Below are 61,358 nucleotides of genomic sequence, written 5' to 3'. Positions count from 1 at the left end.
AATGATCGAAGAGTTTGGCTAAATGAATTATTAACGTTCAAACACCAACTGGACGTGTCCAATCCGCGGTTACTGCTGGTCAAAGCGGTTATGTGGCTTTCAAATTTACTAGGAGAGGTTAGATCTACATACAACACCAGCGCCAGATTATGTGTTTGGATAATTTTTATAACTGTACAGACTAGTGTGTGTGTGTGTGTGTGTGTGTGATCATCTCATAGACCGGTCAAGAAACGCTTTGAACATTTCAAATTGTTTGGGTTCGGATTTTTTTTTTTTTACTATTACAATAATATATTTTAAGCGAAAACGCAAATCGACTGACGCACTTAAATTATGCGCATTTTCAATCGTCCGCGACCGTTTGGACGAGTCACGTGTCGACCAGGAACATTGAACTTCACCGTAGAGACTACTATAGACGTGGTGTAATAGTAGATAGGTACAACAATAATAATTGAGCAGATAATAGAACCAAAAAAAAAAAAAAAAACCATTGTTAACAAAAGCACCGCTAGTAAGGGGTCAGCTATAGCAGAGGATAAACGGTTTTTGTTTATATTGTAAAACGTTGCTATTAAAAAAAATAACAAGTACGAGCTCAGTACTAAGCTAAAGGTATAAAGTAAAGGTAAAAAACTTCACCTGGGGCTAATGTAAGTGTACCATAAGTTACACAAGTAAACTGCCATAAGTCGGTAATGCATTCACGAATATATTCCATTTTGAGTGGAATGTAAATGCAATTTTCAATACCGAATGACGGTGTTAAAAAAAATACTTATTGTTTGATCATTACAAAAAAAAAAAAAAAAAAATGATTATGTAACGTTTAGTAATAGGTTTTAAATCTCTGTACGCTAATTGAATCCAATGATGTAAATTTTACTGCAATTTATGACATGCGCAAGTTAGTTTGTAACAAGTGTCTACCTAATGATGATACTCAACATTGAAATTGTTTGTATTTCGAATGCATTATATAATAATATTTTGAAGTATGAGTGTACTATACTATATAGTGATTTTACGAAAATTGTTTTTTTAAGTTTTTTATTTCAAGGATTTTTACACGTTTGGTTAATTATATTTTTTGCCATTACATTAAAACTTTGAATGGTAATTAAATAACTGCCCATGGTCAAATTTTACATTTTATGAATTTGTTTCCTTACCGTACGTTTCTGATTTATAGTCAATATAATGATTTCAAAGTAATATATTTATAATTTTTTTTGTTTTATCTAAAAACCAACCGAGCTTATCCCAATTAATCTAAAAAGGTGATCGACGTGTAGCCATGCGTTTCCGGATTACTTTAAAAGGTCATCAGGATTTTCTTGGTCTAAAATACAAATAAGCTTCCAAGTTTGTCGAATGAAACGAGGGGGGGGGGCGCATTTGGTGTACTGGTAAGATTAGGGTTAGGTTACTTGGGGTTGCTTTGAAATTCCAAGCGGTTCCCTGCTAAGAATTTTTCCCAAAATTGACCCTATTCGGTGGACTCGGTCGACTAAGTAGAAGGACTACTTAAGAGTAGTTTTTTTGTGTTTTCGTCAGCCATAGAACGCTTTAACGGTACGAATGAAATTTTGAAAACCGAAAAAATTACTTTCGGCGGCCTTGGCGGAACTCGATCGACTCGACAGTGTCGGTGGTCGTCCTGTTTGGTTTTTACTTTCTTCCAAACGCGGTTAACCGTGAGCGCCTAAGTGGAGTGTAGGACACGTCCTACAGGTTTGGTTCCTATTTAATATTTTTTTATAATATTGTGTATTTTACCGGTACACATTACCTTTAAAAAAAAAAAATACACCGGCAAGCACCGGCCTAGACTTGTCCAGTAGGTCCAAGTGGAGCACTGTCGCTTTCGACTCTAGTCCGTATCCACCCTTGGGGTGTTTTTTTTATGTCGATCCGTTCAAGTCGCAAGTTTTTTAAAACTTATAACTTATGAAAAAAATATGCATAAATAGGCTTTTTTTCTTCGTTTTCCCGGCAATGATAAGAGACGGTATTTTTCGACATGAAAATGTCTCGTGGTTTATCTGGAATTTACTTATTAACTTCTGTTTTCCCGGCAATTATAAGAAACTGCTAATTACGGATGTCGATAAGATACAGTTGATAAAGGATTACTGATAAGAGACATAAATAGAAATTTGAAAACGGCTCCTGATAAGAGAATGATAAGAGATCAGTAAAAAAAAGCACAGATGTATAAATATATAATAAACTAGATTGCTAAGTGTCTACGCCGCAAACATAGTTAATTGAAGTTACAATTTGCCGCCATCTTTGTGGGAATTAGAACCTTATCACGTGAAAGTATGTTTATAACATTTATTACGAGTTAAATTGATAACACAGAATCACAGATATATCTGTAACAAGTGTGTAAGTAGATTTCAGTGTTTTTACAGGGTAGCGATTTTAAACTTGAAAGAAACCACTTGAGTAGTAACCTCTAAAGTTTTTATCAATATAAGAGGGTTATAAAAAAAAAAAAATGTTTTAAATGAAATCCTGATCATCCTGATCCTAATCCTGATTTATGGCAGCTGGTCAAGGTTTAAAATAGCTCCTCTGTAAAATCACTGAAATCGACTTACACACTTATGCACAGTTGTTACAGATATATAATATAAATATATATATTATATTTTATTATTTTATACACACACACATAAATACCGCAAAAATGGCGGACGTCGACTTCCATTCTTATCACTAGTTAGCAATCCACTCTTGTAGGTCTGACGTTCATCCCGACTGATAGTATTATTATTATTAATATTATCCGTTAACTTATTTACAAAACCTCTACGGCCATAAAAACGCGTATTAAATCGTTTCCACGGCTATATATGATATGTAATAAAGTAATATTATTGAGAATAATGTGCTATCTCACCGGCCTCGAAATACATTTTATGACCGTAATTTTTTTGCTTTATTAATACCGGATCCGCTTAAACACCGAGTGTAGATACGCATATAAAAAAAAATGTATACATATATAAAAAAATTAATAACATGTGAACATTTGATAATTAAGCCAGCACGTGTGAACAATATAAAATAGTTAGGTATTTCCTTAAATCGGTTGGTGTTTTGGGCAAATAGTGAAATAAAATTTGTTTTTCGTTTTACATTCTACAAACACCATAGCTAGTGATAATATTTTTGAAAACAAACTCTAGATTTTATATTTCACATAATATCTGTCTAACCGTCTAACTTGTATTGTGTGAGATAATCTAACTATTTTTCCACACTGATAATAAATTAGAAGCGCTATTTTAGCCGACTGTAGAGTGACTTTTTCTGATAATCTCTCTAAAAAAAAAAAACACCAATTGAACGTTGGAACGATTAAGATTTTAACAATTGAAGATAGGTTCAAAGGCCAAATGCGTTCTCGCGCTTTTGTAATTTAATTTAAACAAATTATTCAAGGCCGTATTTTAAAAAGAGGGTTTGAGGTCGATAACCAATAAAAATTCTATGCTAATAGGTACAGCTAAACCACATTTTTAATTTAATAACGCAGCAACGTCCCCGCTTGCAAATTTAATCGAACTACGGCCTTGAAGTGGTATTATCCATTTTGTCTGGAAATCATAATTACAGTGTGTCAGAACTCTCAAGTAGAAAACTTGACAGATCGTTAATCACACCAATGGGCTCAAGTGACCAGTTCCAAAGTTGGAAATGAATTTTTTATCATTTAAAAAAAAAAAATATTAAATATTATACTTGTAATGGTACCTAGGCCACACACACAGGCAAGACTGAGTCACTATTTTAGGCAAAGGGAGGGGACTAAATAATTTAGATAAGACATTAAAAATGGTATCCTCATTCGCAAACGTTTATTATCTATGTATAATTTTTTCCCACGATAATCAAAATTTGTTCTACACACCGTTTCGACGTGCATGCAAGTTTAAAATATGAAAAAAACATTGAACGTAATAAAAGATTTTTTTGACTGAACATAACCATCTTGTAAAATAGTTCTGATGATGCTTAACTGTTAAAATTGTCTGAAATTGCTGAAAATCTAATCTTATATTAACATCTTAAAATAGACAAAATAATTTTTATTAAAAAAAGTCTCAACGTTTTAAACGTTTTTCAAATAATTCAGTATACGTTTATTGAATTACAACTTTTGTACAAAACGATTTCACATGAAATTTTTATAGTTATTTTGAGATCATAAGTATTTTTTAACGTATTAAAATTTCTACTAGGGGCCGTTACAGATTTCCTGTAAATCTAAATCAACTTGCAGTTTGGTTTTAACCGCAAATGTTATTTTAATATTTATCAAATATGTAATTAAAATAATATATCCGTTTTAAACGATTTTCAAATGTTCTAAACATTGTTACTGTAATATTAGCTTCGTTTTAAAGTTGTTCCACAAAATAATATTGGACACTGTCTGAGATTATAATTTGCAGACAGTACAATATTAAAAAAAAGGGGACTTAAGGTTTTTTTTTCTTCTGAACGTTTTGATAAGAAACATATCAAAGTGCACTTTTGCTCGGCTTATTCTGGGTAAGAGTATTTAAAATATTATGTGCAAATTTAATTAGTTAATAGTCGTCGAGTTTGTAAAAGTAACAAAACTTAATTGACGCTTGTGAAAATTGTTGTTTAAGAAGTTATCGTTTTTTCTTCTTCTTAGCAAGTTATAAAACTTCAAACTTCAGCTTGGTCGGATACACGTACTTAGCAGTACGATTAGCGTTTAGGTATTAAAAAAATAAATAAATGTCAAGGTGTATGTTAGGCCTTACTGTGGTTGCACAAAACGATTGAACCCGACTTAATATTAAATGATAAATATTGCGCGTGTACAGTCGTTGCTAGATAACGGTGGCGTTTATCAGTAAGACGTGTACAGTGTGATTCATTAAGACGCTCGTTTTCTTTTAAACAAATTGCAACAATTAAAGTTTTTCATTTTCCGAAGAAACTTTAATTTGTGTTGTTTTACAATGTTATAAAAATATTCAAATTTTTATCGACACGGAGGGGAGACGAGATTATTGATAAGAAAATCAGCTGATAATAGATTATTGATAAGAGAATTGAATGATAAGGTGATAAAAAGGAGGGTAAAAGTAATCATCCAAAACCGGTTATCGAACGTTCAATTTTTTTCAGTAAATTATTCTTTTTTTTTTTAAATTAAGCGCTCCGGAAAATACTAGAAAAAGGTAAATATAATATGGTAGTTATTATAACAATGTAAACATTTTAAATATTTTCCGAAGAGACAAATGTACTATCAGTTTGCCTCAATGAAACACTCTGTAGATAAAACCGTTTTATAAAATTATTTTTCTATTACAAAATAATGTCAGTTTTTTTAAGTTTGAACAACTATATTGTGGATCTGTGGATTTATTTGATAAATTATAGAACCTACGGAGAACCACTGGCAGCACAGTGGGCCGAAAAATGAAAGTTAAATGGCAAAAATAGGCTATTAAATAATGTTCAAAAATAAAGAAATTTTTTTTTCAGAATCTCATTTGTATATATTTACATATTTTAAGTGTAATTATAATATTTAAACTTAATAACATTTTCTAAACTGGAGTTGTGCCAATTGAACTAGACAAATTTTTGTTGTCCTGTTATTTTGCAAACAACAACTCCAAAATTGTATTAATTTTTTTGGCTATTGAAATATTTATAAAAAATTTTTTTTTTTTTAATGGTTTACTCTTACTAAGTCACGTATTAAGATTAAAACAAAAATGTTGAACTTTGAACGATTCAAGTATACACAAGATTATAATATTAAAGGCAAAATATTAGTGTATACTTTATACCTAAACGTAGGTAAATAAAAAAACTTCATTTTTTTTTTTTATGACGATATGATTTTTGTGCGTTACAAATGCGACAGAATACAAACAAATATTCTTATAGCCGAGAAATTACTCTATAAAATGTATTCATAGGGTGTGGTGTAAATTTGAATACTATTTCGCTGAATTCTTAAAAGAAAAACCGAAGAGTTTGTAAGTTTTATATTTGCTATGGATTTATTAAGGGGCATTGTATAGGCAATGTTTCACTAAAACTTAATATTAGGCTAAAATTTCCAAGCATGTGTTTATAATATATTAACACGGATGAGAGACGTCTATTTTTAAAAATTAATTTTCGATTTAAAAATAGTATTTCGATTTAAAAATAGTATTTTTGATCAAAAATATCTACACAGGTGTAGGAATAACTTGGCCTGTTTTCAAGACAGGAGAAGGATTCTGGTGTCAAAGTGTTCAGGATTTAACGTTGAATTTTAACCAAGCAATAATTGAAAATGTAGAATTTTTTTTCCAGGATCTAATTGATATTCAAAAAAATATGCGAGGCGGAAAGAGTTCTCTTGTCGCAAAAATCAAATTTTGAGTCATTAATTGTTGTGCCAAATTCTGAACACTTTGAGACCAGAATCGTTCTCCCATCTTGAAAATTGGCCGAGTTATCCCTTTTAGAGGTTTCTAGAGAGGTCACTTTTAAACCTTTTCGCCTGGCATTTGGTAATTATATTATTTATTTTAATGAGATAATAGAAAAAACAAAAATAGTTTTCTGAACATTTCCAATAGGCTATTTTTGCTACTTAAATTGCTCATTATCGGACCACTTGGCGCCACCGCCGTGCCAAGTCAACCGGCAACGACTGTAGTACTATAACATCATTAAAAATGGTTCGGTATCAACTCTAAACGCGTTAAATGATAATATATATATATATATAATATAATACAGAGTGATTATTTGATCGTGATCAACTCAATATCTCATAGATTGTAATAAGAAATTAAATTTTTTTTTGTACAATTTGACAATCTCAGTTTTTCACAATTTTGGTGAAGTATTATGGAGGTGAATTTGATAGCGATAGTGGATTAGAGATAACATATTAGAGCTACTAGATTGCAGGACGTGTATTGGTGTGTCTGCACGAAGTAACTTCTTAACTTTTATCATTTTTATAAAATTCAAAATTTGTTAGCTGAAAGTAAAAGTCGGTGTAGTTTATGGCAAAAAAAGAAAAAAGACTGCCCCAAAGCGTGGACATAAAAAATTGCTACTAGAACGTAGCAATTTTTTTTTTTAATGGCAATTTTTGAAACTCAAATGGTAACGCATACGTTTTGTTAGCTCGACTTGATAACCGTTTTTGAGCAATTTTTTTTTTTTAGGTTCAAACGTGTCAGGATGGAAGGAGGGGGGGGGAATACTACTACACCCCGTCTTACCCGTCTGCCCAAAACTTGAGTGTTGAATAATTTAAAAAATAGCCGTTATCCAAAAACCAGTTGTCGACCAGTCAAAATATGTTTTCAGTTTTCAATCGTTCTCAATTTAAAAATGCAAATATGAAAGTCATCGGTTACCGTTTGAGTTGCTGTCGAATCAAAACTTGAGTTGAGAGGGGGTGAAAAAAAAATTGTGATTAATTGAGAATTTCCTATTGAACCCTATGCGAGACGGTCGCGAGTGGTTCACTCTGAAACGATCATCACCCTGTATTCGAGTATTTTCATTGATACCGGCAACAAGCGGTCAATAGTAATAATTATTGTTGCCGCGATTAACTTGTTCATAAAAAAAAAAAAAAAAAAAAAACCTTTTCCAGAGTTATCAGCAGAAGCAGCATAATATGCACTGCCCTACTTAGGAAACGCGCTAAAATTCACAACCAATTGACGTCCAACCGTCATTGAACTGCACTTAGTCGATATTAGTGTTGTGGCCGTGTTGTGTATTATTATTATTATTATTACTATTATACCGTTACGGCCTGTGTGTATGATAATAATAAATGATAATAATAGTAGGTATATATATATATATATATAAAAAAAAAATACATTTAATCGTTCGGGCTCGTCTTGGCCATTGTCGTTGTTATTGTTGCGCCGATGCAGCAATAATAATAATTGAACATAAGAAAAAAAAAATTGTTTTTTATTGGCATTGATGAACCGACTGACGGCGATAACGATACGGAGGGTTATTTAAATTTTATGTCACCAGTAATGGCCCCAATGTGGCCCGGGAAGCTTTTAAAAAACTTTAACTGTTTCATAATATAATATATATATATATATATTACATTATAGACATTAGCCGATATAATATATAATAATTATCGTTTAGGCTTCCCAAAATCAAAAAAAAAACACAATTTTTGTTTACCCAAAAGTCTTTGATTTAGGGTCGAAGAAAGAAAATGACAACATTTTAACTTGACTGTATAATGTCTAGAGGTGATTGAAAACTATTTATATATTTATATTTTTTTGACACGAATATGTCCTGCAACATATCCGTGTATTGATGTATCTGCTTGATGTGTAGATACTCTTAACTTTTTTACTATTTTTTTTTTTCAGTTGTGAAGCTACAATATTGAGCTACTACAATATAGTGAGCTCGTTGTAATGATAATGAAAAAGAATTGTAAGAGATAAATATTTTGTTATCACTACTTAAAAGTCCATTTGAAAATAAAAATTCTGTATTTTTTTTAAGTCAGTAAACAATTTATTCGATAAACTAATAACAAATTAGCTGATATTTTCCTCATAGTTTATTAAAAGTTTTTTTCATTGTCTTTCCAACAAGCTCACTCCGAATATTGTAGTTTTAAAACTGAAAAACATTATTCTTTTCAATTTTAACCGAATAGGAAAGGGGCGTAGGCGTGATGTAATTCTGAGGAGGGGCTATACATTTTTAATATTATTGTAAAACTCATTCAAAAACTTTAAAAATTTCAATTTTCACATAGAATTTATTGATTAAACTAAATTTTTTTTTTTAAATTTTGCCACAACAAATTCCTTGTAAATGTTACGAAGAGTCCAAAATATGTTTGTTAACATATGTTTATGTAAAAAAACATAGCTTGTTTTAGAAGTAGAATAAAAAAAACAAATATCAAAAAAGATCTTTCTTTTCTGTATTTTTATATACATACTATGTATGTTTACAAATCTCAGCCTAAGTTTATATTTATTGTAAAATTGCCTATCCAATGCGCCTTAATAAACGCTAGTGTCCAGTAAACATATTATTTTAAACATTAAACGGTAATTTATTAACAGATCACTTTTAAAAATCAAACAGAAATCTATACAATTAGATTTACCTATCAAAAGTTAAATGATGTAATGAAAACAATGATTGGTCGATAACCGGCTTTAGACGAAATACATTTTTTGAGTTAGGTGTGGTCCTAATTTTTAAACTTAGATCAACATGGATCTTTTATGAGTTGTTCTACTGACAATAGTTTTTTTTTTAATAATGGTTCAATTCAATTTTATTTAAACATACCAAAACTTGATATTTAAGTGGATTTTTTAAATGGTTTTTTTTTTCTTTAAGAAACTTCTGTCAAGTATTATTCAAGCACTCACCTCTGTGTGAGTTACTTGTGCCAAGTCGAGTTTAATTATTACCAATAATTTGATTGAACAACAATATTATTACATTATACACAATGATGACATAATTTTGAATCTAGCGTTATGATTCACTTATCTAAAGTCTTAAACGGAATTCAATGTGGTTCAAGTATTAGCTGAATGCATGCGCGATAGTCACTTGACACGTTATGTAATAATGTATTTGACAGTTAAAATTTTTTAATTTTTTAGTTTGAGCGCACCTATAACGGTTGAGTGTTTATTTTGTGTCCAAGATATCCCTACAGGTGTAAACATTGATTATTAATAGTATTTAATATAATATTATCAATGGTGTAAATTAATCAGTCAAGACAAACAAACGATTTGGTTTCACATTTGTACAAATAATAATAATTTCTAACTTACAATAACCACCGACTTTGGTCTGTAAATTGCGATAAGTTTTGTTGTAACAATGTTGACTTCAATGTATATTAGTTACTATACTAATTATTATGTGTGCTGCATATTTATATTAAACAAAGTTATCTATTAATATTGATTATAGATATACACCAGCTATATATATTCGGCCGACGATTAAAAAAAAACAAAAATGATTATGCATCATATATATTTTTCTCAATAAAAACATTACAAAATATAGAAAGAAAAAAAAAATAATAATATATGGCGGTACACTATCTACTTTACTCGTTAATATTAATTTTTTTATAATCTTAGTTGTAGCGTCAGTTTTACATCTGCTAATTCGATAAAAAAAAAATTATTTACAAAATCCTTAAAAACGAGTACTCCATTTCAAGCGCTATATATATATATGTAATTGTAGCTATAAAAAAACCTTATCGACAATAATAATAATATAATAATATGTAATTGGTGTACACTTATATTGTGTACTTGTATAACAGCTAACGAGCGTGTACATTGTACAACTCTTCAAGAGTGGTATTTACAAATAATAATAATCGCTTATACACAAAGAATATTATAAAAAATTCGAGCACAAGTAGAAGAATACAAAGTTGATAATAAAAAAAAAAAAAAAAATCCTAAAAAAATTCCTCGACACCTATATGTATAATAATTTGTTAAAATAACTATATATATTTATTGTTAGGTACGTTATAGTAAAATAAAATAAAAAAATGTTAGTAAAAAGTAAAAAAAAAATATTAATATATTTTGTATATTATACATGGCAATCGACATGAACTACATCGACGCGCGCATAAGTTGCATCACTGAAAAATAATTAAAAGATTAATATATATATTATTAGCGTTACGCGTTTGACAATACTAAAGCGCATTGCCCGGCGGTAATGTATATCGTAACAGCTAGACTTAAATGTATGTTTTTTTGTACACTTACTAAATAATACATCAATTATAATACAAAATAGAGATAATAATAATAATAATAATAATAATATTGTGTTCACAGAACGTACGAATTGAGACAATATATCATAGATATATGGGACCGAAACACTACCCTTAGTGCGCTCACCCTCTACGCTCCAGGAGCCGAAGGGGTGGCGCGCGTTCGGGGTAGTTTAGTTTGAAAAAAAAAAAAAAAAAATACATTCGAAAAGTGCCTTTGAAAGATCTTTTCGAAGACACGACCGGACGGACAGGGTGTTTGTCGTGGAAGTTCCCTCGGGACCCTCTCCCGGACTTACCCGCGCCTGGGGATGCTTACTCCCCCCCCCCCAAAAAAAAAAGACGGACATTAACCCCCCCCCCCCCGCAGACAGGTGTCTACTGCCCTCGTAACCGAGGCGAGGGGACGCCTGCCCGCGTCGCCCGTCTAGTCGTCGTCCGGTCGTCGTCGGTTTTGCTTAAGATACTATATTTACACGGAAAACAATCGAGACACTGATCGACTCGTGGGCCAAGGCGCACAGAATCGTCGCTGGAGACGCAACACTCGGCGTTGTCCAACAACAGTGTGGCCAACTCGATTTGGCCGCGGTGTTGTCCAACAGTGTGGCCAACTCGATTTGGTCGAGAGGTCGGTTCGCGAAAATTACCTTCCGCCATTGACCGAACCACCCGGCGTTCGCCCCTCGGGCCGTCCCGGTCGACGGGGCCGCGCGCGGACCGCGGTCTAAACGTCCGCGGTCGCCCCGGGACTGGCGGCCGCGGTCGACGGCGAACCGCCGCTGTACGGATGGCAGAACTGGTAGACCAGCCTCTGCGACCGTTCCGTCTTCTTCATGATGCCCTTCTTGTAGTATTGCCGTATGCTCCGGGACAGCTTGTCGTAGTTCATGGCGGGCCTGTTCTTGCGGCGACCCCACAGCTTGGCCACCGCCACCGAGTCTTCGATCTTGAACACACCCTTGGGCCGGTCCAGCCACCGTATGATCGTCGCGGTGCCGGTCGGTTTGCCACCGTCTTCGGCGACGGCGGGTAGACCGTGGTCGTCGTGCTGCTGCAACAGCTCCTTGAGGAATTGCCACAGGTGTATGTGGTGGTGATGGTGTTGTTGTTGTTGTTGTTGTTGTTGGCCCGAAGACCCCGCCGTGCCCGAAGACGCCGCCGAACAAGAGCCCGGCGACCGCGCGGACGAGGAAGGCGACGTGGCCGCTGTTCCGGCGTAGTATTCGCCGTCCTCTTCGTCCCTGTCGCCGCAGTCCACCGAGATCGGTATCGACATTATGTTGTCGTTGACGTCCAACATTGGCAACGGCAAGCCACCTGATGGAGGGCGAAACAAAAAAAAAAAAAAACATTAAATTATTCGTCAAGCCGATCGGGCACAAAGACACAAGCTGTACGAACACAAGGCGGGCCTTGATTAAGACACGTTGAACCGTCGGGGGAAACGCCTGGGAAATATGGCCCTTTAGCAACGAGCAACGAAGAATGACAAATTCGAATGATCGATGTGAATGTAGAAATAGACGAACGGAAATGAGCAAAAATCAAATTCTGATTGAAAAAAGTGCGTGCGATGCATCGTTTAATCGGAAACTGTCGAATGATGTCATAGATTCTCCAGGTTTGCTCAGTGACCCGACGGCGCCCACGGTGCCTGAACAATAGACAAAGTCTCTGCGAGCTTGTGGGTTTTTTTTAAATTTTATTTTAACCTACGCAGTGTTAACATGTAGACCAATGCCAATAAAGGTATCAAATATAAGTTTGACATTGGGCATAACGAGATGGCCCTTACCCGAAGACGTCGAAGAAGCAGGAGAAAACGATCCGAGTGGCGACAAAGACGTGGTCGACAATATCGTGTCTTGTTCGTGATCTATGCGTTGACGTTTCATGGGTGGCTGTTGGCCGTTGGATATGTCCGTTGACGAATTCCTCTTTTGTCTGTGGTCATCGTCTTGCTGTTCTTGTTGGAGCAGAAGAGATTTCCACATGTCCATTTGAGCTCTGATCCGGACTTCATCTTCACGATGCTGAAAATAAAATATTCAACATGTTAGTTAATGTATTGGATACCAATACAGTAAAAAGCAACAATTATGGCTCAAGATAACTTCTGATGATAAATGGGCAGTTTTAGGTCTGTCAGTAGATAAAGATGGTGCAACAATTATTTTGGGGAAAACCATGTTGTTGAGGCACTGACATGAATGATGAACGGTGTGTTCTTTAGGGTCGTTGGTCTTCTTAAATGGTCTCCCTAAGGTGGTTGGTGATCATATTGGCTATTCCAAATTTACATTGGCCGATAGGCTCGGATCAGACGAATTCGTGAGCTTTTTGGTTTCAATCAAGGCAGGTAAGGTTTGCGAGGTCAATGGCGGCGCTTCCGATATAATTATAGCAACAACAGCAGCAGCAGCAGCAGTGGTCGAGTTGAATCGAAGAAACGGTGTCAGGACTTTCGTTTGAAAGATTCGGATTGAAATATGCTTCACCGAGATTAGAATTAATTTCATTTTAGGCCAACCGACGAGGCTGTTGTATGTTTGTATAATCGGTGTTGCCGCACGTGGTCGTTTAGAAAGACAGAAAGTGCGCGGTCCAGAAACTAACAAGGTGGAGAGGGCCACGAGTGAGAGGTCGACTATTAGTGTGTGTGTGTGTGTCTGAGACTTTCACCGGTCAGCGTCGTAGGCTGTAAATGAGAATTAATAATAACCGAGGAAAAGAAACTTCATCGTCGCCTTCGCGTTAAAAAAAAAAAAAAAAACGTTTGCGGAATTCGTTAAAGACTTCTATAGCAAGGTCGCGCAATAGCCAACAGCGACAGCTCTGTAATCCGTGCCAATATAATATTTTCAACTCGACCGGAATGGTTAATGAGAATAATTCTCGTGTAGAAACCGTCTTAGATATGTGTACACGTCGGACACCATGTTTTTACCGATTTAGAAAGGCGTAACCCGATGAGTAATAATAAGTTATTGGCGTCGCTTGTTGGAATATTAGCTTGGCAACGGAAGATTAGCGACTCGTCGATGCGAAGAAGATGCCCGAAAAAGATACTTGGAAAATAAATTAGACTCCTAGTAAATAATTATCTCCCAAAGATTTACACGATCGACGTGAATCTCCCAAAAACGCCATCCGACATGCTTTCAATTTTACAAGAACAGCAAACATATCAGTTTCGATAAAATTACGACCACGTTATCAATTCTCCGGCTATAGCGTTATCATGAATCTTAGGCCCACCCGCGAAACAGTGTGGCCAACTTAACTTGATTCGGCCAAAAATTGATATATGTGACGTTGCATATCTTAAGCGACGATTTAATGTTTCCCATTGAATTCGAGTTTAAATATATATATTCAAAACTGTAATCGCTTTAGAGTCATTAACGGGGCCCAACGTGCATTGAAGTAGAGTTCACGAGTTGCAAACACAAAGAGATCACATTGTTACAAGATGTACAATTAATAAATTATGACAACATATTATTATAATAATAGTCGGTTGAGATAATCGTTCAATCAGACACCGATTATTATTTTTTAATACTCATTTCCATTCACACATAATTATAATGTTTTTTCGAAGGTTTGAGATAACCCATTTTCAGATAACCGTTGCCCGCCCAATACAATAATTGAAAATCTTGAATCAATTTCAAAACTAACCGGTGAAATTTAAGGGTTTTTGCCGACATACTTGATTTTTATGGATTTCTATGGTAATAAAGATTACAAAAAAAAAAAAAATATGTACAAAAACAATAGCTTCAGCATTTGTAGTATGTGATGACATTGCAAAAAAAAAAAAAACGGGTTTTTGCAGTATTCAAATTTTTTAAATTCAAAGCACTTTTCTGGTCTTTTGTTCGCCGATATATATATATATATATATATATATATATATTTGTATTTAAGAACGTGCCTGCTAACTAGGTCGATTACACGCGAAACGCTCAAAGAAAATAATAAGTTGTATGTCATATTTTGTTTAGTGTCCAAAGAAATGAGAAGAAAAAAACCAATTTCGATTTTTTTCAAGCCAAAAGTATTCCACAGACCAAAACAGCCGCGTGGACGGAATAAATTATTTTCGAAAATTCTATTCGACTTACAAGTCCGTCGGTTGTTTAGGAAAATGTGTTCGTAGGAACTGAATATGTGAGACGACGATAAATTTGATAACCGAATCGCTTTGTGTAGTAAACACAAGACAGCTCCATATTGTTTTTTTTTTGCTTTTAGTAAATCTTCAACAAACAGCCAAAAGAAATCACATTCGCTCGCATCCCATTCGCTCTACTTTTGAAGGGCATTTTTTTCATGAAAAAAAAAACAGTTTTTTAACTTTTTTTCTTATACAAAAGCGGATCTGCGTATTGCGTTGTTGCATCAGAGAGTACTCGCGGTGACGTCAAACCGTAGTCGAGGAATTTGATTTTACATATTAACAGTGTTAATAATATTGTAATAAGTCGACTACGCCCTCGCCGAGCACACAAAGCGGCGTTAGTGCATCGACTCCATTATAATATACAAGACAAGTCTAAAAATACACATTATAATAATTCATTACGAGTCGGTTGTCGGTTTAATTTTCATTTTTTATCCAGACCAAAACGGATTTTAGCCTCCGGGCCAAAGTTCTTTGTGTGTAAAGTGCGCACACCCATTTTTCACCAACATTCCTGTGGCGTAGCACCGCGACCTTGGCCGGATCTATTTGCTTATTAAAAGTACTGTAGAGTGATATATTATCGTTGTCGTCTGCCTGTCCGAAATTCAATGGCCCCCGTTAGCTGTCGATTGTCATAATGATATCATAGACACAGGCGTGCACACATTAACGATATGCTGGACCATCGAACGTCTTTAGATATTGCACGATATCGAGTCATATCCGTCTGCTCGAAAAGCATATTAACAATTATCATATTGTTGTTATTATTAGCTAGCTAGGTAGGTACGCACTATATTGTGCGTTGTGGACTCGGTTCGAAATGCGATTAAGTGTAATTATTGTTCTTCTTGTGTAACAACCTAACCGACGATGGATGACGTCAACGCGACCACCTTTTAATTATGTTTTTTTTTTTCTTACTCTCTTCAAATAATAAAGATGTATGTTATTCGTGCGGTCGTTTGGGAGAGAGAGAGAGAGAGAGAGAGAGAGAGACCGACAGACAGAGAAAAACAGAATATATGAAAAATAAAAATATATTATTATTCTAAACTAACGCGGTTGTTGTTGTGGAAAATATACTAATAGTAATAATAATAATAATAATAATAATAATAATAATATGCGAGCACAAAACCCGTTTCCCCGGGCAGGAATGCGGTGAGTTGTGCGCGCGGCCAGAAGAGTTTCTCTTCTGCTTGCACTAATCCACTGCTCGTAAAAAACGACCGTCTTCCGAGTGATAAAATTTCAATAAAATCGTAATAAAACCGAGGAAAAAAAAAATGAAAAAAAAAATAAAATAAAAGAAGAGCCACTAAACGGCCGGCTGACGATTATAAAGCTACATCGTTAGAATAATAATAATAATATGAACGTCTTGATTTTTAAATGGTTTTTTTTATTTTTTGGGGTTTTTTTACGACAATATTATTATTTTCTTTGAAATGAGGCCACGTTTTTTTTTTTTCGATGACCCGACTGCCGTCCAAGTCTAAAGTCGGGCGGTAGTTAATGGTAAATTGCAAAAATTGGACTAAGAAAAGTACTTACAAAAATATTTCGGATTAACGACGAAATTGTTTAGCAGCAAAAGTAAAAAGTTTTAACTTGCCAATCGACTCGGACCATCGAGTAGAGGCACCCGATTAATAATTGGGTTGTTCAATGTAAAAGTGGTGTAACAATTGAAATGGAGAAGCAATAAATGCACTGAATGATTACTTGTATTTGTTTTGCTACACGTTCATTTGCAAAAAGCTTGTTATTTCAAAATCCAATTACAAAGAGATGATTCACTTTTACAATGAACGACACAGTTAACTCTTCAGTGTCCATTGTGGCACAAAACGCAACATATTACATTTAGTTATCAAACGCGAATTGCTGTTTACCAGACGTTATAAAATATGTAATTTTCTATATATATATATACCTAATTTCCCTAAATTCCTGATGGTTTAATTTCTAGGGAATAATTGAGTTTATCTAAAAGTCATGTGCTAGATTATTATAGGTACAAGCATGAAGTAGTGTAAAACGACATACTTATGTCCAGTCAAACAAAATATGATGTCATCTCTGCCTACAAAACCCTATGCTTGACCATTTTATCGTTTTCTCCACAGGCGCAACTCTGAAATTGTCGTTTTGCCACTAATAAAAAACCACTCACTTCGTCCTGGGGCGAAGCAGGATTGCTGGGTTCGCTTTTGAAGTCCCTGCAGGCACCGTCTCCGAACAACAATCCGTCGACCAGAGCGGCGGTGTCGTCGAACAGAGCTTGGCCCGCGCAAAGGTCCACTTCGCCGAGGGCGCCGTTTTGCTGGGGCGAAAGCGACGGTACCGTCATGTCCAACGACGGGCTGTTGCTGTGGTCCCACTGGTGTTGCTGTCCGACCATATTGGCGGCCCATTGCTGTTGTTCCGGAGAGGACGTCCATTTCCTGTGAGAGGCTGCAAAAAGCGCGAAAACAGTTAGTGTCGAAAGTCTTTGGATTTCCCGGCACGTCGTATGCCACCACCTACCTCTTTGCAAGACGGAGGACTTGTGAACGGCGGCGGTTGTCTTGTCGTCGTCAAACTGCTGGCGGTCGGCGGTGGGCACTCCTTGGTCGGTGGAAGAGCAGGCCGAGTACAACAACAGTTCGGCCAGTTCGGCTACGGCGTTGGCCGGAGAAGTCGATCCGACCACCACGGCGGACGTGGTCGGGTCGTCTTCGGTGGTCAACCGTTCTTCTTTCGGGCCTCGCAGCATTTCGACGAGCAGCCTGTGACTGGACGCCTTTCGGCCGTCGGCCGACCCCAAGTCCGGCTTGGTCTCGACCCCGTCGTCGTCTGTGGTGGTGGTGGCGGCACAACAATCGTTGGGTTCGTCCTTGACGACGGCGCTGCTCTCCAACAGGGACCTGAGCAAAACCGAAGACGACCGCCGTTTGCCGGCCCCCTCGGCGGTCGTTGTCAGGTCGGCCGAAGTCGGCTCCGACGGTTCGTCTTTCACGAACCACGTGCAGTTGACGTTGTAGGTGACCTCGGAAACGCCACAGGCCGACGGCCGGGGCGACGAAGAGGACGAGATGAACGCGGACGGGGAAGCCGAGGGCGACGGCTGGAAATCGTCGACCTCCTCTTTGATCGCCGTCGCCGGCAAGGCGGTGGCGGCGGTGGCGGCGGCAGTGGCAGAAGACTTGAGCAGCACGTCTTGGAAGTTGCCGGCAGCCTCGGCCGTACAGTAGTCGTCGTACAGCGACAACAGCTGCGTAAGGTCCAGGGTGTCCAGGGTGTCGGCGCCGGCGTAACAGTTGGGGCCGTTGTTGTTGTTGTTGTTGTTGTAGCTGCCTCCGCCGGTCAGCTGGCTCAGGATTTGATGGTCGTCGTCTTGCTGTTGGAGCCCGGCCGGCACTGTGCCGTCGGCCGACGACGTGGGTTCGGCCGCGGCGGGCTGAGGCAACAGCAGGGACAGGTCGAAATTGTCGAGGTCCGAAGGGTCGGCTGCCGTCGCCGCTGCGGAAGCACCGTAGTGTTGCATATTGTTGTTATTTTGCTGCTGTTGCTGTTGCTGGTGCTGCTGCTGCTGCTGCTGCTGCTGCTGTTGGTCGTACGTCGGTGGATCCGCACACCAGGCAGCCGACATGGACACAGCTCTGGGCACGGTTTGAGCCATGATAGCCTGACGAAAATATAACTATATCAAAACGGAGAATGAGATATTGCGCGAATGTGTACGACCGAGCAGAGCGCATAGAGAAAATATTTCCCCCCCCCCCCCCCCGAGGAGTTGTGGGGCACACGAATATTTGGCCGATGAATAATAATAATACGCATTAACCGGAGGCGGCGGCGGTTGTTGTAGAATATAAAAAAACGAGTTTTATTAATATGGCGGAGCGGTTGTGACACAGTTTCACCACACAGTGTTTGCACGTCGTTCCTCTCTCTCTCTCTCTCTTACACGTATATAGAATAACCATTGGGAATTCCCGAGCGCGGAGAGAGAGTAGCTGTTATACGGCTAGGTGTGGTGTGTGTGTGTGTGTGTGTGTGTGTGCAGTGAAATATGGCGGAGGAGTGGCGCGCCGGTGGTGAAGGGGAAGAAAGAAGAAATAATAATATAATAATAAGAAAGGAACAGAATGTAGGGTACGGTGACGTGGTGCCCACCGTTAAAGTCTCCGCGACCAAAGTCAAAGCAACTAACAAAGTCTGCAAACACTAACATGTTATTAACAACAATCACGTCCGTAAAACTACATAATATAGGTACATACAACATGACAATAATAATCATAAAAACAATTATAACACTGCGGTCTACATACGCCGTGGCCCATATACATAGTACATATTAATTATTATTTAGTTGGCAATCAAACATGTTCATATTCCACGTACGGATCGTAGTAGTCGACCGGAGCAAATAACAATATAGTCAATAAATAACAATAGAAATAAAAATATTATGTGCAAAAGAGGCTCACGTTTTCGAATCCAATCATGTTCTTCCGGAAACCGGTCGTCGACGCATAAGTCAAACGCGGATGGCACTTTTAAGACGTTTGACGGTACAACGGTTTTGTGTGTGTGTGTCCTTCAATCGAAACTGTGCGAATCGAAAAACGAATAGATGTGTTATGTTTTAAGTACACACCGAGTGTTTGTTGGCTGGTTTAACGCGTGCTGGCCAAACGTCGTAGCCTGGTCGCTATTACATGAATACTGAACCGAACGGCAACAATATAGAGAGCCGCCAGGACCGTCGACCGTCTTGCGGATCAACTCTCTCTTTTGGCCGGCACGAGTGGGGTGGTACCGTGTACGGTGTGACGCGCAAGCGCACACACTTGAGTGCTTATTATGAACAAAAAAAAAAAAAAATAATACAATAATAATAATATGTCGTGGCCCAACCATAGTGGATAGTTAGTATTTTTTTCTTCTACGACTGTCATACCGAAGACCAAAACATAGTATGGCAAGCGGGCAAAACGCCAAGATGAACACTCAATTAAATTGCCCTGTTGTTTGTGTGGATGTGGTATCGCCAAAAAAAAAAAAAAAAAATCCGGCCTGAAGGACCAAAGGTGAAATTATTATGTCATTCCGGAATTCCTGGCAAAACGCGAAGATGTTTTGTTTCTTAAAAAAAAAAAAATCCAGTATTATTAAAAATACATATAAATAAATATATTTTTGTAGCTAAAAATTAAGTACTTAATTCACTAGGTTTTTTTTTACACCGTACAAAACGATTTGGTAACAAAATAATTGTCCACTCGACTTGTTTTCCAAAGTCAATTAGGTATTTTTTATATTACAGTGTAGTTTTTTAATTACAATTAATATGAAAAAAATACCAAGTCCGACGACAACAAATAATTATATAACAATAAAATAAAATATAAACGTTTATTAGTATTTTATTATAACAAGTTGTAGAAACTAATTAATTCTAAAAAAAAAAAAACAAACATATTTATCTCTTCTTCGTTAAAACATTTGCATACATTTTTAAATTGGCTTATTGGCAGTGTTGAAACGAACGCATTGAGTTTCAATAAACCATTTTCGATAGAGTTTAAACGTACAAGGTTGTGTGTACATTGCTGAGATAAAAAAAAAATATATTTAAAAAACAAATATGTGAAAAAACCGAGGAATTCATTTTGTACCATGAACTTGACATTCAAGACGACTTGGGGGTCGTTTTGGCGGAAACCAAAGGGCGTCGACTGCACTTTGGTGTTTAGCAAGTGTCGACATTTTAATGTTATATTACGATTAATAGTTGTGGGTTTTTTTATGCTGTGCCGGAACTTGACGCGTGGTAATTGTCAACGATGTCTCTGATGCTGAAGTAAGCTCCTGTCACGGCAGCTATGACGGACAGGGCGAAGAGGAATACGTTTTTCCCGTGCCTAAGTACTCTCCGGACACTGGACGACTCGGGTCCTTGGTCTTCGCCCTCGTAGTACAGCCATACGGTCTCCATGCAAACGGGCACGGTCAGACCGAGCACCGAGAAGCCAATGGACCCCACCAGCGAAACCAACGGACCTATGTCCGGTATAACGGTCGCCATCAAGACTACGAATGTGGAAAAAACAAAAAAAAAAACAAAAAAACTAGTAAAAATATTATGTAGGTGAATGATCGAGAGACAGTGGATTAGAGATAAGATATCGGAGACACTATAGGTTGCAAGACATGTCCACGCGTTGATGTACCTGCATAAAGTGTGGATACTTATAACTTTTTGTTTGATATTGTGGTACTGAAAACATAATCGTTTTATTTTGCTAGAAAAAGGGTCTGATAAGTTTTATTTTTATAAACCAAAGTACAACAGTTGTGATTAAGAAAGTCTTACAAAGTAAAATATTGCCACGACTGTCAGGTGGTGTTGTAATATTCTCAAAGTTTATATTGTTTTCTATATGACACTTTTATTTTTATTTTTCAACCATGTTAATATAATGTCGAATAAAAATGTTACATTTCATACACAGACAAGGGTTTTTTTTAATTAAAAAAACATAAACTTTTAAATTTTAAAAGTTTTGATTAGAACAAAGACCCAATTTTGCAACTTTTAAAAAAATTCCTTAGGCTAAATTAATATTTTATAAATTAAATCAACCTAACCAAACAATTGCAATTTTCTAGTTTTTCTTTTTGGAGACACTCTACTTTATGTTATTTTACACTATAAGACAATATTTAATTTTTTTTTTCAAAGCTCTTTTCAACTTTTACAACTTAACTGATAACGTATTTAATTAATTAACTTTTTAAATTGAAAATAATGTATTGAAAACGTTGACTGGCCGATAACCGGTTTTGGTTAATTAGTTTTAAAGTTACTAAAGTCATTTAGCTTAGATTTTATTTGGCTTTTAAATTGAAATAAAATAAAATTTCCAATTTCCTTATGAGGACGCCTGTCACATAATTCGATTTAATTAACGGGTTGGTAAAATCCTAATTTCAAAACAAAACTTAGTATTATTTAATAACTACAACAACAATGAAAGTCTTGGTGGGTGTATCACTTTGTTACTACATTATCGTAGAGTCTGTTTTCAACGTTTTTCACTAATTTTCTCCTGTATTGTTGGTCAGCTGTTAACAGCAGTCCTATGTAAGTGTATCTAGATCAATCATTGATCAATAACAAGACAAGTTTGTGCAGTAGACGTGGGGCGAAAAAGGGGTAATCTCCCCGAAGGTTAGGTAGAAGTAGTTTCTTCACACGGCTAGTCTAAATTAGCTAAGGTAGTATTTTGAAAATCAGTAACATGCGCGACTTACTGGTGCTGAGTATTAGGAAGAGTCGCATTGTATAGTAAACCACCGTTTCGGCGCCATCTGAAGATTTCTTCCCCTCACTCTTGTGTTGTTCGTCTCCGGTGTACAGATCTACCCCAAAGTACGACTTCTGGATACTCCTCCAAAGTAATTCCGCCGTGACTGTCAACTGTAGACCGTAGGTGAACAATATGCCCAAAGCTATTGCCAGCTTAACAGACTGCGAGAGCCTGTCAACAAAACCCGTTGCGTTAAAGTCGCTCACAATCAATGTCCCAGAAGATGAAATGGCAAGTTGTACTCGACTTACCAGCTGTCTTGGGGCAGACTTAGCGAAATGGATCCGGCCACCTGGTTACCGTATCGCAAGTAACCGAAAAATCCCATCGAACTGTTCAGCAGTACTATGATGGCCATCGACTTGAGTAGAGTGTACCAGGGTTTCTCCAGCAACGCTCTGGGGTTTTTCATGGCGCTTTCAATGTGGAGAAGCTGAAAAACAAAACGGAGACTTACACCGGCTGTGAGCACATCCTAATGGCACAAAGCCTCCAATGGGGGGGAGGGTGTATATAAGACTCCCGAAGACGATTGGGATGCTAAAGGTAGTTAACAGGAGTCATTTTTTGGATATCAATGGGACTCTTTTGGGTAATCATCGTGCAGGTGCTTCCTCTAGAAGTCTCTACTTGTCCGAAAATAAACTCCTGGTGGTGTATTCGCAGAGTCTCGGTGCTATTAAGGTAAAGAGTGACTGCTGAGAGGACAGTAAAGATGGCAATGGGGATGAATGCGAACCAGGTTGGGCTGATGATTCGGGATTCGAAATCGAAGGACAGTTATAAACTGAATTGCTCACCATTCCAACGCCTTCCATGGAACATAAACACGTGCCCATAAACAAAGGCCATTGGGACAGAGGAGCTGCGATCCATTGCACCTGGTCGGCTGCCGAACTCGAGGCAGACGTGACGTTGCCAATCTCTGATGAGACATCTCTGGTGTCGGATGACGTTTGGTCGCCAATCGCCAAGTAGTAGAACACCATGCCGCTGCCGATGCCCATGAACATGTTGGCTATGGCCGAAAACGGCACCAGGTATTTCATCAGCCGGACCATGCCCAAGGGTATGACGACCAGCGCCACCAGCGAAGGATACCAACGGATGGAATGATCGCGCAGTATTCCGTACGGGAAATAGTTGTCGACGAACTGTGCAAATCAAAAGCCCGCCAATTATTAACGAGCCAGGAAAAAAGAAGTGTTTAATCATGGTATGTTATCTCTTATCACTTATCATTAAATACTGTAATAAACTAGATTGCTAACTAGTGATAACTGATAAAAATGGAAGTCGACGTCCGCCATTTTTGTGGGATTTACGTGTGTGTATAAAATAATATATATATATATATCTATGATTCTGCGTTATCACTTAGCTTATATTATATGTTATACAAAATTCAATGTAAGGTTCTAATTCCACAGCTGGCGGAAATGGTAACTTATTTAACTATATTTGCGCATGTACACAGAGCCATTAGTTTATCATATATATATATATCTGTGATTATTACTGATCCTTATCAGATCTTTTTAAATGTCATTTCGTCTCTTATCATTATCCGTCATCAGCAGTTTCTTATCAACATCGGGAAAACAGAAATTAACGACTAAATTCCAGATATTACCATAAGACGTTTTCACGTCGAAAATGATCTCTTTTGGCGGCATACATACATTTAGCGATCTAGTTTATTATTTATCTGTCCATATCATTTTATCTCCTATCACTTATATTTTGTCTCTTATCATTTTTCTCTAAGCTCTTATCTCTTATCTCTATTTTTCAATTCCTTTTGGATACAAGTTTGTAAGACAGGTGATCGATATTTTTTTGTCACGTTCAACTGAAAACCAATTGTATTTTTAACTCTAATTGTTTTTTTTAAAAATAAATCGAATCGCGCAGTAATAATAATTGAATCATTTTCGAGCATAATATTGCGACTATGCCGAACAGCGCAATGAAGGTCAACACGATTTTCTACAAACAAAATTATGTGGCGCAGTAAATACATATTTTTTTTTTTTATCTATTTCATGCGTGTTTTTATATTTTATAGGCATAAGTATAATATAATCTATGTACTTATTTTGTTTTATTGCAATTAGGTTTATTTTTTTTGAAATTTCTACTGATTTGTTTTGGTTCTAATAAAAAAAAAAGGGCATACAAGGTCGTCGGAGCAATTAAACATAAGTGCTAAATTGATTCATTAAGTTATGATTTCGATCTTCAAACGGGTTTAGTTCTAAAACCGAACACGGCCATTGGTCGGGAGAGCTATAAAAATGTGAATAAGAATTTTACAGTGTAAAACCAGGAAGTTTTCTAATCTCAATAATATTCGAATTCCACTTAACGCGCAAATAAAACGACCATTGAGATCTTATTTGTCGTCCTAGTGTTGATAGTTTGTTTGGAATAAAATTGTTGTACTATTCATAATAATCATTCGCGAACAAGTGTTAATAATATTGTATGAGTAATATATTATATAAAAAAATAATGTATACACCGAAACGTTGTGTAAACATTTCATTTCTAGTAGTAGTGTAATAAATATAGAAAAAAATGTCTGGAAATTTCCCAGTAAAAGTGAAAGTTGCAGTGTTGATTTCACATGGTCAGTACCGAGTGGTAGGTAGGCGTTGACTTGGTTGTTTCAAGTGTAGAGTAGCTAAAGTCTAAGCGAATGAATATAAATAAAATATCCGTTATTGTTTTGATGTTTAGCTGCGCTTTTAGAAGAATTGTAATATTAAGAATAGGAAATTGTCTGGTCGTACAGCTCCTGTTCATATCCTCATAGCCTCGTTGGGAAACTAAAAAGGTACCTGGATTTTTGAACGTAGCAAGTCTATAGATTATAAATCGTACACTAAATGTACTTTGTTTGGGCCAAAAAAGTAAGAAGTTCACCCATTCCTAATCAAAATCTAGTAAAGCACCTCAACAGATGAATACAACTATTTAAAAACTCTTTATTAACAGTCGAATTAGTTTCATATGAAAAATATTTTATATGAAATATAATAAAAATAGCGCAAAAACCTTTTCCCCTAGTTGGAAACTTTCTGTTTAATCGGATTTTTTAGGTTTACTTTTGGGACTTGAGGTCTGAAAATTACACTGATGGTAGATCAAGAGCGAGGCTACAACCAGAGTTATGTAAATTCTTATTCGAATAGGTTTTCTACAATTTATTTTGATAACTAATTGTTTTCCTCTATGTACTGGATTTGCATATTTTGTAAAAAAAAAAAAACACTTACAAACTATTTAAATAATTTGAATAACTATGCTTGGAATTATTTGTATAAAAAACGATTTAAATGATTATTTTGAAATTTTTCGAATACATTTTACTTGGATAATGTGTTATCTAGACGATTATTTAGATTATGTGTTATCTAGACGATTATTTAGATTATGTGTTATCTAGACGATTATTTAGATTATGTGTTATCTAGACGATTATTTAGATAACGTTTTATTCGAACGATGCACAACTATGGCTATAGCATGAACAATTTTCAAAATTTTCAGGAAAATTTGTACTTAACCCTTTTTTTGGATTAAGAAAAAATGGGGGAAATTACACATTGACCGCAGTGAACGTCTAGGTGAATGCTATGCGAGTTAGGCAACAGCCGGTGTATCTGGTATACGTGTTTTCATCAGTACAACACGACAACTGGTTATTATTATTCCAGACAGACCCGATCGTATCCGCCGTAGTAGTGAAAATATTTTCAAAGCGATTTTATCACTCTCGGTCGTTCCTGTGCAGACCTCTCCCTCGCGCCCCGCCCCCCCCCCCCACCACTATTCTCTGGACTCACACCATCAGCTGCTGCACCGGCCGGTTTTTAAAATTGTTTCAAAAATGTTTTCAAAAGGGCAATTCAGGGTACCTGTTTGGCGGTGGTCGCTATTATGCAAACGTAGATGACGTTCACTCCGTAGTACGTGACAAACAGTGTGGTGCCGGTGAATCGTCTACAAACACAATTAATAGTATTAATTATCATACACCGGCTGCAGCTTATCGTTATCGTTATCGTCGTCGACATTGTTATGTCACACATTCCGTTCACGACCGACCTGGAGAGCGACGCCCACTTGGCGAATTTACCGCGGGCGCCGTGCAAGAACACGTACTCCACGGTTTCTGGGAAATCCAATTTTCGGGGTATTCCCGAAGGATCGCCGGGTTCGCGGGTCGTCGGTATCGCTTGAGAGCATTTTACCTGAAAAAAAAAACAAAAGAGCCCGTATGTTTAAAATTGTCATCATTAGCCATCAATGGGCGCAATTTCAATGAAAACTAGTAAACTCGGTTAAGAGTATCCACACTTCGTGCAGACGCATCACAATGCACATGGATATGTCCTGCAATCTAGTATCTCAATCTAATATCTTCTATCCATACCAACATATTAGTTAAATCTAATTACGTGACAGGCGTCCTCGTAAGGTAATAAATTGGAAATTTTATTTTATTTCAATAAATTAAAAGCAAAAAAAAAAACCCAAAGCTAAATGACTTATTAATTTCAAACTTTAGTAACTTTATGATTGTAAATTATACAAAACCGGTTATCGACCCGTTAACGTTTTCGATAAATTATTTTCATTTTAAAAATTTAATTTATTAAAAGCGTTACCCATTTAAGTTGTAAAAGTTGAGAAGAGCTTTGAAAAATTAATCCAATATTGTCTTATCATGTAAAATAACATAAAGTAGAGTGTCTCCAAAAGAAAAACTAGAAAATCGCGATTGTTTTTAAAAAAAACAATGTGTGTATTACATTAAATCGATCACCCTGTACTTGTCAGCAATCGAATGTATGACTTAACTAAATAGAAATTGTATTCAAACGGTTATCACACTTACAATAAATCAATACATCAACCGTACAAGACTAGTTGAGACGATTATAAGAACAAGGGCCCAATTTGAAATTTTGGTTTTTCCAAGAGACTAAAAAAATTATTTTTCTAAGTACATTTTTTTTAACGAAAACTTTATAATTTTGCCTAATTTATTGATCCATTAAATGGCTTGATTTAATTTATATAATTTTTAATTTTAATTTAGCCTATAGAATTTTTTTTAAAAGTTGTAAAATTGGGTCTTTGTTCTAATCAAAATGTTTTAAACTTGAAAGTTTATGTTTATTTAATGAAAAAACAAACATTTTTTCTGTGTATGAAATGTAACATTTTTATTAAATATTATATTAACATGCTTGAAAATAAAAGTGTCGTATAGAAAACAATATTAACTTTGAGAATATCACAACACCTGAAAGTAGTCGTGGCAATATTTTACTTTGTAAGACTTTCTTAATCACAACTGTTGTACTTTGGTTTATAAAATAACACTTATTACACCCTTTTTACTTGTTACATTTTTCACAACAACATTTATTTGTTGGTCGCACCTTGTATTATTATAGCCTTGTTCACATGTATATTGTATCATGAAAAATACCTCTTTAACATCCTTATACATTTTTTTTTGTACTATAAATTATTGGACCGATTATTATTTATTCCCGTTTTTAAAAAGTCAGTGCTAATATTTTTACAGTTTTTCCAAATAAATCACACATCCGTTTGACCCGAAACGACACATTTTATTGGCAAATCAATTGAGGGTGCTTAAGCTCTGCATTTTTCCAGGTGTTTAAATTTAAACTTAAATTAATGAGGTTAATGATTTTTTCAAGCAAGGATGTTGTACAACAAATCTGGTTTATTATCATTTGAATTTGTATACAAGAGCTAAACTTGTTCTGAAAATGTTTCTATAACTTTGTTTATGTTGATCTTGTCTTAAATGATTAAAAATATGATAATAGAATACAGACTTGTTACCTAAGAAGTCGCCCATTAGCAACACTTATGCAAATAATATTTAAATAATTTTTAAGTGTTTTTTTTAAGGTCGTTTATAATTTATTAAAAACATTATTTCCTGTGAATAATGTATACTACATTTAAAAAATATATAAAACCAGTCACATAGGAATAGTATATGTTTACTTGAATAATTAAAATTTAAAAAAATATTCGTTTAAGAATTTGCTCATCTCTGTATTAATATCCGGGCCGTGCGGTACAAGTGTGGTTGAGTTTAGATTAGAAATAAATAATCTAGACAAGATAAATTATTATTTTGTGTTTTCGTCTAGATCAAATCTAGATTTTCACGGATTTAGGCTGAAATATTTTTTGGGATGAATTGGGTTAGGTAACTAACATAATTAGTTAGGAAACGTTTGTACCAGTTGTAGTTTGTGACTAAATATTTTTTAGAGACTTTTTAAATTCAAAAAGCACAGATAAAGCACTTAGATAAGACGTGTGTAATCGGCTGGATACGATTTCGAAAAGGAAAAATCGAAGACTTTAGTCTTTGAGTGGAAAAGAACAACAATGTTGGATTACAATAACGATGTAATACCACTTGAAAAGTTTAAACAAACAACGGTGTGGTGATTTACAGTAGGTAATAGCGAAACTCCTTGAAATAGGCCTAAAAATCAACAAACAATTTGACCATAAATCTCGAGATACTCGAAGGTTAATGTTTGTTTTTATCTTGTCTGCGAACCAATAGATAGGTATACCAATTGTTATAATACCTCGTTGTGTTATAATTTTTTTTAAAAATAAAAAAAAAACAATTATCCGCAATTATTTTTTTTTCAGATAAAAAACGTTTTATGACAAATCCAATATAATATAGTAGGATTAATACAATAATAGGATATAATTGGACAAGTAAGATTAACACAAGCATATAGCCGATGTACTTACTATTATCGACAGTGTATTGTAAACGGCCAGGCCCATGACGAATGTGCCCAAAGAACCCACCAGTAAGCCGGCATGCTTAAAGGCGTCTGGCATCGACAGGAAACCACCGCCAATGGTCGACTTGACTATGTGCACTGCCGCTTCCAGATTTCTATGGAAACACAGAGACAATAGGTTAGGTTAGTTTGTAAGCTGCTGTGTGTGTGTGTGGTGTGTGACCGAACCATGTGTTTTTTTTTTGTTAAAACTAAAAATATTAGGTTGATCTTTCAACCCAAAGAGCCAACTACACTTGAGACTGAGCGAATGATTCAAGTACAAATTACTTATTAGTAATTACAAGTTATTAATTGGCAGTTAAAAAATTAATAATTATTAAATGAAAATTACTCATTATTAACTACAAATTACTTATTAGTAATTACAAGTTATTAATTGGCAGTTAAAAAATTATTAACTATTAAATGAAAATTACTCATTATTAACTAAAAATTACTGACTAGTGACTAAACATTATGAATTAGTAACTACAAATTACTAACTAGTAGCTAAAAATTATTTATTTATAAAAAAAAATCTGCGTTTCAGGCCAATATGTATTAGATAGAATGGGTATTCCCAATCAATGTTAACTCAATATAATCATTTATTATTGTATAATGCTTTAAGTTTTTATATGCGTAAACCCAGATTTGGCTGTTAATATTACTAAATGACAATTACAAATTACTAATTATTAACTACAAATTGCTAACTAGTAACTTAAAATTATTAATCTCTAAACCAATCTGGGTACAGGCCAATATATCACATATAACAGGCAAATGACACAATGTTTAAACTTTGTCGTTTGATTTACCAGTGTTATAATTTAAAATATTACCAAGTAAGAAGTTACCCAATTGGGATTGAGTATCCACCGATTGGCATTGAATAATATGGCAAAAATATGAAATGGCAACAAGTAAACACCAACAATTAACAATATTATAATACAAATAATTTTGTGTTTTGGATTATTTTCGGGGTTTCCCAAGTAAAAATATCATGTTTGTGTCACTTTTAGATCTTAAGTCCAAACAACTACGGCTACAACATAGAAATATAAATAAAAAGTCCTGTCTCTTCAATGAGAATAGTGAAGAATAATAAGACAGAAGGGTGTCTCAAAACGATTGAGGATAGTGCTGGTAATTCAGACTTTAGCATTAGGTCAATAATTGCCCAATCCAACTCTCATTGCACGTTCTGACCAACTTCTGCAAACAGTCTCGGTAGTCTGAATGACTATTCATTGCGATGAATCACCAGAGGCGGAATTTCAGTAAATGTGTGGGTGCTTAAGAGCATCGGAAACGCAAACAATTTTGGAGGTGCTAAGCACGGGCAGGCTACCACTGAAAAGCGTCTATGTGACTTATCTGTTCCTCGCGGTTTAACACAACTGAAGCAGCAGGAAAGCATTGAAAGGAAGAGCGTTTTGTCAATCAGTTGACCTACACATGTCTGCTTCTTCTCTACCACTGCTAGACGGACGTAGTTTGGATAGGTTTATTTTTTTAAGATAAAAAAAGAGACACGGTTGGTGTGCACTCACGAGATTTTCAATTGGTCGTTGACGACCAGCGAAGAAGCCAAAGACGTTATCGACGGTCTGCCCTTGCTCCTTGGCAAGCCATTGCTGGTGTCGGCGTTGGTCTGGCCGGGTTTCTGGTTGCAAGTGTCCGGGAGAGTCTGATCCATCTGACCGGCTGGATTTGTGAACAAACGGTGCGACTAAGGAACGGGTACGACTAAGGAATACGTATTAAGGAATCGATTGGTCTGATGATGAAGAAGTGAGTTTCCATTCAAAGCGGACGCCAACACGCGCTTTGCATGACTGCTGTGAATTAGAACAAGACCTGTGCGAAACGACACTGAAGTGGATTTGAAAAAAAAACCGCGAATACGGTCATTGGGGGGGCACTCGAAGGTAGATATACGGTTTGTATGTGCGTGATGCAAGCAAAATGTCAAGCCGGGGGATTACACGGCCACACGGTTAACGGTGCTCACAAAACCACCAGGGTTATCTTGTAGAGACGGATTATCGAACGCCATCACGGTACAGGATAGAGAGGGCAAGGAGATAACGCTGTCGGGGAGCCATTAAAACAAAAATGTGGGATCAGAAACGCGGGCTTAATCCGGCGGTCATAAATTAATAAATTTTGTAAATTTTTATTGCCCGCCGATAAACCATACCGATGATATTCGCAATAATTATTGTTTTTGACGTTTTTTTTTATGTCTTCGCTTTGGCACACACGCGGAAAAGTCGACAGTTTTTTTTTTCATTGTTATCATAACGAAAATATCAGCTGATTTAACTGATAAGATAAGAGAGATAAGAGATAATATGTATTATACAATAAAATATGCCATTTTGAAGCATTTTCAAGTAGGAATTTTATCGAATGCGCTCGAGTGGATGTAGGTTTTAAAAATTCAGAAACTTTATCATCACACAAGTACATTACCGATGCAATAAACAAATAAAAACAACCGTTTGTCAAAGCTTTATAATTTTTGGGTAGTTACAATAGAATAATTATTATTATTTCTAATTTATAGGCAATTGCTATCAATTGTCAGGTTATACAAATTGTTTCATTGCAAAACAATTGACATTTAGAAATATTTAAAGACATCCAGTTAAGAGCGCAGAACCTAAAACTACTATTTAAGTCCCTTTGTAGCAAATCAGAATCTGTCGCCTTTGAAAAATAATTAAGTAAAAACTGTTTGAAGGATATTAGATTAGAAACAGTTGACCTCCGAGTGCGAAAACAGTGCTGTTGAGATATAAGAATATTTTTTTAAAGAGACAGGGATAGTTTAGTATTTTGGAACAATAGAGATTTTTGATACAGGGCGGTATTTAATAGTTAAGTTCTTATTACCTTTTTTTTTTTAAAGGCAGGGTTTCCAAAATGAAGATTTCCGTAATGAGGGAAAATAACCATTATTCAGTGGAACATTGAAAAGATATTGTTCTGTAATTCCAAAATGCAACGTTTGGGACAGTCCCATAACGCCCCTCGTGGACTAATCGTTTTCAATTGAACCAATACAATCGAATACTTTATCATTTGGGTACCTATTAATAATATTACACAAAACTAAACTGAATATTCCAAAGATGATTTATATTCATACAATAATTACCACTGACTGTGCAGTTGAATCCAGTTCCTGAATCCATCTTGACTCGTGTCTTACTCATATCTTTTTGCCAACGTTCCCCTACCTAACCTATTATATTATAATTTTTAGTTTTTTTTTTTGTCAATATTACAAAACCGGCATTATGTACACTATTTGCACACATAGTGCAGTTGTGTTGTTAATATTTTGTTGTGACGTTTGCAACAGTCCGACACGTGTGCCGAACCGGTCTGAGAACTGAGAATTCTAGTAGAAGTGCCGGTGACGTCATCGATCCGCAGTGCTTACAGGATGACTGAAAACTTGAACAACGATCACAGCAGTTGCATAACCGAGTAGAAAAATCTCGTCTCGAATGATCAATGGCCGGTTAAATAATAATAATTTTCGGTTAACGATACGAAAACAATTCCGTTTTTAAGGAGTAAGGTATAGGCAATTTTTTTATGTAATCGTTAAACCGTCGCGTGTAATTTCACAGTTGGCAGTAATTAGCGCTGTTTTTTTTTTTTGCTAGTTAATTCGTTTTTCAGACCATATTTTCAGATAAGACATAAGAGATTAGTGATAAGAGATAAGAGATCATTGATAAGAGATAAGAGATTATAGATTACGTAACAATATTGCGTTTTGTAATAAGAACAACTTTGTGTTTTGGATAACAAGTAAAAAAATATAGGGGGTTATGTTGCACTACAGATTTAAAAAAATTAAATCATGTTTATGTCACTTATAGATCTTAAAAATATGTATTATTTTTTTTTATGTAGGAATCCTCAAAAAAAAAAATGGAAAATATATAATTTTCATCAGGTCAAAATATATTTGACCTTATGTCTAGGTTGCTATATGGTTGAGTGAATCAACAATTATTCGAAACAATTTTTATTATACCGTTTATTACTATAGCAATAAATTATCACAGACAGACGATTAATCCTATTCGAATGCACCCTGAAACCAAAAATACATCTTCAAGCACATATTATTGTCATTAGACACAGCGATTTTATCGATATTTGTAATTCTAAGAAGTTCTCATCGAAGTGATTTTATCGCGTTTTATTGTTTTATGGTTTTTAAATAATGTCATATACAGAACCACTCAATGTCTCTCGTCGGGTTTAATTAACAATTGAATTATTTTTTTTCATAGTTGTTTTTATTATAATGTCATCTCAATTTTTACAAATGTTTAAATGTCTTAACCCCCTCACAAACTAATTATTCTTATACCACCATTTAAAACTTCAAATTATAACTCATACATTTCATTAACAGCCGCTGAACTATTTCTGATACAATTTTTCAAAATAATTTTTACTCAGGCTCAATTCTTGGTCTTCTAATTCTGTTGACGTCTTAGTTTTGTGAAGCCAAAAAAACTGAACTTCTTCTTCACTGCTACTACCTAATCATATTACCAGTCATCTAAAACGGGTACCCAGTACACTATGTACAAACCTAGGTATTTGGTTTGAATTAAATTGGCACTTCCATTGAAACGATGACCTGTACAAAGAAACTGTTAATTCTATTTGTTTGTTATACATGTATTCAAATCATAAAGTAGATCTTATCACTATAGTAATATTGATAATAACCTCGGTTTAAAGTGTTTAACTGTCTTGGACAATAGGCTAGTTAACTTAAACTGTGATTGTGATCCAGTTAAAATCATAAAATCAAATGTTTAGTCTAACAAAGTATATTAACATTGACCAGAGTTTAAATACTTTTAATTGGCTATTAATAAAACGGCCCTAAAAGGTTCCTTCAATTGGAGTTACTGCTTGTTTGCTCAGTCGAACAGTTACAGTGTTGCCAACTCTTCATAGTTTTATAATAATTGTTTGTTTAATCAAAATTGATTTACCTGTGGACGTTTTCCAGGTTCAAAAATTAGATATTTATTTGATATTGATTTGTCAATAAGATGCGTTGTTTCGGTTCAAACGGCTGTGTGATATATTTGGAAAAACTGTAAAAATATTAGCACTATAATTAATTTAGAAATTAAAAATCGACCCAATAGAGAAGTTATTGAGCAGATAGTGATTTTTTATTTAATTTAATATAGATATAGCTAAAGGGAAATTATATATTGACTATGTAACAGGTAGGTATTAATAGAATATTCTTACTTCCAACTCAAGTTTTGTTTAAAGTAGGTAGGTGAGCCAACTTATTGTACCTTTTATATTATCTATTATGACTTGTATGTTGGTCGTTCGCAAAATATAGATTATTATTATTGCATTTGATAACGACAAATGGCTATTAAATAATGTTTATTACTAGATGATAGTAATCCTAAGGACTGCTCGTCCTTGGACGCATCGAGATAGGCTTAGAAGTGTAGTTTGTCAGTCATAAAAAACATACACCACACGTTAATTATTTTATTATATATTATATAAAATATATTTATATATATATAGGATTTAATTTTTTGTCATATGTCGCTTAATATATTATATAAAATAAGATGTAAAAAAAAAACGTAGATTCTAATAAATTATAGGTTTTAACAATATTATTAACCGTACAAGACAGTGTAAACAATTGACAGGACTTTGTGGGTCGTTGTCAATGTTATAAGGCGGTAATTATTTACACTTAATATGATACTATAAAATATATATAAATATATATGTATACTTAAAAACTATATTATTTAAGGTAACTTTCTTGTAAAAATAATTATTATTTTATACACGACTAATCCGTTCGAATAATATAATATTTATATAAACATACCACAGTGTTACCGGATGATTATTGTAAAATAAAAAAAATAAAGTGTAAATCGTGTCGGACCGTTTTGGGTTCCCAGCGGTAAAAATAATGTCTTATAATATTAATGATAAAAAAAAAAATACTAACAAATTCTTAAATAAAAAAAAAAATGGTACATGTATAAATAACTTTGTTTGTAAGTAGATTTTTAAAATAAACAGATTAGCCGAGGTAAACTTCACAGAGTAAAAAAAAACGTATAGAGCTGTAACATCATGATGCCCTGTACTCAACAACGGAGTAAACAAGAAGCCGAGCGACAGTGTGACCAATTTAAAAATCAAAAGTAAATACTTTCTTTCATAAGTCGTTGCTGACACTGCACAGTGTCGCCCTTACGCGACAATGTGAAAAATATGCTCTAGGGTAATGTAATTTCGCCGTTGCGGTCACACTGCAGCCGGTCCACACTCGTTTACCGCTTGTCTGTATATTTTGAAACCGACGTTGTTTATTGTAATTGTACATATTATACGGAGCACGATCTCCTTTAATACTTGTTCGGCTTGTGCTATCTACATATAATATAAAATAAAACTAATAATAAAAATTCACGGGGGGGGGGGGGGGTGTGGCCGGTGTTAGGTTGGTCACACTCTCAGACGGCAGAGTGAGAGGAAGAGGCCACGGTAGCGTTCAGTCCGGCCGAAGGTCCACCGTGCGCTCCGCCGCCGCTGCCGCCGTGGTAGAAAGCTACGATGTCGATCATGCTGGCATAAGTGCCGGCCACCAACGCCACCAGCGACACGATTATCACCAGTATGTTCTTCCAGAAGACGAACCGGCTGTTGTGCTGGCGTTTGTCGCCGCCGTCGGTGCCGTCCGACCAGAAGGTTATGATGTGTATGACGGCCGGACAGAACAGACCCAGGATGGAGAAGAATATCGAGCCGATCAGCGAGATGAACGGCGCCAGGTCCGGTACCAGAGCCGCTATCAGAACTATATTACATGGGGACAAAAGTTCGTACAGATGAGTCGAGTGCACAGTAACACGTGACGCCAACAAAAATCTAATAAATCTCTCTTGCGGACATGACGTTATCTCTTATTACTTGTCTACAATCATTCATCTCTTAGCGCTTATCACTTATCACTTGTCACTTGGCTGTTATCTGTTATCTCTAATCACTTGGATCTTATCACGTTTCTCATATATCTCATCACGTGTAATGCGAAAATGGCGATATGACATTTCTTTGTTCCACCCTATTAACATATCCAGGTTATCAATGTTTCCTTTGAAGGAAAAACATCGGATCATGAATATGTCTTAAGGAGGCTTTTATTCCCTCCCCTTCTTGTCCCTTAGCAGTTATGTCTTATCACTCGTCACTCATTTCTTGAGCTGTCTCTTATCTCATGTTACTTGTCTCTTATTCTGTTTTTGTTACTATATATTTATATAATAAACTAGATTGCTCACTAGTGGTAAGAATGGAAGTCGCCATTTTTGTGTGTATAATTGTTATGAACATATTCGTATGTGATAAGGTTTTAATTCCCACAAAAGGTGGAGGAAAATGGTAACCTAAATAATTATCTCTATTGACGGCATTTACACTAAGCAATCTAGTTTATTATATATATATATATATGTGTGTGCTTGTTACTGATCTCTTATCAGGAGCCGTTTTCAAATACCTATTTTCGTATCTTATCACTAACTCTTTATCAGCTATCTCTTATCAACATCCGTATTTAGCTCAGTTTCTTATCATTGTCGAGAAAAAGGGGAATTGATGACTAAATTACAGGTAAACATCAGACATTTTCAAGTCGACCGACAACACGTACTTGTGCCCAGGATCATGGAACCCCTCATGGTGTAGTAGGCAAAGTCCATCGATGGCGGAGTCACGACTGAAGGCAAGTCGGCCGAGGGGATGCCCTTGCGCTTGCGCTTCAATTCACGGCGACGGCGTAAAACTGGTTCCAAACGTTTCCACATGATCTCGGACGGCACGCAAAACTGCAGTCCATAGCTGAACATGATGGAAAGAGCCACCATGATCTTGACCAGTTCGGCAAACCTACCAAAGAAACCGAATAAATATAGTAGGTTGGAATGATTTGAGAGTGTTGAAGAAGATAGGAGAAATGAGAGCAGATCGAAGCGATGGTAAGGGGTTAGAACGTTTTAATTAAAAACATATTTGTTTATAGTTTGCCTATGGCTGTGTGGAGTGAATGCAGAAGCAGAAGAAAAGTAGGTATGGAGAGAAGTTTAACTTGTCGAACTTACACGTCGTTGGGCAAGTTGAGAGTGATGCTGCCGTCCGTGAACGGACCGAATCGCAAGTATCCCAAAAATCCAGCCACGGTATAAAGAGTGACGACCAACACCATTGAACTGTTCAAAACGCCAAATTTCTTCAAAAACCGTTGCGGGTGCTCCATAGAGTTTTCAATGGGCAACACCTAGACGGGAAATGAATCGTCGAGTAAAAGCAAACGAGATAATATGCCGAAAGGCCCGTTTACACGATGATAGAAAACGTGATAGTGGCTGTCGGAATAGTAGCTATTGCGATAGTGATAGTAAAACTCTCAACGTGTCAACAGCTATGATAGTCCCTATCGCACTATTTTGACAGTGCTATCACACTATCAAGGGCCACTCGATAGTACTATCGCAAGAGTACTCTCATCGTGTAAATGAGGCCTTGAGGAACACCATTAGGAGTGTTGAGAACTTACGGTGCCAATTCCTTCCATGGCGAACAACACGGTCGAGAAGAAGAGCGGCATTTGACTGAGCGATGCGATCCACGGCCTGGAGTCGACCGAGGGCAAAGGCTTGGCACCCACGTAGTCGGCCGAAGACCTGAGCTCTGCCGAAGTGATGAAGCTCTCGCCGGTCACCACGAAATACATGGTGCTGGCCAATCCCAGCATGATGAAAGTGGTGGCGATGGCGGAAAACGGGACCAGCACCTTCAGAGTCCGGATGATGCCCAAAGGTACCAGCGGCAAAGCCAGCAAGAGGATCCACACTTGCACCGGCCAATGGTATTGCTCGTCCACGTGGTTGTCGAACACCTGAACAGATAGACATGTTAAATCGTGAATCCAAATCGACGAAACCGATCAGTCCATTGATTTATAAGACATATCGACGAGATGGACGAGTGGAGTGATTAGGCAGGATAGAATAAGAAATTAACACACAAGGGGAGTCTAGGAGTTGCACCGATTGTGAGGAAAGTGAGAGAGAATAGTTCGGTCATGTTATGAGACAGAGGCAGTGAGAGGTGGACTAAGGTGGCAGACCTCATGCAGTTGGGAGTGTGAGGCGAATTGGGTCAAATAAAATCATTTGTCCAAAGTCGATCTTGTTGAATTTCCTGCCCGACTTACTTAACGTTGTTCGTTTTGTACAATGATTTACAGGGAACCGGACTGAATAATGGTACCATGTTGGTGCATGCCAATTAACAAAAAAACCCAAGGCTGTAAACGGTTACTTGGACAACTATCTTACATATTATATTATATAGTATATACGTCACCGGTTGCGCTATAAAGAAAATTTTAGGCTACAACCCAATTTATATGATTCCTAATGTAGTCATAACGAAGTGGTCTTTTATGAAACCAAAAAAAAAAACATGTAATTACAACGGTCTCGTCAAGGAATTGCTGTACAGTAAGTACTTATTAACATGCCACGTTGACTGGTTGCAACAAAATGTATATATATAAACATATACCTTAATTGAGAGGATTGAAAACCGGTATTTAATGAGGTAAAAAAAAAGTGTAATAAAAAAATTACTTAACAAATTTTCAAGATGATTCATAACTGGCAGTATTAGTAGCTAATAACAGCTGTTGTAAAAAGTAGTGAACAATTTTGTCTTGTGGTGATTCGAGACCAAAAAATAATACTAGGTAAGGTTAGGTTAGGTTAGGTTAGATTAGGTTACTTTACTTAGGTTAATAACTATTAACAAGGTACTTAGGTTGATCTGAAATCAATATAAAAACTCACATATTTTTAATCAACTCAAGTAACTAAAGAACCTAATCATTCTTCATCTGAACTATTTAAATATGCAGATAAACGTTTATAAAAAATGGTACCGTTTTAATTTGCATCAAACGAACAGCGTTTGCTATGACTATGTAAAGATATTACATTTCTTCGGTTGTTAAAAAAAAAAAAAAAACACTAGCCGTCACTGTGTTTAAATAAGCAACTTAACCGAACCGCTTGTCTGTAATTATCTGAAAACATATTTTCATTGTGTCGAGTTGTTGCTGGTATAGGTCAATGCAAACCAAATTATGGATTTTATGGGCTACTGGGTCTTAGACAACCGAAGAAATATGACAATAATATTATAAGAGGAAATACCATATCTACAGGGTGATTTATTATTGATGAGACACTCATTTCCTTGTAAAATAATTGCAATTGTATAGTTTATTTCTTTCTAGAAACGTTTTGGTTTATGTTATTTTACAGTATTAACAAAACATTCAAACTTTTATTGTTTTACCAAAGCACTATAAACTTTTTTATTTTAGAATAATTTGCAAAAAAGTTAACCTAACCTTTTGGTCAATTACTTTTATCTTCTCTCTTATCACCTTATCAGTCAATTATCTTATCAATAATCTATTATCAGCTGATTTTCTTATCAATAATCTCGTCTCTTCTCCTCCACTTTTAGATTACTTTTAAAGTTAATAGAGTTTAAAATGTTTAAGATGGAAGGTGGATGCAGGTTTATTTTTAACTGGTAAATCCAACAATACCAACAATACCTCTGCGACAACCTAACCTTAAAGCGCGGACAAAAATCGAATAACGTCTTAGCTTGATTCAACTAGGTGACCTTAGTGTTTTGGTAAAAAACAAAAACGACGGAAACGAATATTAACAAACGCCTACACTTTTTTACGAGATAAAATATTTTGTGTACAGGTTTGACCGTGACTATTCTTGACCAGAGTTGATGGCGATTTTCAGTAAAAGTATTGCAACGTTCAAGTACATATTTTATCGACACTGAAAACACTGTTCACACTGATGATATGTGCAAACATATCATACTTTTTTTCCAGTTGTATTTAATAATAATTGGTATTTCACGAATTCTACACATGTATAATTTATATTGTATCAAATATATAATACATATTTTAAACGAGAAATACAGTTGGATTTTATCAATGGAAGAGCCATGAAATATGACATATTCTGGGTCTCAAAAGTGCATTCAATTGCCAAATACTTATAAATTAATTAATTTTTGGGGTTAAACTGATAACCGTTAAAAAATGTGAGGGGTCGTTAATAAGGTTTAAGTGCAATTAAAATTGCATTTACATTAAATGCCAGCTTCTAAGGTAATAACTGACCTTTGGACACTTGGCTGTTTGATAAGAATTATAGATTACATTTAAAAATAACACCAAAATCGACTAACATTAAATTATACAGTCATATGACCTAAACTATCCTAACTCACTTAAGTGAGGTGCCCAACATATTGCCAAGACTGAGCAATAGCTAACGGTATATGATCAATGTAAGTAAAAAGTTTAATTCGATTTTCAATTACCTACTTTGAATCTATTACCAACCGTTGACTATTTTTTGTAATGAAATGATCAACAACAAGTTAATTATAATATATGTAGTCGATTTGGAAACTACAAAATGTATGGTCAAGCTAATAGTTTCACTTTGAAAAATTTAACTAATTTTGTACATTTTTTTTTAAACATTTGTTTACTACGTTAGACTTTCTATTAATATTTATTTTTTATTTTTGCAAAAATCACCTCTTTCAATACTTTTGAACCTTCCAACTAGCAATTATCTAAAATATAATATTATGTTGGTTACCTGTTTAAAAGATGCGGCGATCAACACCACGTAGACAGTGTTGCCAAAATAGTAGGTGGCAAACAGGGCTGCGTTGACAAACTCTCTGAAAAAAAAAACAATAGAACCATAATTAAAAATTACACCCTTTTAAATGACTGAGGACTGGGCAGTAAAATTTTATGTGAAAAAATACATAAAATAAATCATATTTTTATTTTTCTCGTCGACTGCGTTGGTCATAATATTATCACAATACAACAATGGCTAAACGAATCAAAACTAATGGCTCGTTATGTTTTGATTGTATGAAAAAAAACTTCCAATTTACCATATTTTATTATTTATGTTTTTTCGCATTTTCAAAAGAAATGCACAAACATGCTACATTCATTGTATAATGGCATTGACGACGGTGGTACACACGGTGGTTACAATATATTATTATGTTGTCAATTATAGTGTTTAACGCGCGTTAAATTACACTTTTAAACGGCGGATATTATAAATTATATAATATTAAATTATACTGTCGGTATCATTGAAAAAAAAAAATGTTAAAAATAATAATAGTAATATTCGCCACGTGTCAGGCAACACAATCGGCACGCCAGTGGATGGCAAATAAGATTATTATTAATGTGTAAAGCGAAGAATCGATTGCCTATATGTGCTAAGTCAAGGCGAAATCCTCAGTGATAGCCCATTTATGTGCATTTAGTAGCATAATTCTCAAAAAAAAACTAAGATTGGCGGCCATAAACAGATAAATAAGGTTTCATTAGTACCTATAAGGTGTATTACCTACTATTACACACACACACACACACTGCATATGACCGCCAAGCTTCTGCGAAAAAAATTATATATATGTATATCTACTATGGTTCAAACTCAAAAGTGTGGAAATATTACAGAACTTTAGACAGCCGGCTAAACGCTTTAAACTAGGACACGCTAATTGGATATTGTGTTTCAGATAGTGTTAAAACAATAATAATAATAACATTACAATTAGCATCGGTTTGTGCCTAGTATACCACAGTCTTACATGAACTGTCTATCGTAATATTACTGTTTGGAATCTTAAAAACATATAAAGAAACTGATGATTAATTTTACGGTTTACCAATAATACCAAAATGATCAAAAGCAATCTACTAAAATATCAGTTTTCCCTTTTTAATTTCATTTTTGTGTGTGTTACACATAATTTGATTAATTACAGGAAAATAGTTACACAAATATTCTTCACTTGTAAAGCATATTACCAACTTGTTTTAGGTAATGTATGGAAATATCAATTAATTTATTAAAAAAATATGTTTATCTTTCGGTTACGTTGGAAGAATGCACTCTTTATTCATTTCAACACTTTCAATAATACGAGTTTGTGTAGACGAGTTGAAGTGACACCATTAGAAATAACGATTAGGATGAAAATGTGAGTTGTAGTGATAAAAGATAAAGTCAATCGACTAAGCAACAGTTGGAAAATAATTTAAAGGATTTTTTTTTCTATTTTTTTAACTTTCAAGGTTTTAAAAGTCTACACAGTCTTCCATACTAGACACTGGTGATCCTGTCTAGTAAAAAAAAGTCTACTTCTCTTTCACAAGGTTGGCAAGCAACAACTGAGTGGGAAATTTGTGTAATATGCAAAACGTCTTGTCTTACCTGGCAAATGGCGCCCATCCTCTGTATCGGGGAGGTCCTGTTTCGAAAGCCACAGCCGCCGTGTCAGCAAATCCCAAAGAAGGAGTCTTGACCCTTTTGGAAAGTACTTGCGAGCAGACTACCTGATGAATTGCAAAACAACAGTCTATCAGTGTTTGCCTTTATGATACAATGTGTTCAAATATAACCCCCAAAATATATAATTAAAGGACCTCATTTAAAAAAAAAACATGAAACATGTTTTTAATTTTCCACAACTGAATTGCTCAGATTGAAATAGTATAATTAAAGAAGAACATTTTACTAAATAAAGTGTTCTCTATTAAAAAAATTATACACATTTTATTCTTTTTACGATTGTAATCTCTTATCTCTTATCAATCATATAATCTTATCATCATGTCTGTAATCAGCGAGTAGCTTATCAATCGCTACTGTTATCACTTCGTAACGCTTTTGGCGGAGAAATGATCGCCAAACATGTCTCATGTCAAAACATATTAGTTATAAACGCAATCGAAACGTTTTTTAGACAAAGTTACAAAACTTAAACTTCAATGTGTCAAAATCTAGACAAATTTTAATATCTATATTTGTATAGATGTACTTTAACTGCTCATTCCTTGAAAAAACCTCCTGTACGCGTTTTTGTAGAATAAAGCCTAAATAACTGCGTTGTAAGGTATGAACACAAACATTATGCATATTGAATTCCTATGTCAACGTATATGGCTTTGAACATTTTAGCTTAGTATCGAGTTTTAATGAATAGTTGGTGTTAGTTGATTACTTACAAGCAAGTAGATGCAATGCGTGCACAGGGTGCCGATGGCTATGGTGCCGAACAGACCGAAAATCAGGCCAGAGTTCTTGAACGCACTTGGCATGGCCAATATGCCGGAGCCAAGGCTGCTTTTGATCAGATGCAAAAGAGCACCGGAGTCTCTGGAGACACAAAACAAAAACGCCGTTAAATATATACAAGCAAAATCAGTTTGTTTCGGTGCACTCACGTGGTGGCTTTTGACTTGTCACGGTTGGCGAAAGGGTCGTAGTCTTGTTCGAAGTGGTCGCCCAAAGTGCCGTTTCCCACGATCGCTCCATTGCCGTTGGGAGTGCTCATGGTCGACGACGTTATCGTGTAAGGGTGTTCACCCACGGTCGGCTGGATTGACTTGGCACTGTGTAAAAATTGTCATCATGGCGATTAATGGACCTCGGCTGTCTCAAAAACAAATCCAGCGAGTCTGACTCGTCGTACCCCCAGGGGCTTGGAATGTGAGCGCAAACTGGCATAGCAAAGCTCTATAAGAAATGGTTTGCCATCCCTACACTGTCGGTGAACGGTGGCACAACTTGGGGGAGGTTAAAATGTATACAGAACCTAACCGATCAATGGCAAGTTAAACAATGAGCGTAGCTAAACCTTCGCCACATTTTGCCCACCTAGTTGCGACTTAGACTCAGACACTAGACTGATACATTTTGATTAGGGTTTTCATTTACTGGGTTTGCTTAGGTCACAAAAATGACAGTCAACGCGGTAAGGTTAGCATGGATTAGGTTCAAACAGTCACATAGTCCTAAACCATATGTTATCAATGATAATCGTCTTCCCCTTTTAACATTATGGTTAGCTATCTTATGTGTTTTAGTTCACCCAAGTATAATCAAAGGATTAATGGAAAGCAAAATGGAAACTGATAACAAATGAATTTCCAGCTGAATATAATAGCTAATTTATTAAAAGTCTATACATTTTATTCGGAAAATACGTTAAAGGCTTAAAATAGAGAATTCGGTTTGTTTGGTGTCAAAACGCTTTTATTCTCCTTGGAAAATAATTTACAGCGTCTTTGACTTAAATTCTAATATATTTAAAATAATCAGTTCGGCCATTTTGTCGAAGGACTTTGTCACGGAGTGGATTGAATCAGAACGGACACTTCGTGTAAACAACGATTTTCCGACGGAGGCCGCCATCTTTTCATTCGTCGTGAAATTATCATATCTCTGTGTCTATTTCCATTGAATGCATAGAAATAACATATTATTACACCGGTAGACAATAAATTAATGAGCGGGACAAGCGTATTGTCCAAGAGTGTCCGACCCGTTGTTATCGTGAACGTTCAGGGAACGATACGAAAATAGACACTGATAAGGGGGAAAACCCTGAACAAATTTTTCGGTATAATCGATCAATACAATCGTACAAGCTACTGGGCCAAACGACTCGTGTATAATTCAGTAGCGAAAATCGTACGATGCGATATAATATTTTCGGACGCTTTTTGGCGACACTCGAGTACAACGCGACCGTTATTTAAATATAATATAATGTAATGTAACAATACTCACGCTGTCGATCCGTTCATGATGAGGTTCGCCGACGGTGGCACGTAGTCCAATGAGTACGAGGAAACCGAACGTTTCTTATGGTAATCGCTGTACACCGGTGGGTTGTCCATTGCCGTGGTCGCGGGGGCGTTTATTCCACACTCTTGTGGATGTGATGATGGCGATGATGATGATAATAAACGATAATAATAATAATAATAACAACACTACTACTACTACTACTACTACTAATACGGACGTGTCGAATTTTGATTTTGAATTATTATTGTTTGTGATAAAAAAAAAATATACTATCACCCTCTTCGGATACTCCGGGTGATGCGGTATATGTGAATATTATGCTGCCGCTGGTTGTGTGTATATTATACCTAGTGTTAATATTAATATATGTATGTGCCCTGGACAATGGCTACGACGATTTTCCGGTTTCCACTGTGACCGTGGACGATGACAGGTCCTGTAAAAAAAAAAAAAAACACACACACACACATACAAACTGCGGTTATTAAAAAAAAAAAAAAAATATATAAATAAAATTACAATAATGGTAATAATAATAAAAGGCTTTTCATTGTGTCGCGTTCGGAAGAGATAACGCGTCATTTTTGTTATGAAAATATAATAAGGGAAAATCCATTGAGAGAATATTATAATGGAAATACATTGAGAGCGAGCGACAACGCGCAATTCGCAAAGGAACAGCGTGCACTAAGTAATAATAATAAAATATACATATTATTTATTATGATTGTGTGCAGTTCTGGTTCGACCTTCGGGTAAAACAATATTTTCTTACAGATTTTACAGGAGAAAAAAAAAATGTATATACGATAATTTTCTGACGACAAGTCCAATGACTGCGCCTGACCACAACAATGGAGTAACTACTGGAAGCTAAGGAAGATTTGATGAAAATATAATATTTCAAAGAGTCATCCGGTGTTTTTTTATTTCAAATTTGAAAAATATGTCCAAGTGTTGAGTGTTTGAACATTTGTATATTATAAGTAAGGTTTTTAACTTACTATCATACTTGAAAAATAATCCCAATAAAGTATTCCTGAGGTATTGAATATGTTACAATACTACAACCAATGCAAGATAATAATACCTGTACAAGATTACACCAACACTAGACTGAACTAATCCATTCGAGTGTGTTTAATTGCTCGAATAGAGTGAACGAACTTGCTTGTCCGATAAACAAATTTAATAATAAAAAAAAAGTCCTTAAAGTTATATCCGTATCAATAATCTTTATAAATTTCAATTAGGTAAAGACTAGATAATCGTTTGGCAACTTTACTAGGTTCCTGTAGCAAACGGATTTTTGATTTTTTTCTATAAATAATTGGGTTTTAATGTGGGAAAAAAATTAGAAATGTATTGTATTCAATTACATTAAGGTAAAAATTGTTAAATACTTCCTACACGACATTCGGCAAAGTAACCAAACAAATCGAATCACTTTAGTCGACATTTTGTCTAGCCAATTTCAGATCGACAAAATAACTTTTACCCACTTTTTTCTTAAATATCGCCTACAAAAAACTCCTATTAAAAACTGATCACATGCAAACCGCCTGATGGAAAACAGCTATATTTAATTGACCCACATTATTAGACTTGGATTGTATTGTGTCTGAGATTTGCAATAATAATACTTAATAGATATTGTATATAAAAAAAAACACTCATTATTGACCGTCGGTCATAAATATAAAAAAAATAAAAAACACTATTATCGCTAATTCGAAACACAAATCTGTAATTTCCTCAATTATGGCATACATTAACATTAATAGAGGTACATACAAACGTTCATGGTTATTATATAAACATAACACACACAAACACACAAAGTTGTATATTATATTATTTTACAGACATAATACTGACACGGTGGCTGTGTCGAGGAAGTGAGTTCTACTAAGGTTTTATTTGTTTTTTTTTTAATTTACTAAAATACAACAAAACAGGCGGATCGGATTAAAAACTCGGTTATCTTCAGGTAGGTATGGAAAAAAAAAACACTAATGTTTTTCTGGCTGCGGTTGGAAAATAAAAATATACAATCATAACCTTCACGGTCGTCCAATGTACCGCAAATTGACTCTATTACCTGTGTGTTTTATGATGACGTTCAATAATAGCAAAATATGCAATCACTCTTGTACGCATAATAATATATACCATATAGCTCTGTACAGCTCTGTAAACGATAGGAAAACACCAGAGATAACCTCAAAAATACTTGCTAAAAATCAGTAGTTTAGGGGAAAAAAATATCCCACCCCCCCCTTCAAAAAATTATTATAGATTTAGTTGAAAAGTTCAAGGACAACAAAACCCTCAAAACCGTGAGAATAAAATGGTTAGAACAATGAAATAAGTAATCGATAAATTAATGTTTATTTTTTCTAAAATTCTAAAAACGACAGAATTAAACCTCAAACGGTTTTTGCTAATATTGAAAATAATTTTTTTATTTTTTCAATTAATCATTTTATCAATTATTAATATTATACTTTACCTACTTCAGATACAAGTGGCGAATGATCGTGAAAAATTATCTATCTTTAAACTTATATCACATGTTTCAAGTTAAATCATATTTGAAATGAGTTGAAAATAACTCATATACACATTTTTCATAACAAAATCCAGTAATATGTAAATACAGAATAATTAATTTTGTTTTTTTAAAGAAAATTTAATTTGTATTTTAAGCAAACTTATATTGTAAAAAAAAAAAATAAAAAAATGTTCTCACTACTAACTTGATAAGGGCTGATTTTTAAACATAAAAAATATGACATGATCTCTCTTATCAGTAGTTATCACCACCTTATCAGTTCTTATCAGTACTTATCACTATCCACTCCCCTCCTTTTCTGGTGGGCAATTTTCGTTTAGACCATCAACCATAATATTATGACTATATTCGTGTTGAAATAACATTAAACTACAGCCAAACAAAAGTCAAGGTTTAGTTAAGTGTAGTACAATTATTGTTTTGATTTAAAAAGTTCCATATAAAAACATGAGTAGTAGTTTTATTAAGAATACATAACCCTTTCATTGAAACGCTTAGTAACTTACCCAAGAAGTACTTTATACATTTATTTCAAACACAGTATTTCAGTTTTAATTGATATTACAAACTTAAATTTATCTGGTCACATCTGGTACACCGTTAATGTAGTTAAAAAAACAAATTAAATTAAAACCAAAAAATGGTACTCGAGTATCAAAACTTTGAGGTATTGATTAAAAAGTTCTTTTTCCTTCAAATAAAAAGTACATTTTCTAATTTAATTTTAACGAGTTAACGTTTTTGTTTTATTATAATATCTTCAACGTGTTGTGTGTGCTTAACAAAAGAATTCCAAGTATATTTTTGAATGTAAATTTTAATGATTTTCTTTGTGCCGCAATAAGAACCGGTCTGGAAATGATTAGGTGTTTTTTAGATGACTTTTAAACTAGAAAAAAAAACATGTTAATTTAAATAGTTAGAGTCATACCTACTAAATATATTTTAATTGAAAAAAAATTGTTCGGAACGCATTTATATAATATTTTAAATGCATCGTTGGTAATAAATAAAATTGCTTCAATTTTTTTAGCACTAAGAAACGATATGAACGGTCTCTCGTGGTTAAACCGGAATTAACATTAATATTATAATATATTATTTTTCAAACCAGTTCTCAGTTCAATAGAATCTATTAAGTCTATTGAAAACAATTTTTGAAGCACTTCTTTGTAGCATACACAACAGGTTGAAAATAGTGTAATTTTCACAACTTTTAAAAGCAATTTACAGACCTACAGAACAAAACTATATATTATAATACACAACTGTACTGCATCAATGTCTAGGTGATATATTTATTTGGATTTAAATACAATTAAAAATAGACACACACCATATCGGATCCACTAACAGCCACTGTAATATGTCTGACTTAATTAAACAAAAGACAATTAGCGTTCAATTTGAATAACAAGACGTTATTATTACTAAAGTAAGATGGTAATTGACAACCGATAACCGCAATGCAAAAGTAATACAGCTGTGTTATCTTTGGCCGTAATTGATATATTAAAATATATTGAATTGAGCTTTAATTTTTTGCTGATTGAATAGAAATTTGTTCGACCACTACATGTGTCGCTATTGTTTTTTAAAATATATTTTCACATCAACACACATTATATAATATGTCCTATTTTTTTTTTAGGTGGCATCATTTTTTTTTGTGTTTTTTATTATTTTTTTGTTTGTCCTAATCGTATCGATTATAATGTACATGATTATGATTGTCCATTATCCGTGTGTTATTACATACACATAATAATAATTTATATATAAACGTCGACACTAAACAAATTTTTCTTCTATCCGTATCTGTTTTACAGAAAATGTCAGAGGTCGGTGAACCGACAATTGACTATTTTCTATAATAACTATATTACCGTTTTGTATTTGCAATTCAAATTTGTAAAAAAAAAAAAAGCCAGTACAGTGGGGTAATACCGTGTCCTGAGAATATTCTATACAAATTTGGAACTAAGTGGACTATTTTGTAAAAAAAAAATATGCAATGCTATTTTAAGTCGAATAAAAATGTAAATTTTAAAGATAATTGATTGAAATCTCCATTGCAACCGTCTGGATCATAAAACAAAAATTCACTTAAGGGTAAAAAATATTATTCCCCCTCTCTTCCACCCTTCAAATAATATTTAACTTCTTAGAATCGGTAAAGGTCTCAAGTTTGTAGAAATTATTGTTTGGCCTCAAAAATTGATGCATTTACAAAAAAAAAAACAAATATTGTACTATCATACTGACTTTTTTTTTACCTTGAGCTATGCTTAAGTATCCAAAAATTTATACATTTTAATGTTTTATGTCTTATTTTTTTCTATAAACAATACGACCGGGACCAAAAAGCTTTGGGAAATTTTAATAATTATTCTTTTGATTTTATTCTTTTGAAAAACTGTTCCTAAATTGATTCGATAACTATGATTTATTTTAAGTTTTATAAAGTTGTTTAATCTTAGTTAACTTTTCCTTTTTTTGCATTTATTACATAATAGTTATGTAGTTAATTTTCATTAGCTAATTATTACAATATTTACAACATTTTTGCAGATATTTTAACACAACATGTTTAAGGTTTTTTTTCTACTTGTTAAAAGATTAGACTTCTATATAGTAAAACTATTCGACAAAATATTAAATCAAAGTGAAGTGTGTAATAAAAAAAAAACATGCGAGGGTTTTTTTTATTTGCCTTTTTTCAAGTAGGTATTTCTAAAAGATAAAATAAAACCCATTTACATTATTTAGAACACTTATTATTCGGAATATTATTGAAAAATCGACATTCTTGACCCATTAAGGATATTTATTTGAACGTTTTTATTTTTATTTTTTATGACTGTTAAACTTAACTTGCTCTGAGACACCCCCCCCCCCAAAAAAAAAAAAAATAAACATTATCGAAATCCAATGATTTTATACAAAGTCACGTTGGACATAAAAAAAACTAATCTACATAATATACGGATTGCACAATAACCTCCATCGGTTTTTCGAAGTCGGTTAAAAATGTAATGTTATTCGTTTGTCTTAAGCCCATATCTGTGTTATTTGTATATTATATTATATCTAATTGGATTTCAAACGGTGGCGGCATTGAGACAGCACCTCAGGCATTAGGCCTTAGAGTCTAGTGCAAATAATAATAATAAAAAAAAAGTAAATAGCCGACCGGTTAACAAAGTGACGATAATTATTTATAATATATTATTATTTATTTATGTATACAATATATTTATATAGTATTTGACGAGGAAATAAGTTGACCCGTTCGAAGTGGATATGCACATGCACACATATATATATATATAATAAAATATTAGCGTTTAATTTTCCCATAATTCATATAGTACATTCTGTACTCTGATGAATATGAACTTGAAGTAATTATTATCCTAGGAAATTAAATAAATATTAATAAAATGAAAAAAAAAAAAACGTTCGCGTCGTGTGCAACTCGGTATAGAGTTTATTTCCAATCCATATTTGGACCGCCGGATATTATTAATAATAATATTAAGCGTTCAAGTCAGTTATTACAATATTTTAATGAATGTACATATAATATAATATATTTTGCGCACTTACATAATCAATACCATTGTGAGATGATAACTCGAATGAATTACACTTTTAATCGACATTTTCGCATCGCATTTACCGCAACATTTAATATATTTATACGTGTATGGTTTTCACATATTTTCACATGTTATCTATTCTGAAGTAACCTTATTGAATAATAGGGTTCGATAATAAATGGCTATACTAATAGGTAAACGGTTGGTTAATGACTCGTGAATAAAAGTTTATCTGGTAACAATTATTTTGATTTTGAACGGTGCAAAAGTTAGGCTGTGAGTTTATTGATCCCGACAGCGTTTCTTTGGTTTATCTCGAGACGAAACAAAGGCGCGTTTGAACAACCATAATTTATGTACATAAATGCGTTTATCGACCTTTTGTTAAACACGGTTTTTTGGAATATTCGCGTACCTGACTCGTCGCCCCACAAATAGATTTGTCATTTTTGAAATGCTCATCTCTCTAAGCCACGTCTCGTTGCCAGCCGACCCAATCCTCTCCCTGTCTTTCTTACACTAAGTCATGTTCAACACAAGTCTCGTATGCTTTTGGGATGCTCGGAGAAGCCAATCTGGCTTCTGCTGCCAAACAGTTCATCTAGAATGCGGAGAATCCGGCGGAGAGCTCTTAATGTTCATCGACGAGGGTTCTGGTCCTGACCGAGGTCATAGGCAATCGCCGACAGCCGTGCTTGAGAATAAATAACACATCACAAAGTCTGCGCACGACCGAGGCTGAAACGGTTTGCCCCTTGAACTTGTTTTAGAGAAGTTGACACCGACTTTGCAAAAACAGTGTCGAATACATTCGGCCTTGGCTAAGCCATGTATTCTCTCGCACACAAATGATTGGCCGGGAAGATTGCGATCCGGATCGAGTACACGTTGGTATCTTTGTCGTAGATCTATAACACGGCAGACCTGCGTCGAACGCGCAATTATCAATGTACCATAATTAGTATTCGTGCACCGTTGCCGTGGAATACAACCAAGACACGGTTCTCGGTTCCAATGCCATTTCCCATTGACACTCCAGCCGATACCTGGATAGCTGCAGCAGTACAGTAATCGTTTTCCTACACCATTAGGTCTCGTTTTATTCTCCAATCATCTGCTAAACAATTTAACTGCGTTGTATGTGTATAGCGTAATAAGGATGAACAGGAGAAATGCGCACCGTGTCTTACAAGATCATCTTTGTGTTATGTTGCGCTGTTGTAATATTTTTATTTCTCCTCGTCGGTTTTCTATTGTTTTTTTTTTTTTTTTTTGTTCGCCTTTTATTAAACATCCGAGCCAGTGTGTACACACGACCACGTAACGCGTCGATGATGTCAATCGAATACACACAATAAGCGACAATAAACGATAACAACAACAACTACAATAATAATAATAATAATATTATACCGATTGCATTGTGTGCGATTTTCGGTCTGACGAAGAGAAATTTCCTTAAACAGTCCTAGAGTAGTGCGGGCGACGCTTTGGGCTTTTCCAACGACATCCTCGATGGCACCGAATGGAGAGAGTACACACATTAGTAACTAATTAAAACGGCACGTCGATCATAATTATTGATCTCATCACCGCGAACCTACCCAAAAAAGCTACAACCACTTCAGCTGGCGCAATTTCACCAAAACGCTATTCCTTGGTAAATTTTCCTCGTCTAGGAATCCACACAGGAACCTAATTGGATACAGTGTCTTCTGGTGCAGTCAATAGTATCAACTCCTTGCTTAGCTGTTGAACGTTTGAGATTCGTTTCCAATGCTTGTGCGAAACCACAGCTTCTACGTTGACACCAAATGCTCCATTGATCGTTTCAGACTCACCATCCGTCGTTTATCAGTTCATTTCTGTTGGCATAGCAAGTGAAATGGCTGCTCGGTCGACTTGAGACTATCCCTTTTATGACGGTTGCACATTCCATTGTCATCTGGTAGCAGACCGCAACAAGTTGGGCGATAATAAATAGACTAGGCAGACACTCTTTTGACCTTTGTTAAGCAACGAGCCGATCAGGAATTTCCAAGTGTTCTGACAACCCAATGTACCTTTTCTCTTTCTTTCTCTGGCCAATAAGTGTAAAGACAATTGTCTTGTGGGGTGAAAAATGTCGCTTATTCCTTGTCATCTGCTGCCGTGCCTTTGGTCCTTTGGTCTTGTGTTCAATAGCATTGGAATTGGATTGGGTTGGGTTGGCTTAGGTTTGTTATACCGTGCACATGAATCGTGTGGCACGTCCGAGCGATTGACTTGCTAATGGACGGCAACGCCCACCGACGGCCGTGCTAAGCCGTTGAGGATCGACAAATGATTATCAAAAAACTAGATCTTTGGGCTGGATCCATCGTGCGACCGGAAGAAAAGTAACTCGACCTTGGACAGGCGAGCCGACGGCCAACTGCGGTCAGCGAGGACACTCGGGGTTCAAGAGGTGAAAAACTGGCGAATTTGCTAATGCCCAAGTATAAATCATATTACTCTTAAGGCGTGTGTGCGATTTTAATGCGCCTTTCTGCGATCACCTTCGGGCGGACTTCACGATTTTTGCGGGTTAAATGCGGCAAAAAAAAAAAAAAAAACCGCGATAATGATAAAATAATGATCTAGATGCATTATTATCGTAAAGCGCCGTTCACAACCGGTTCGCGTTCTTTTACATCAATTCCCGGCGATCTTAATCTTTTATCGTTCTCAATTAATATATATATATATATATATACTTTTATTATTATTTCATTTAAGGACACCCGACAATAACCTCGGTGGTGTGTACGTTCAGAGCGCACGTTACAGCCGGTCTTCCAATGGCCCGGCATAATAATATCTGTCGAAACCTTTCGGTTAGGTTTTTTATTACCATATTACAATATAAATTATTACTATGTCGTACAAGCTCTGTCGAAAATCGAAAGTACACGAACCCGAATATCACAGCAGCAGCAGTATAACGTTATTATTATTATTATACAGACAAGACACGAACGACGTTTGGACAACGTATGAAATATGAATTAGCAATGGAATTTATGAGTGTTTCTGAGCCGAATCAGAAGGCAAACGTCCACCACGGTTTTCTCGAACTAGGACATTAAAAAAACTAGACGATGGCCGCAATCGCATATTTTGTGTTATTTTTTCGTCACATTAAAAAAAATGTCTTATATCATTTTTCTATCCATCGCCGACGGCTGGCTTTCGGTCTTGCGCCACAACCGCTGTACCAGAGATAGGCCTAACGCAATAACCACACTGTACCTATCACTGATTAGATAAAATCAGACGGTGTATTCCCTATTAAAAAAAAAATCACTGTAATTGCTGTGAAAATGAAAACAAACCAAAACCCACCTCAACTTGGAGAAACCATTGGTGGAAAAAACAAACAGAACTGAACATCACTAAGTTCAATGATTGTTATTTGATAACACATTATTGTAAAACACAGATATATATATATATATATATAATAAACTAGATTGGTTCGACTTACTATGGAACTACTAAAAGGTTCATGATTATTTTTCTCCCTTCCTCTTTTTATCATCGATCCCTTATCAGCTGCTTCTTATCACTTATATAATGTTACTCGTCTCTTATCAGCGGCAGTTTTTTTTTTGCTAGTGTCCTATTACCACAGATATACCATTATAAGTTTTCCGCCATCTTTGTGGGAATTACCACCTTATCACATGTTTATAGCTGTTATCACTGTTTATATCAAGTCAATTTGATAACACGGAATCACAAATATATTATATTTTGTCTAATATTTTATAGGTACTCGATTAATTCCCACAAAAACGGCGGACGTCGACTTTAACTATTGTTATCACAAATTAGCAGTCTAATTTATTATGCGTTTTTGTGTAGTGTAAAATGTCTTGTACAACAATTGCATTTCTAGCATGTGACCACACATATTTGACACGAGGAGGGTCACGGTATTGTCTAATCTGTGAGTATCGGCAAAAAAATCATACCTCGTTATTTTTGTTGTATATACATTTTTTATTAAAAAACTCGATAGGCAATCCTGACAATCGTTTGCCCACGCGAACGGCAAGCCCTCGGCCAGTGTCCTTTAACATACACCTATATCATAATACACATGCCACAGTGAAAGAAAAAAAACCGTTTAATAACACTGTGACTACCGTGTATTATCCATCAGTGATCTACAGTGACTGTATACGGTAATCGTGAATCGGTAGTCGATGATCGTTAACGGCTAAGATTGTGTGTGTGTGTGTAAAAAAAAAATACAAATAAAAAAAGAAAACGGCTCGAGGCACTTGGACTTGAAGACTGTGGAAAAAAAAATAACCACTTGACCCCGTCACGTCCTCCTGCCGGTGTACAAGTATTATATTATATATTGTATTCGATAAGTATATTACATTATTATATTACTGCACAGCATGTTATAATACTATTATTATTATTATTATTTAATTACATATCGTTAGCGAAAAGCCCGAGCTTATCTCGCACACCAAATAGCTTAGCTCTCATAATATCGTCGTCCCAGTTGTGAAGTACAGTGCTCAGAAGCCAAACTGATTAACTGCACAAAATTACATTTTTCAGCACAGGCAGTTAAAGTTATTTGAAACAATGTGTGTAAGTACAATTGCCAATTTTCTTAGCGCACTCTAGTGATGATAAATCTTAAATCTTAAACCTAACCTTGTTGTCCTGGCTGTTAATATTTGACAAGAACCAAATTGTGTACACAATATATATGTTGTATCATAAATTTAACAGGAGACTAAAATAAAAAGTTTCAGTTTCTTTCGGAAATTAATAATAGAAAAATTAAAAAAACCTATACAAATAAGAAAATTCTCATATTTATCATGTGGGGAAAAAAAATCACTTTACTTTTTTAGTTCTCATAATTACTATACTTGGAGTTTCTGGATTAGAGTTGGCCAACTATTAAATTCGTTTTATCTCCATTGTAATCATTTTAATTTTGTTACTTCCACTTTAGAACTTCTATAGTTTAACAATAATTGTTTTGTTTTAGAATTTCAAATGAAGCACTTTATTGTATGTGTTTATGTCAATAACGCCATTGATATGTGCAGCTCACTTTATATTAATTATTTTTTTAAATAAAGTTGTTTATATATTATAAAAAAATAATATCATTATTTCTGAATCATTGACAAAATTAGAGTAATAATAAATGGAAAACTCCTATTTTTTTTTTTTTTTAATACTAATTTTACTTAAGTTAATTTGTCAAATAAAACATTGAATATAAATAGAAGTTAATTGAAATTTATTAAAGTAAAATCTTACTTGTAACTTGACTTTAACAATAATATTTAATTTAACTTTACCTAATAAAGTTGATTTCCACTTGGCTACAACATTTTAAGTTTTTAAAAAAATTCTTGTTAAATATACATACTTTTTTTTTTGTAATCTAACTAAACTATAATTTATACAAATAAACATTATTTTATTTTTAAATATAAAAATATAACATGATTAACTTTCAGTAAGCTAAAAACTAGTTTTAATTATTTATTTACTTTAGTTTCAATACTTAACCGCACTTTTCTACCCGGCCTATACGTTTATCAGGTCTTAGACTTAAGTATTCTTCTAGTTCTCTATACACATGTGTATTTTACTCTATGAACTGTAAAAAAGTAAAAAGTGTTTGAATTTGTTTCACACATTTTGTGTTGTTGACCTGAATGGGAAGTGTTTGAAAATTGAGAATAATATGTCATTTTCAAGGTGCGTTGTGTGTAAATAATAATCCAAATAACTGCTACAACGTTTCGCATAGTTTCGATGAGACACTACACAAATAACGATAGAAAATGATAGATTTCTATATCGATTAATTCTTATAGCTTACACTTTTTATCCGCACTCAAAGCTAAACGTGATCGAATCGTTTCCACACGAATCATTCATAGTTAACTCTGTTGTAGCATTGTTGTAGAATAAAATAAGAGTTGTGTATAAATATTAGGTGTATATTGTATAACATATTTTCTTCTAGTTTCACCGAGCATTGTTTTAAATGAGAAATGTTTTATCCCACAAACCAATAGGTCCGTCCAGCATGTCGATTGTTATTCAATATATAACCATTGTGTATTAATATTGGAATATAATTATTGTTGTCTGGTCTGAATACACAAACGAATTTTTCGCCAAATGACCATTGTTCCTATTTATTTAGGTAGGTCTTGTGGATAAGATCACGTCCGTGATGGGCATTTACACGGACAAATATAATAGAAATAAAATATTGTAATTATTGTCTATTATATTGTCTTTGTAGGAGGCGTTGTTCGGGTCAGACGCACTTTCGAAAAAAATGATAATATATTTAAGAAAATCGCACGCAGTCAGCAATGATAATAACAATAATTATTATAATAACACACGGCCAAACACGGTTTGGCCACCAGATAGGTATGTGTACTTGAGATTTATAATTAACTACTGAATCAACCCGACATCGGGTGCAATCGGTCGAAAGTGAATGAAAAAAAAAAAAAACTAGTAATAACATAATAATTATCCGGTGACGAACGCAACACATACTCTAAAAAACTAGTATGATAATTTACTGGAGCGGATTGCAAAAAATTGCACGTCGAATATGTCACAACCGATCGACGATCGAAGTTTAGTACACGGTTTTATTTGAATTTTATTAAGAAAATTAATTAGCAACCCTTGCAAAGCCCAATCTAATCTTGTTTCCTATCTACGGATTAGGATTTATAAAAATATACATTGATTTAAAATACAGCTAAACGATCCGTTAACTTTAAAATGTGTGAAAATCTCAGCTTCTAACCAAACCTAACCAAACCTAACCTAACCCAACCCAACCTAACTTAACCAAACCTAACCAAACCTAACCTAACCTACCAAACCTAACCAAACCCAACCTAACCAAACCTAACCTAACCTGGTATGAGTGGTAATATTATTATGCTTATGTTTAGCAGAGGCCTTGCAAAATCGGCTAGTCGAATGGACGATTAAGTGAAATTAACGTAAAACTTAAAAAAAAAAAACAACAACAAACGCCGAAAATAAATAGTATTGCTTGCTAATTGTCCTAAAAAAAAATGTATGTCAAACTCGACGTTTAAATATTTCATTGTCACGTGATAACACTTCAAGTGTCTCCCCCCAAAAAAAAAAAATATATATATATATATATATTATATTCAATTAACGTTTAAAGCGGTTGTTGATTATTATCATCCGTTACTTCCAAAACACATTTGTCAGTTGTAGTTGTGCATTGAAATTATTTACATGTTTTTTCCTCTATTTCACAGATGCAATTAATTACTACTACTATTCTAATAAATCGATTACAATACCCACACGTTGAGATATTACGAGTAAGCGTTATTTGTATACAAACATAGACCCGAATTTTTTTCAACTTTTGGGTAAAATTCTTCAACGTCTTTGGTTAAATATTACAACGTCTTTGGCGAACGATGACCGATAAAATATGGCGGGTTCGGACAAACGACGGGTTCGGACGGCAAACGAAGGGTACGGTGGGGAAAACCCCGGGAAAGACAGGTTATTTTTAATCGAAAACTGGTTTTCTTGTGTGTGTGTGTGTGTGTGTGTGTGTTTTCTTTTGCCTTTACTCTAAATTATTATTGTTATTATTGTTGGTGTGTTTGCAAGTTTACCTAGAGGCTGCGACGGCACCGCGGGCTTGGTCTATGGCGACTACGGTGGTCAAGACGTTTGGCGGCGGCAAGACGTTGTTGCTGCAGCTCGGTGGACTTCGGCGGATGACTTCGATGATGGACCAAGGTACGACGGCTGTCAGCACGCGAGTCGGTTATTACCATAATCACTTGGACAAATCGTTCGCAGGGACGACGGTAACACAACGGTAAGTAAAAAAAAACAAAGTATCAGAAAACAACTGGAAAACAATTGGAAAACGTCTTGGGTCGTCAGCGTCGCTCGGTTCACATGCGTGTGTGTGTGCTTCGAGCGAATCGCGAACGCTTTTTACCAACTGATATGCCGCTGCAATGCCGACTGGTTTATATAAAACGATTAGCGTGTCGCCTCGGTCGAGCGCGCCGCGTGCAACGCGCCAAGGAAGGCTGCTCCGAGAAGGGGAGGAGGGCAGAGGGCTACTAGAGAGGGGACCGTTTTTATATTATATCTGTGTGTGTGTGTGCACAGTGTGTGTGTGTGTGATAGCCGATAGAGGGTATCATGGACAGCTTAATCTTTACCGAGAGAGATAGAGAGAGAGTGAGTGTGTCAGCGATACGATAGGGTAATAACATTTAACAATTATCGCTTCGTGTGTGTGTGTGTGTGTGTACGATACACTACTAAAATAATTATTGAGGCTGTGTCCCATTGTCGCTGTGTTGTATAAGTCCTATGCGTTTGTGTATGAGTCGGGGTCGCCGAAAGTGCACGCTCTGTATATACACACACACACACACACACACATGACATGACGCCGAAAGTGCAAGGTGACCACCGCCGACCGCGACTACCCGGGTGACCGTGGGCACTGGCTGGCCGGGGCGCGCGCACAGCCGTGGTCTGCAATCCGCGGAAAAGGCTTTTGACCTGACGTGTTTGGTCAGACGTTTACGAACATTTACCTAAACGAAGAGCGAATTAATATTGTCAAACGTGTTCCGAGTGCCGAAAATGTATACGAATTGAACTTTACCAATTGATTTGTATTTTATTCATTGCCGGAAACACTTGAACGTATATACCATACATAGGGAAAACACTTTTGAGTTTTAAATATGATTGTTTTTATAAAAATAACTAGTCTTTACTTGAAAAATGTACAAAATTGTTTCCATTAATGAATTTATATACAAATCAAATAATTATAAAGTTTGATTTTTATACTTTGGCGCTTTTGGAACGTTTGACAAATTCACTAACCTAACCTAACCTAACATTAACATGACCTAACCTAACCTAACCTTAAACATTTAATAAATAAATATAGTTTTACGATCCGTTAACTTTAAAATGTGAAAATCTCAGCTAACCAAACTAACCAAACTAACCTACCTAACAAAACTAACCAAACCTAACCTACCAACCTAACCTAACCTTCTTGGTATTAGTGATAATATTATTATCCTTATGTTTAGCAGAAACATAATATGAGACACTCATATAAGAACAAGAGCCTAATTCGGTTTTTTTTGTAAATATTTAAACTGCTTGCTGCTTGGGAGTATATTGACATGTAAGAAAACTTCATATGAGAACTTTTAAAACTATTTATCCAAAACTGGTTTGTCGACCAATAGACATTTTCAGTAAATTATTTTCTATTTAAAAAACACATTCAACAAACAGGTTACCGTTCAAGTTTTAAAAGTTGATAGAACTCTGGAAAAAAAGAAAATCGTATACAGGGTGATCATTTTATCGCGCAACACTCTATAACCCAGCATTTTACCTAAAAAAAAAAATTTTTATTGTTTAAAATATTCATCTTAACTTCATTAGCCTAAGTATCACCCCACATTGATGTCCAGACACAACATGTATAATTATGGACTATAAAACCCTGTACTGTGTTCAAATCTATTGGAGTTTTTCAACACTATGGAGCAATGACTCAGTTTTTTATATCATTCAATTTTTCTGATGATTTCTATTGAGTGTATTAAGTGTAAAAAATCATTATAGATGGAAGCAGCGTTGATAATGAGTTCTGGCTATTTATTGTGTGCATATCATCATTACTGGACCGATAACGAATGAAAGCAATCAAATATTGTGTTATTTCAATTTAGAAAAAACTCAATAAAAACCATTAATGAGTTTTCGCCATATCTAATTTCTTATATTAGCCATTAGTTAAAATAGGAAATTATTAATAAAAAGCAGGAATCGAAACAGTTTTGTTTTTTTTACAAATGTGTTCAACTATAATACTGTTTGAAAAAAACTCTTTTATTAATAAAATTT

General features: G+C 35.0%; 3 protein-coding genes across 4 annotated transcripts; all 3 read right to left on the bottom strand.

Moving 5' to 3' along the window:
* Positions 1–11,260: 11,260 nt before the first annotated feature.
* On the bottom strand, positions 11,261–19,903 carry LOC126836797 (myb-like protein Q). The gene is made up of 5 exons (XM_050570439.1): positions 19,547–19,903; positions 17,598–18,738; positions 17,245–17,525; positions 12,669–12,906; positions 11,261–12,190 (listed from the first exon to the last, which is right to left on the bottom strand). The coding sequence occupies exons 1-5, from the start codon at positions 19,562–19,564 to the stop codon at positions 11,598–11,600; spliced, it is 2,271 nt and encodes a 756-aa protein (XP_050426396.1). The 5' UTR covers positions 19,565–19,903; the 3' UTR covers positions 11,261–11,597.
* A 363-nt stretch (positions 19,904–20,266) lies between these two features.
* On the bottom strand, positions 20,267–31,215 carry LOC126836531 (proton-coupled amino acid transporter-like protein CG1139). Of its 2 annotated transcripts, XR_007685336.1 has the most exons (9): positions 30,867–31,215; positions 29,270–29,420; positions 26,546–26,691; positions 26,356–26,440; positions 23,233–23,586; positions 22,684–22,865; positions 22,377–22,603; positions 20,738–21,152; positions 20,267–20,671 (listed from the first exon to the last, which is right to left on the bottom strand). XR_007685336.1 is itself a non-coding variant. In XM_050570029.1 (8 exons), the coding sequence occupies exons 1-8, from the start codon at positions 31,010–31,012 to the stop codon at positions 20,866–20,868; spliced, it is 1,578 nt and encodes a 525-aa protein (XP_050425986.1). In that variant the 5' UTR covers positions 31,013–31,215; the 3' UTR covers positions 20,267–20,865. The 2 variants fall into 2 exon arrangements, 1 of the variants encoding a protein (XP_050425986.1); XM_050570029.1 differs by having other exon boundaries at positions 20,267–21,152.
* A 3,710-nt stretch (positions 31,216–34,925) lies between these two features.
* LOC126836946 (proton-coupled amino acid transporter-like protein pathetic) lies at positions 34,926–59,440 on the bottom strand. The gene is made up of 10 exons (XM_050570668.1): positions 59,069–59,440; positions 45,156–45,612; positions 43,808–43,975; positions 43,589–43,739; positions 42,795–42,916; positions 41,139–41,223; positions 37,979–38,320; positions 37,524–37,699; positions 37,076–37,311; positions 34,926–36,220 (listed from the first exon to the last, which is right to left on the bottom strand). The coding sequence occupies exons 2-10, from the start codon at positions 45,263–45,265 to the stop codon at positions 35,877–35,879; spliced, it is 1,734 nt and encodes a 577-aa protein (XP_050426625.1). The 5' UTR covers positions 45,266–45,612; positions 59,069–59,440; the 3' UTR covers positions 34,926–35,876.
* Positions 59,441–61,358: the final 1,918 nt, after the last annotated feature.

This window comes from Adelges cooleyi, unplaced genomic scaffold (assembly GCF_023614345.1).
Source record: "Adelges cooleyi isolate 19-005CV unplaced genomic scaffold, UGA_ACOO_1.1 ACOO_flye_CR_arks_rails_tigmint_CR_PRNA_247, whole genome shotgun sequence".
Lineage (NCBI taxonomy): Eukaryota > Metazoa > Arthropoda > Insecta > Hemiptera > Adelgidae > Adelges > Adelges cooleyi.
The sequence above is the reverse complement of the archived record's forward strand: the minus strand, read 5'-3'. Positions and strand labels throughout refer to the sequence as shown.

Excerpts from the sequence above, each read along its gene's own strand:
- LOC126836797 (XM_050570439.1), bottom strand. Across the intron at positions 12,907-17,244 it reads CTGCTTCGCCCCAGGACGAA|CATCGTGAAGATGAAGTCCG; the intron begins GTGAGTGGTTTT and ends TTTTATTTTCAG. Across the intron at positions 12,191-12,668 it reads TGCTTCTTCGACGTCTTCGG|GTGGCTTGCCGTTGCCAATG; the intron begins GTAAGGGCCATC and ends GCCCTCCATCAG.
- LOC126836531 (XM_050570029.1), bottom strand. The coding sequence starts at position 31,012 with ATGGATCAGACTCTCCCGGACACTTGCAACCAGAAACCCGGCCAGACC. Across the intron at positions 22,866-23,232 it reads CCATGGAAGGCGTTGGAATG|CTTCTCCACATTGAAAGCGC; the intron begins GTGAGCAATTCA and ends TTTGTTTTTCAG. Across the intron at positions 21,153-22,376 it reads CTTCCTAATACTCAGCACCA|TCTTGATGGCGACCGTTATA; the intron begins GTAAGTCGCGCA and ends CCACATTCGTAG.
- LOC126836946 (XM_050570668.1), bottom strand. The coding sequence starts at position 45,265 with ATGGACAACCCACCGGTGTACAGCGATTACCATAAGAAACGTTCGGTT. Across the intron at positions 42,917-43,588 it reads CGCATTGCATCTACTTGCTT|GTAGTCTGCTCGCAAGTACT; the intron begins GTAAGTAATCAA and ends GCAATTCATCAG. Across the intron at positions 37,700-37,978 it reads CCATGGAAGGAATTGGCACC|GTGTTGCCCATTGAAAACTC; the intron begins GTAAGTTCTCAA and ends TTTCCCGTCTAG.